The 71,076-nt window shown below is 49.8% G+C and overlaps 1 protein-coding gene across 4 annotated transcripts; it reads right to left on the bottom strand.

The window, feature by feature from the left end:
• Positions 1 to 18,544: 18,544 nt before the first annotated feature.
• ANKS6 (ankyrin repeat and sterile alpha motif domain containing 6) lies at positions 18,545 to 66,830 on the bottom strand. 4 transcript variants are annotated; one of them, XR_012373545.1, is made up of 17 exons: positions 66,437 to 66,830; positions 61,850 to 62,352; positions 59,101 to 59,145; positions 58,211 to 58,415; positions 57,132 to 57,238; positions 55,244 to 55,392; positions 53,964 to 54,162; positions 53,134 to 53,183; positions 49,975 to 50,184; positions 48,694 to 48,847; positions 47,690 to 47,859; positions 40,878 to 41,061; positions 36,614 to 36,681; positions 31,225 to 31,341; positions 24,354 to 24,450; positions 21,779 to 24,156; positions 18,545 to 21,484 (listed from the first exon to the last, which is right to left on the bottom strand). XR_012373545.1 is itself a non-coding variant. In XM_073876674.1 (17 exons), exons 1-17 carry the CDS (start codon positions 66,790 to 66,792, stop codon positions 22,105 to 22,107), a joined length of 2,715 nt encoding a protein of 904 aa, XP_073732775.1. In that variant the 5' UTR covers positions 66,793 to 66,830; the 3' UTR covers positions 18,545 to 22,104. The 4 variants fall into 4 exon arrangements, 2 of the variants coding, with proteins under 2 accessions (XP_073732775.1, XP_073732776.1); XM_073876674.1 differs by having other exon boundaries at positions 18,545 to 22,125; positions 24,077 to 24,156; XR_012373546.1 differs by lacking the exon at positions 18,545 to 21,484 and adding an exon at positions 21,562 to 21,575.
• Between the last annotated feature and the right edge of the window lie 4,246 nt (positions 66,831 to 71,076).

Genomic DNA, 71,076 nt, shown 5'->3' with positions numbered 1-71,076 from the left:
GTATGGCTTAAATTCTCATCTTCCCCAAATCCTGCCTCCTTAGCAATCCTTTCTCCCACGCCCTTTCCCTGCACACAAGAGCCAGAAGCCAGTCTCCAAACCCTGGCTTAGAGGTTGGGGCTGCTTTGAAAGATGATGCCAAGTCCCTATCTGAGGATTTTGGGGGCTCCATGATCCATCTGGCTTGCCTTTGAGCAGGATCCCAAAACCAGGCACCCCGCCCCCTTGCTATCTATCCTTTTTTCAGGCTGGGCTGGACACCCCGCACTACCCTGGTGCCAGAGGCTGGGATCTGCCCTCCTGCAGCTGCCTCCTCCCAGGAACTGGCTCCAGTTTCCAATACCCTGTTCCCAGTCTGACCTGCCATCCGTGTCTGCCTCTGTTCTTACTCCAGCAACAGGGAGGTCTTCTTTTACTTGTTTCTTTAAAAAAAAAAAAAAGCACAAAACCCCCAAAATTTAAAAAACCCATAAGCCATCTTACAAATATCTCCCATGTAGTTCTTCTCTTTCCCCCATGTATTTCTTATTCCTGTTTACACTGAAATGTTTCTTTCAACCAAGTAGCTCAGCTGTTTTTTTAAGTACATTGTTTTCAATTCTTTTTTTTTTAATGGGTAAATTATGAATGATGGCTCCAAAAAAGATTAGCCGAATGAATCTAAGTTGCTTTTCCCTTTTCACAAGGTATGTTTTTTAAACCGTAAAATTGGGTTTCAGGCATCAGTGTGGTCTGGTGACACAGTTCGAGTAAGAATAATAGCTACCATTTATTAAACACCTACCTACTCTGTGCCAGACACCTTGGTATGCATCATCTTAATCTTCACCACTGCCTGAAAAATAGGTGTTAGGATCCCAGTTTTGCAAATTACGAGACTGAAGGCCAGACGGATTAACTAACATGCCTAATGATACTTGGCAGAGACAGTGATGGGGCCCAAATCCAGTCTGTCTGACCCCAAACTCCTGCATATTTCTCTACTCCACATGTCTCTCCTGGAAGATACCTTTATATGACTGAGGAGTTAATAGTCTTAAAGAATTAAAGAATGCTCCTGAGGATCGACACCAGAAAAATGTAAAATGGGGACGCCTGGGTGGCTCAGTCGGTTAAGCGGCTGCCTTCGGCCCTGGTCATGATCCCAGGGTCCTGGGATGGAGCCCCGCATCGGGCAGGGAGCCTGCTTCTCCCTCTCTCTCCTTCTGCTTGTGCTCTGTCAAATAAATAAAATTTTTTTTTTAAAAAAAAGGAAAATGTAAAATGACTTGGCCAGGGTCCCTCACCAAATGAGAGATGAAGCTGGCCCTCCTCCTTAGTTATTGGAGGAGAGCATCTGGCCTGGAGAGAGTCTATGACTGAACCCTTCAGGAGTCAATGCCGAGCCTGTGGTAGACCAGAAAAGCCTGGAGCATCTCCTTCCACCCGTACTCTTTGTTGGTTTGCGAATAGTGGAAGGATGGGGGAGTCACCTTGCTCGGTGTCGGCTGGACAAGCCCTGGGCAGACACAGGCAGGAAATTTAGCTTAAACCCGAGTGGTCTCCAGAAGGACACAGACTGGCAAGGGTGCCAAAACCCCCTCTCGTTTACAGGTTTCACAAACAAGAAGATGCTTTAGGAAGGGGCACAGTTTAGGAAGAGAACCTTGGACAGATGGCAAAATCTCTGGTCCAACCCCTCACCAAACCTCAGGAAACAGGAGGTCCTGGGCTCAAAGTCTGGCTCACCAGTTACTAGTGACTCAATTCTGGGGGAGTCACTTACTCTCCTGACCTTCAGTTTCCTCACCTGTAAAGTGGGAAAAAACAATTCCTCTTTCATAGCAAGTTTATTGTGAGGATTAAATAATTACAACAGCTAGTGTATTTCAAGTACTCACATGTGCCAGGCGCTGTTCCAAGCAATTTTCACATCATTAACTCCCTTGGTAAGTAAAATAATGCATATATGCATATAAAGCACTTACCGCAGTACTAAGCTCTTATTAGGCATGCGACTAATAATAATAGTCGTAATAATACCACCAGAAATGTTAAGATCAGTGCCTCCTGAAGCTCCCACTACATTATTTGGTCGATGGAGGTTTCGTGCATGATTTCTGAGGTTCCACCAAAGTCAGCCTTCCTGTCGCATCCACTCTGGATCCCAATCTGCCACCGGGGTCCGTGGTGCTCTCCCCCACCCGTGGTACCCTTCACCAAAGACAGCTCACAAACAACGCCACATTCCACCCCCAACTAAGTCACCTCTTCCTCAGGAGAAATGTGCCCAGACTCCTCAACTTTCCCTGGCCAGTAGTCTGCTCCTGGCTTTCTTCAAGGGTGATGTCCAGAACTGACCACAAGCCCTCCATACAGACGAAGAGGCACGTGGAATAGCGGCCCGCCCCGCTGTGCTCAGGCTGCCCGGCTGCTGTGCTGGCAGTCCCGGGTACCTGCATTTGGTGGCAGCTACATCACCCTGTGGCTCCTAGGAAGCTTGTGGCTCTCCAAGAGCCCTAAGTTTGCTTTCTGTGGACTTGTTGCTGTCTGTTTCAAGGGAGCAGCGAGCCAGGTCTGTCTGATCCTATTTACCAGCAGTGTAATTCAGACATCTGGGAACAGGGTTGAAACATTTCACCCGTGATTACGTCCCCATGATCCAGCCTACTGAGGGCATCTTGCATCATGGGTCTCTTTTCTATCATATTCGCCATTTCCTCAGTTGGTGCCTTTGCTATTGGACAATCTCATTTGCCCTCCTACCCTAAAACATCGGTCAAAATGTGAAATAGGAGAGTGTCAAAGAGCTTTGGGACTGCCCACGCTAGCAGCCATCTGCCCCCCTGGTCTTGCGACCAAACCCACTGAAGCTTTCCCCAACCTCTGCTTTCCGCAGCCCATGTTTGTCCAGCTTGCATGCCAAAATGTCAGAATTCTTGCTCCAGCTCTTACTGAAGCCCCCATGCACTCCATCTCCTTAATTTCTCTGACCTGCCAGATTAGTAACCACACATACGTGTGGCTGGCTGGTTCTTGGTGAACCCACATCCACTCCTAGGCACCATCCCTCTCTTCTCTGTGCAATCACACAGCATTTGTAAAATCAGTACTTCTCGAATGCCGCTGAGGGTCAACACCCAAATCCCATATGGCTGACCTTGCCCTTTTAGCCTCTCGGGACACCCAAACACTGCTGTGTCCCCCACCTCCTGGCCCTTCCATTCACTCATCTCCCGAAGATCCTTAGAGGCTCTGGTTGGATATCATCCATCGTTTCCCGCCCTGCCCTCACAGGTACCTCATGGACCTGGAGATGTGCGCGGACTGAATGCATCTTCATCTCTCCTTCCCTCATAATTATGCTCACCCCTCTATTTCTGTTTGCTGGTCATTCTCCACCAAAATGTCCAGTGTGCCTCTGTCACAGGCCTGGAGGTGAAAAAGTTCTGCGTTCTTTATCCACCTATGCTTGCTCCAAGTGCACTGTATGAAGCCTCTGGAGTGGTCTGTGACTCATTCTGGCATTGAGTGCCTGCGTGTTCTAGCAGGCGCCTCCATTTTAGACCCCTGTTCCCAGTGTCTCTCTGTGTCCCTAATTTGGGGGGGCAAGGGAGCTAATTGTATTGAACCATAACATACATACAGAAAAGTGTGCAAATGTTTATGCACAGCTCAACTAATTTTCATAAAGTGAATACACCCACGTAAACAGCACCAAGAGCCATAACATGACCAGCATCCAAAAGCCCCCATGCGGTCCCTGCCAGTCATTACCTTCCCTCAGGGTAACCAGCATCCTGACTGTTAACACTATAGATCAGTTTTTGCCTTTTCTTGGTCCTGATGTAAACAGAATCACCGTCTGTCCTCTTTTGTGTCTGGCTTCTCTCACTCTACGTAGATGGTGAGATTCATCCATATTGTTATATGTGATTGTAGATCTTTTATTTTCATAGTCTTATGCTTGCCTTAGCCTTTTACAGTCCAACTTCATCCCATTGGATCCATGTGCAGCCCCTTGGTTTTCTCTCTACCCGCTCCTAAGCGGGCTGGTTGCGAGTCTCACCTGCATCCCCACCTCTGGTCTCACCCTTTGATCTACCCTTCATTTACCCTGCCAGATGAGCCTCTCCAGAGTTTGGCTCCAATCATGTTCTCCCAGCTCAAAACATTCTATGGCTCCCTGTCGTCTTATGGGGTACTAACTCCCAATACTGGGGTTCCAGGCTCCTGACAATGTGGTTTCAGTGGTTCCAGCTTCACAACCAGCTGGACCTCCCCCACTCCCACCTTCCACAGTTGAACTACTCAGCATGTATTAGTTCGTCCATCACCATGTCTGCCCTTTTCGGCCTCCAGACCTTTGTTCATGCTATTCCTTCAACCTGGAATGTTCTTCCCAATCTTCCTCCCATTGGTGAAATCCTTCACAACCCAGATCAAATGTCATGTCCCTGTGAGGCCTCCTCTAGTCACCCTGCAGAAGTAATGGATTCCTTCTCTCAGCTCCCATGGTGAGGTTTGGCTCCTGCTGAGACATACCACTTATCACTTCTTTAAAAGTTAATTACCACATTTCACCCATTCTGAGACACGTATTTGTATTCATCTCCAGGATCAGGATTCACCTTGCCATTGACGGCATCTTATAATTCACAGTATTTTTTTTTCCTTTCTTGGTGATACATAAAATAATGGTGTCTTCGATTTGATGAAATACAGTTTTTCTTCTTTTTTTTTTTTTGTCTCAGCATATTCTAGAAAGGCTCTCTGACACCACACTGCATTGTATAGTTAGTCCACATCTCTGGGTCCTTTTCCACGTGTGAGATCATAGTCACACACAAAGCAAGCAATATGGGTTTGTTGAATGAATAGGTGTGCGTTATTCATTATTACCTGAACACCTTCTACGTGTTTCTACCATGGGGAGAGGGGTAGCTTGGGGAAGGCCTCTCAGTGTGGCTCTTCATGAGTTTCCTCCCAAAGGGCAGAGGATCACTCTTTCCTTCCAGGGTGCTGAGGGCCAGGTGACAGCGGGGGCGTCTCACTTCCCTGGGGCCGGCACAGCTTCGGGGGAGGAGGGAAAGCTACACTGGATTAACAGAATGCCAAATCCTTGATCAGCAAACCCAGCTTCAATTATAACATCCTTCCTGTCGGGTATATATGATTTGCTTTTCAAGGATCTTATTTATGGCCTGGTTTTCAGGAGCACGCTGACAGAGGAAGCTGTCCGTCCTATCCTGCCAATCTTAATCCAAGCTTTAAATAACAACAGTGAGTCTTTTCATTTGCTTTTTCCTAATGAAATCAGTTATTCCCTCTGCCCCACCCCCAACCCAGCTCTATATTCTATTAAATAACAAAGGACACAGATAGTCCAGCGTCTGACCTTGGCGCTATTTTAGCTACTCTTTGCCCTTTTCTTAATATTCCAGCCGTTCAAATTCCATAGGTGATTTTAATAAAATCCAGCATGTTCTATTGTTTTCCAGGTGCTTCTAAAATTTGGAAATACAGCGTATGTTGTCAGATGCTTTGGGATGATCCACTTCGTGTGATTAATGATACTGTATCCTCCCGATAGTCTGGCATACACAAGTAGGGGTAAGATCTTCTGACTTCAGATGGATCTGTGTCTATGTTTAAAGGATTGGTTTAGAAGGAACTCTGCTCCTGTGTTCACCAGGGACCCTGAACAGGATAACCACTTCGTATGATTTGCTCCAGTTTTTGGTCAGTATGATGAAGAATTCATTCTATGTATCAGGTGTTGCTTTCTGTTGGATGGTTTTCCTGGGTATTTCAAGGGCACGGAGATTGCCAGGCCGACGAGCATGATAAAGTTCAACTGCATGACCATCTGGACTTCCTTTGGGGAGTTTTTTTGATTGATATCTTTATTTTGTCAGGATCTTGGAAAGCACTTAATTCTTTTATACAATGTTCATTATCTTCTAGCAAATTAGATGCCTCTGGGGGTTTTCTAAATTCCATCTTCTCCTTTAAAAGAAAGATACAATCACTTGCAATGTGAAAACAACAAAGTTTCTTGCTGTCAAGGACAGTGACCTCTGGCTAATAGGACCAGGAGTGAGAGGTAATGGAAGGGTAAAAACAGATTTATTTTTCACCTTCTATCCTTCTGTACTGTTTGATTTTTTTTTTTTTTTACTATGAGCATGTATCTCTTTTATTAAAGAAAAAAAAGCTTCCTGTATCCTTTTGCTCTCTGTTTTATTATTGCTTTTGGTTCTATTTTTCTCCCTCTTATATTTTCATTTTGAGACGTTCAGCCAGAGGATGACTCAGTTCATTAAAAAAAATCCAACAACAACAAAAAGATTGGGGGGAAAAAAAAACCCACTACATTTGGTTTCTATTGTTTACTATTGCTTTTCCCTTTCAATTTTGTTTATCTATGCTTTCATTTTTTTCAATATTAGATTTAATCTTATAATAGAAACAAAATAAAACCCTTAAGTCTCTAAAAAATAAACTTGTTGGGGGGAGTTAGGGACCCTTTAGAAAATCTGGGGGAGAATCTGGAGAGGCCCTTTGCAGAGGAGGAAGGTATGGACACACAGCCTCAGGGGTTCCCCTGAATATCTGAGTCTATTCGATATAATCTAGTGTGCAATGTCCTCTGTTTATATTATCTCATTAAATGATCTCATTAATAATTCTGTAAGGCATTCTCATGCCCCTTTTACAGAAGATAAAATGGAGTCTTAGGCTGAATGTCAAGACAGGACAGGAGAAGGGACAAACTTTGGGCTGTAATTCTGGACTTAAGAGTCCAACCGGTCTTTTCCATCACACCACAGTTTCAAGGTTAAGTGAAATGTTGATTTACTAGCTTCTCCTGTTGGTTTTGTTCCCTTTGTTAAACGTGGGCCTGATTGGGGCGCCTGGGTGGCTCAGTTGGTTAAGTGTCAGACTCCTGCATTTGGCTCAGGTCATGATCTCAGGGTTGTCAGGCTCATGCTTAGCACAGCAGAGTCCACTTGAGATTCTTCCCCCCTCCCTCTGCCCACCTCCTCTGCTCTTCCCCCGGCTCGTGCGTGTGTGCTCTCTCTAAAATAAAAACAAACAAAAAAAAAAAGTGGGTACCCGATGCCTCATTGTTTTCTTTGCCATTTCTTTTAGCAAGATCCCCTGTGGCTTGCATGTTCTTCTCTGGACGTTATCTTATGCTGGTATGAGTCTCCAAGGGGGTCATTTGATTTGTTGTCTCTTTGGAGGTCCTCGAAAGACATCCCAGAAGGGTCATAACACCTGGAGTTCAAGCTTTCCCACTTCAACACCCCCGGCATGTAACAACACAAGCCCTAAGAGCAAGGAAGGGAGGGGGCGGTGCAGGGAGGGGAGACGGAGGGAACCCAAGAAGGACACGTGGGGACTGCATTTGGTTCCCAGGATGCTGGCATGTGGGAAGCTCCTTAGCTTCAGCTTCCTTTTTTTAAAAATAGGCTGAATGAGGATTCATGGGCAATTTTAACTACTGCATGTTGGGCTTCTACCATGCACCTTACTCTGTGTTTGGCACTTTATAACTAGAAAAGGGCGGAGCTGGGATTCTAACCTGGGTCTGGAGGCCTTCAGGCCCTCCTGCCCTATTACCCTATACTCTACGACTCCTACTGTGATACCCTAATAGGCCCACTCTCCCCAAGTGACTGGCAGAAAGATCAAGGGGATGTGAAAGGAGTTGCCACACCCTTCCAAATATCGCTTTTCTCTCTTTTTCTGAAATTTATTTCTTGCCAAAGTCTACATTTTTAATGTTCATGAAAGTGATATTATGATCAATGAAAAATTAATGTTCTGTGTCTATTCTTAGGCATTTATTTGTCTCCCAGTCCACGATAATAACATGAACTGACTTTGGGAGAAATATTCATTTGGGGTTCATCTCCTCCCTACCCCACATAACCAGGGTGTTACAAGGGCTTGCTGTTATGTTACAGTATCTCTGCATGTGTGTGTTTGGGGGGGATTTAGCCAAGACAGAGAGCAGGCCTAGCGTCCCTCATTGTGGTGATCTGATCCGCTTCAGTACTAGCTACTTCCAGTCCCCGACAAGCCAACTATCCCAACTCTGTGCCTCTGTGCACATGAAACCCTCCACTGGGAAAGCTTTTCTCTCCAGCTCTAAACTGCACCTGGTTTTCAGGCCCCACATTAAATTCTACCTCCTCCATGAAGTCTTCCCTGGTTGTCCCTCCAAAGGGACGACCCCTCTGCCTTCTGCACGCTCAGCCCTCGTCCCTCACCTCCTGCTGGGCACCGAGCAGGTCCAACCTCGCACTCTCACTGCTGGTGCTCAAGACTGCCTCTCCCACCAGTCTGCGACCATCTTTCTCTGCCTCCTCCTCAGCCCTGCCCGGGGCCTGGCAGGTCCTTGGAGAGCATCTGTTGAAACACACTCGTGACGCCCAAGACTCGTCTTCACTTTCTATCATTTCTCCTGCTTCCCTGCTCAGCTCTCCCAATCCTCCCAGTCAGATTCATTGTCACTCCTTCTGGCCCTCCATGTACCCTGTCCCCGTTTTTTTTCTCACTGTGCACTTGACACTGCCTGTTGTGTTACTGACAGAACAAACCACTCCAAGATTCTGTGGCTCAGAATAGCAAGCATGTTGCTTATGACTAGCATCTGAGCTGGGCTCAGCTGGGCAGTTCTGCCGGTCCTGCTGGTGGTCACTCGTGGGGCTGCATTCAGTTGGCCGGCTGGCCGGAGGTTGGGCTCAGCTGAGGAGGCTGGCACATTTGGGATTCTCTGTCTCTCCAGTTCATCTTGGAGCCTCTCCCTGTCCACATGGCCTCTGTACATGCTCTCTCTGCATGAGGTCTCTCCAGCAGGGCAGCCAGCTTCTGTGTGTCCGTGAAGGGCTCTGAGAGCACAGAAGCAGGAACCCCCAGCTTTCTTAAGGTTTAGGCCCAGAACAGGGACAATGTCACCTCCATCACATTCCATAGGAAAACAAGTCACAGACCTAGCCCAGATTCAAGGGGAGAGGACTTCAGAACACCGTGGCCCCTGCACTCCACACAGCAGGGCTGTTTGACTCTGGGTCCGTCCCGCTCCCACGAGTGCACCCCCTGAGGGCAGTGCCTGACACAGAGTGGAGAACTCAGTAGGAAACAAGAGCAAATTCCCCAGAAGGGGTCGGGAAACCTGGCCTCCAGATGAGCTTTGCCGCAGCGTGACCTTGGGCATCCCTGGCCTTCTCTGGGCCTGTTTGCCCCGCCATAAGCACGAGAGGCTGAACCGATCAAGATCTCTCGGGCAGAGCTGACACTCCGTGATTCCGGCGGGCACAGCACTGACCGCGGGCCAGTGCCCCAGCCCGAGCCACTCCGGCTGCCCCCTGGATAGGCCGTGTTTAGGCCTCTGCTCGTTTCCACACACTATCCTCTCTGCCTGGATGATCCGATTCTTGTGGCACTCACCTTTTCAAGGCATACTGTACATGTTTCACCCTCATTTGCAGAGGTAACATTAACCACCCGCCCGGCTTAAGGCACACTTATCATTCATTCCATGCAGCGCCCTTCCCCTGCTTGGTTTTCCCCTTCATCCCTGACCCCCACTCCTCCCCCAGCCCCCAACATGGTCACTCCTCCAACGTGCTTACATGTCACATGTTACTCATCCTCGTACAGTATCCGTTCCTCTGGCTATGGGTGGTCCTGCCCCACCCCCTGCCTCTCCATTTTCCCACACACTGTAGACGTTCTTGGACATCTGTCCTTATGCACCTGCAGGAGAGTTGCTCTGAGCTGCACACCTAGGATTCGGGCCTGCCTGGATTCTAGGGATGGAAATCAGACTAATGAGGAAACAGAAACTGCTTGAGTGTGTACAACACGGGGACTTGCCTGCGGGGAACTGGTTACTCTGGGAATGAAAGGGCTGAGAAGCTATGTGGCGGGGGGGGGGGGGGGGGGGGGGGGGCACTCAGAAGTTAGCAACAGCGGGGAAGTGCTACCGGCGCGTCAGAGAGAGGTGGGCTTACCTGGCAAAGCTGAAGTCATCACTCACCTGTCTTGGCCCCTTGGAGGAGGCACAGCTGCCCCTTGCAGATGCCACCTGAGGTCAAGAGGAGGAAGAGAGATGCCCTGGCTTCTCCCTTCTTTCCATCCTCCGACTTCCTGTCAGTGCCTCCCACTGCAAGTCAGCTGACAAGGAACCTGGGATACGCATCCTGCAGGGACCAGCCCCCCACAATACAGAGCCGAGCAGGAGAGGACAAGAGACATGCACCTCGGGGACACACAGCCCGGGGCTGGCTCTGCAGCAGGGACAGACCCGACGTCACGAAAATCTGCCAGACTGCTCTCCAGATGTTTCCACGGCCTGCCTCCTTCACAGCACTTAGCATTATCCAACCTTCGAATTTTTTAAAGATGGGTATGAAATGGAATCTTGCTGTTGCAGTTTGCATTTTTCTCAGTGACTGGTGAGGTTGAGCATCTCTGCATATACTTAAACTAGTTTCTACTTATGTGAAATGGCCTCTCGGAGTTTGCAAATAGTTCTTGTATAATCTAGCTATTAACCCCTTAGGAATCCCTTATCAGATTTAGGCATTGAAAACATCTCCTCCCAATCTGTTAACTTTGTGACCTTCATCCAAAAAGAAATCTTGGGGCGCCTGGGTGGTTCAGCCGGTTAAGCATCTGCCTTCGGCTCAGGTCATGATCCCAGGGTCCTGGGATTGAGTCCCGCATCGGGCTCCTTGCTCAGTGGGGAGCCTGTTTCTCCTTCTGCCTGCCGTTCCCCCTGCTTGTACTCTCTTTCTGACAAATAAATAATTAAAATCTGTAAAATAAATAAATAAATAAATAAATCTTTAATTTTGATGTAGTCAAATCCACAATTTACCAGCGCTGTCACCTTGGGCAGGTTGTGCCCCCCCACCCCAGTTTGCTGTGCTGTAATTCTCTAAATGTACAAATGCAGAGAGAGGGGAAGAAACTTGGTCTTTTCTCCAGGTTATCTCTCTGTGGCCCGGTTTTGAGCTGTTGCCTCAGGGAGATGTTCTCTGCTCTGTACCCAGGCTGAGTATTCAGTGCTAAAGAAGGCTTTGTTTTCCGGGTGTCAACTTCCCAGAGAACATACTAGACATTGTCTTCACAAACAACACCACAGTTGCAAATAGCAAGGGAGAATATGAAGGAAAGATGCATGCAACAAAATCGGTTTCCAAACCGGGCCCCTCTCAGGAAACTGTAAGGAAAGGAAGTAAATAGAAAGTTGAAAGTTGGCATTTTTCAGTTCTCACTTTTCTCAGATGTCATATCTCAAGAAAATAGACATATCCCAAGTTCATTTTCATTTCCCTAATTTCTTTAAAGTGTTCAGAAAGTCATACATTCACAGTTGTGGCGAGACAGAAGGCGACTTGGACACATGTCAGACAGACCCCACTCCAACATGTGGCTGATCTGGGGTTTCCCACAAGTCACCCCACTGCTTTGAGCTCAGTTTCCCCCACCTGGAAAGTGAGATTTATCATGGAAACCTTTCCAAAGAAGCTTCAGAGAGTGGAAATGAAGTGTTTGCAATTTTTATAGATTTTTTTTAAAAGATTTTATTTATTTATTTGACAGAGAGAGACACAGTGAGAGAGGGAACACAAGCAGGGGGAATGGGAGAGGGAGAAACAGGCTTCCCGCGGAGCAGGGAGCCTGATGCGGGGCTCGATCCCAGGACCCCGGGGACCCCTTTGGCTCACAACCTGAGCCAAAGGCAGACACTTAACGACTGAGCCACCCAGGTGCCCCAATTTTTATAGTTTTTTTTGAGATTTTATTTATTTGTGAGAGAGAGAGAGAGCATGAGTGGGAAGAGGGCAGAGGGGCAGAGGGAGAGGGAGAAGCAGACTCCCCACTGAGCAGGGAGCCCAACGTGGGGCTTTGATTCCAGGACCCTGAGATCATGACCCGAGCCGAAGGCAGACGCTTAACCGACTGAGCCACCCAGGTGCCCCGCAATTTTTACAGATGTTTAAAGCACCTACTGTGTGCTAAGCATTAAGGTTTCTTTTTCCCATTTAATTTTCATAGCCATCACAAGAGGAGAAATTCATTACCCCCATCTTACAGATGAGAAGGCTGAGAGATTCTGAGGTTTAGAGAGTTCCCAGGCTCAAAACATCTAGGATTGCTATGCCCCTGCCCTTAGACTAGAAAATGTTGGAGGAGGTCACCAAGGGGACATGACTTCTGGGCGACCTGGGAGCTGCACCCCGGTACCAGAGGTTCCACATCCGTCCCCTGTCCTCAGAATGCGGGTTCCGCTTGCCTTCCCCACTCCCAGAGATCTGCTCCAAGGACATAGCCTTAGGATAGTAAGGCGGCCTTAAGGCCATCTGGATGTATACATGACTAAACCCAGCTAAGGCCTCTGTATACCAAGACCCACCCCTCTTGCAGCTGTCTGAGACAAGCCTTGTATTCAAGTTCCCTTATCAAACATTTGGGGTGGGGGCTTTAGGTCTTCTATTAGGTATTTCTCAAGTTCTTTTCAGAGCAAAAAGTAACTCCTGGGAAATATGAAAGCACCACAGTCCTCATTTTCCTGCCTGGGAACCAAATTACAGAGGCTGCTGCCCAGGGCTTCCCTCCCTTCCCCCAGCTCAGGCTCTCTTGTAACCCTGGCAGCCCCAGGGCTCCCCAAACCCAGCTGCTGAGGCTCAGGGGCTCCCCTGAGATGACGATGAGGTGGTTCCTACAGCTCTGAACAAGTGGAAAAGGGGTGGGGGGACCTCGGCTACCCCAAGGGACAGAAGGTGAGTGACAGCCCCGAGGAGGGCACATTCATACAACGGGACCCAGAAACAACCAGGGCCAGCCCCAGGAGCGAGGCTTCCCTAGGCCTGTGGGGCCAGATGTCCCCACTCCCCAGCCCCAACTCCACCGCCAGGAAATGATGTTGCCTAGAACCCGGCAGGTGGACACAGGATAGAGGAGCTTGAGGGCAGGACTTGGGAGTCTGAGGGTGGGCTGGGGTGACTTGGGGTAAACACAGCCATGGGCATGCGCTCAGTCATTGCTACCCCTGGGTGCCACCCCTGGGTGCCAGCTTTGGCTAAGGGTCTTGGGGGCCACGACGGGACAGTGGCCTCAGATGCGTGCTCTCCCTGAGGCTGGAGGGAGAGTATTTCCAGCCAAGCCCGGTTCATAGGAAATTCCCAGGACCCAGCCAGCAAAGAGCTGAAGGGTCAGTGCTGATGCCTCTCCACTCGGGTACATGTCAGCTGTGGAACAAAATATCGGGGTGGCTCTAGGAGCAATGGGTCTTCTTTCCTTTCTTAAAAAACGATTAGCAGGTCTCGGAATGTCAGAACGGGGAGGAACGTCAGAGGTGGTCACGTGGAACCTGCCTCACGGTGCACCTAGGAAAACAGGCTCAGAGAGGGCAAGACCCTAGGGCCATCTGCACAGCAGCCACCCCGGGCCTACACTCCCATCAGAGCTCTCACCTCAAATGATTCCTAGCGGCCCCCGTGAGAAAAGCGTTCATCCCTGGAAAACCTCTGCTGAAATCTGGGGCTGCAATGAAAGCGGGATTTTCCTCCAGAGTTTGAAAACTCAAAGGCATCACCCTCTCATTTTTAAAATTGCACCCTGATTCATTCGGGCTCATGTGGTTTGCAGAAACCTTGTTGCTCCTAAGAAAACAACAAAGAAATGATGGCTTCCTGAGTTGAATCCCTGGGAGGTGCAGGACTCAAGAAACGTTCTGCTTTTCATCTTGCAGAGCCCGTGGGGAACCAGAGAAATCCCAAGTCTCATGTTTCCCGGAGAGCAACGTGACAATGCTGGAGCAAATACCAAAGGAGCGGTGATTGGCGGAGAGAAAAGAAGGGGACTTGAGAGTTGGGAGGCTTAGATCCTAATGCCAGTTTTGTCACCGATTTGCTGCGTGACCTTGGGCAGGCGCCATCCCATTCTGGGCCTGTTTTCTCTCTCACAATTTGGAGGAAAGGTGAGATGCTCTCTAAGCACTCTTCCAGCATCAGCTCTGCCTGGAGTTCCGGGCCCTCCCATCGCTGTCCCTGGACACGGCCTCCAGCCTTCCCTCCGGGCTTGCAAAGCCTAGGAGGGGTGGGAAACGGTCTCCCAGCATGTTTTCTTTCCACTTAAGCTCAGATTTACTAAGCGACTTTTCCGCATTTTTTTTTTTTTTTTGGAAGTGACAGCTAATGGATAAGGAGTACCTCAGGTGCTTTGTCTGGATCTGACCAGGGAAATCAGCAGAAAGACAATCTCTAGATTGCTCTGGGCTGACGTTACTGCTACAGGATGATGTTAATTCTGCTGTTTACAGAAATAAGTCCAGTGTGAGTCGAGGCTTTTTGGTGTTTAAAACCAGATGGTATTTCCTGCCTTGATCAGCCTCAGAGCTTTGGTTCCCATGACAACCCCGAAGTTCCACCTACTGCAACTTCCCCGGTCTCCAAGCTTCTTCCTCTTCCACCATTGTACCAGGGTCCCTGGGGAATAAAGCCACTAAGTAGCATGTGCACAGTACTTTACAGTTTACAACACACTCCAGTATTTATTATCTCACTTACTCCCCACCGCAGCCTCGCCAGACAGAGTTTGCTGTTCTCTCCATTTCACAGACGGGAAAACCAAGGCCTCGGAGATGAGCTGATCTGTCCTCTCGGCCTGAAGTAGTGTCAGCCAGACTCAAACCCAGGTTTTATGACTTTGAACCTCATGTGGGGTCAGCTACAGAAGGATGAATATGAATGCCCTGCCCTGCAGACCATTTACTTGCTCTGGCTTCGAAGTAGTCAATTCCATACCTATATCGGGGATCAAGGTGTGGCATCCCTCAGCAAGTTAGACTTCTCTGTGCCTCATTTTCTTCATCTATGAGATGGGTAATTATAATGCTGCCTGTGGATGGTGAGAGGATTAATTAGCATGTGTGTCAAAGCACAACGAGTGCTTACTGGATTTCAGTGGGCCCGAGAAGCCCGGGTGAGTTTCAGTTCTACTCTAACCAGCATGTGACCTTGGGTGGGTCACTTTGCTTGTTGTCCCTGGCATCACGGTGTTCAGAGGGATGTTGCGCATGATGAGGTTAATGCACGGAAGGGTACAGGAGAGCACCCTCTCTCACACCACTTTGAGTAGCAAGGCTGTAGCTTCTAAGACAGTAACATGCAAGTGTTACTACCAATCCATCACGCAGAGAGCCGTGCCCATAGTTCTCCAGTTATAAGCTCAGTCAAAAACTCAGGAAGCTTGGAGAGCTCACCAAGAGTGTCAGCAGGAGCCCATTTGGAGGGTTTTCTCAGTTGGGAGATGTCCATCAAGGAGAAGGGCTCCCTGGGCCCCCAAGTCCCGGGCTCTGTATCCTGGAACCCCCATGGGGCTCTGGTGAAAGCTACACCTGATCTCGAGGCTCTCAAGAGAGGGTGGAAAAATGTAAATGTGTTACATCTTACACATCAAAATATTCTCATTGATAATGACCTCTGCATTTCTTTAAAAATAAAAATAAACTTTTTAAATAAAAAAAGTCGACGTGACCCAGGAAGGCTGGGTGATCCACGTACAAGTGGGTGACAGAATGTGGATCAAATAGAGCTATTACACAGGTCTAAAGAACATAGGCTGCACCTTGGGCTTTTTGATCCAATGCTTTGTTCTGTGTTCTTCCTAAACAAGTGCAGATTGTAAACTGAACTATGTGTGTTAAGTTCATTGCTTTGCAATAAACAAATATTTTCCATTCGTTCTTGCAATTCGTCTGGCTGGGTGCATCCCAGGCCCTTGCTGCAGGTCCATAACCCAGCCTCTCTGATACCTAGCAGCTCAGGAGTCATCAATGTGGCAGAGCACAATGTCCCCTGTACCGTGGCTGGTGCAGAGCTCCTTTGGCCCTGACCCCCAAGGAACAGGGAGAGAAATGAATGATTAAAAGTGGCGGATGCCCCATGAGCACTCGCCCTGTGCCAGGCGCTGTGCTGAGCTCTTGACTTGGATTCTCTCAGTTAATCCTCACCCTGCCCTGTGAGCCAGGATTTTCACCACCCCCTGGGGATCATAAGCTCCACGAAGGCAGGGACTTTGCTTTGTTCCCTTGGTGCATCTCCAGGGCCTGAGATGTGGAGCCGGAGTGTGTCAGCCCTCATTCCAACAACGAGGAAACAGAGCTTTGCTTACCTGAGGAAGGCTGCCAGCACCCACAGGCCTCCTGGCCAGCCTGGGGCTCCAGGTGGCTTGGTGGGCATTCTCTCAGAGGGTCCTGACACAGACTCTTGACCACTGTCCCTGGTGAGGAGTTAGTAAAATCAATTTGCCCTGAGGTCACCTCACTGATGAAGCCAACCTACAGAAGCCGCAGCGACATGGGTATATAGCCTCCAGTTCTAGATTCTTCTTTATGGCTGAGGTTCCCCTCTATACACACACACAGCCTCCCCATTTATAAACCCTGCTCACAGGCCGGGTGACCCGGGAGCAGACTCCGAGTGGACATTCGCCCATGGCATGTGGTTTGGAGCTGTCTTGGGAGGGACCCTCGTGGCAGGATGGGGGCAAGTGGGACTGGGCAGAGGGAGGCGGGGGTGCAGGGATGGTGGCCGCCGAGGTGGGCTAAGTGGGAGTTGATGGGGCTGGGCCCCTCGGAGGCATCGATTCAATAGCTGAAGAAGTCCTTCATCCAACGGGTGTCCATGCCAACACAGAAGGGCTTCTGAAAACACTCATCTGTGACTCAAACGGAGTGTTTCTGATTGTGATGAAAGTGGAGACAATTATTCGACTGAAAGAGCTGTGAGCAAGTGAAGGGGAGAAGCTCTGAGGCCCTTGGGGAAAAGCAGTGAGAGCCAGAGAAAGGGCAAGTGGCCTGGGGCGAGTGAGGTTACCTGGCACCTGGAGAAGGCACCCGCCTTCCAAGGGGACTTGCCTTCCCAGAGCCAGGACAAGGGCAGCCCCGCTCACGTATGAGGGTTTTCTGTGCCAGGTCCCAGAGACGCTGGCTTGAGACCCTCCATTCTTCTCAACCCTTTGACGAAGGGGACAGAGAGGTGTGTGTACATGGGTGTGGGGTGGGAGGGAGAAGAGAGGAAGACCCTAGGGTGGTTATGGTCTTTCACCTTGATGACAAGGTCCAGATGAGCAGACTGACAGGAGGAGGAGGGAGGGACAGCCAGCTGATGAGCTCCCCTCTTCTTCCTTCTTTTTGAAAACTCAGGATAAAATGTGTATCCCCTAAAACTTACTGCTTTAACCATTTTAAAGTGCACAATTTCATGGCATTAAGTACATCCATGATTTACAACCATATCATTATTTAGTTCTAGAACTTTTTCATCACCCCAAAAAGAAACCCCCTCCCCAGTAGTCACTCCCCATTTCCTCAGCCCCCCAAACTCTGGCTCTACCTATTTGCCTATTCTGGACGTTTCACATGAATGGAATCACATAATATGGAATCTCTTGCCTGGCTCCTCTCACTCAGCATAGTGTTCTCAAGGCTTGTCTATGCGGCGGCACTTGGCAGCATTCCGTTCCTTTTTATGGCCGAATAATATTCCATTGAGCAGCTATAGCACGCTTTGTTTATCCCTTTATCTGCCGAGGGCTGTCCGGGTGTTTCCACCTTTTGGCTACTGTGAAAGGTGTTCTGAATATTTGCATACAAGTTCTGTTTTGTTTTTGTTTTTGAATACCTTTCAGTTCTTTGGGGTATATACTTAGGAGTGGAATTGCTGTGTTACATGGTAATTCTATATTTAACTTATTGATGAGCCACTCCGCCCTCTTTTTATAAATTTTCATAGAATCACAGGGCAGGAAGGGACCTCAAAAGTGACCTAACAGTTTTTCTCAGACTTTTAGTCTGAGAAATTCAGTAAAGTTCAGTAAAACTAAAACTACCGTCACCACCACCCCCCCTTACTAAAGTAAAATTCGGTAAAACTAAAACGACCGTCAACACCACCCCCTCTCACTGAGTAGAAGGGACTCGCTTCAAGGCCGATCCTACAAAATGCACAGATTGCCAGGTAAACTCATTGCCTTCTTGTTTTGCTCACGTCATCTGCACCTTTGGGTCATTGGGGAACCAACTGCTGGGTAAGATCCTCATTCAAAGTGTGAATCCCCCTCTGCAGCTGCCCTGCTACGGGCTCGCCCAGCCTCTGGGGGCCCTTCTGGGGAATGCTCCCCATCCCGGGTAGCTCTGCTTCCTGGAATGTTCTTCCTCACGGAAAGCTGGCTCTACTCCCATGGTCTCCCCAGCATCTTTGCTCCACATTCTGGGGCCCCACAGACCTTGGCCTCCTTCCAGCTGCTTCAGGACTGGAACCCACGCCACCTTCCGCTTCCTGTGTGTATGATCTGTAGCGCCAAGCGCGCCCCCATGAGGCACTGATAGCAGAACAGGTGGAGATGAGGCGGTCCCGACTTGTAAGAATTCTTAGAACAAAGAGAATCTCCCAGCTATTTATAGTGTTTCATGAGCACACACATCCCCCCAACTAGCCTGCCAAAAAAAAAAAAAAAAAAATTTGTGAACAAGCCATACAGACTAACAGGTTTTATTTTTGTTGTTGGCTGGGCTTATACCAATTTAATGTTTCTATGTCGGAAGGCAGAAAGACATCCTGGAGAAAATGTGGCTCCTCCAGAGAGAGGTGCGACCTGCATTCAAACCCACTGTCCCTGTTAAGTGGGGGACCTGGGTGAGGTTAATATCTGTGTGCCACAAAACAAAGGAACAAAGAAAAAGAGAAAGAGACCAGGAAACAGACTCTTTTAACTATAGAGAACTGGTGGTTACTGGAGGGGCGATGGGGGTGAGGGACTGGATGGAATAGGTGATGGGGATTAAAGAGGACACTTAGGACGAAAAAAACCAAAATCTGTGTGCCACAGTCACTGAACTGGCAGGACGGGAATTAGAAAGCTGCCTGAGGGGGCACACGTGAGGAAGCAAGGCAGCTTATTGCCGCGCCAGCACGCTGCGGGCACCTGCTCTGTAATGGTTATCACTGGGAGAAATCTAAGGAGCGTTTATGCCTTCGATGAGCAAAATCAAAGTGGGAAGACAAATTCAATGGTATTTAATATACATTTGGCAAACAAAAGTCCTTTAAAGAATCAAGTCCCTGCATGGAAATAACACTAAAATCATAATAAAAGTAATGTTTGATGGGTGAAGAACATGGGAACCCACTCTGGAGGGCTGAAACAAAATGGCAACCTGGTCTCTTATCAAAGCATACAGTGGTGTTGCTGAGGACTTAAGGCTGAACTCCACCCGAGCCACGTGGAGGGTGGAGACAGGGTCTCCCTGAAGAGACAGCCATGCCCTTTGTCCCTTAGCCCTAGGGAGCTGGCTCCCACAGGAACTGGGAACGTGGTGGGGTTGGCTCACGTCACTGGGCAGGGCCCTGAGGAGGGAGTCGTGGGTGGTCTCTGCCATAGAAGGACCTGGAGACCGATGAACTGGGCTTTCTGCTCTATTCCACTACCAGTGATTCTGTTTGATTCCTCTTCATCCCAAGCTTTGGTGAATCATTGTCTATAGAGACTGGCTTCTTAGATGGGGGGCTGAAATTTCAGGCAGGGTCTAATCCCCTCTTAGATAGCATGTTACAGAGGAACAGGGGCCCCCGGAGGCCAGTGGGGAATCTGGCAAGCCCTCCAGAAATATTTAAGGGGAACCCACCCAGAGGAGGTGATTCACCTCCCACCTCCTGGGGAGGAGATTCATTCTCCAGCCTGTCCTACAGAATTTGGTATTGACTTTATCAGGGAAAAACATCAGGTGTCCTTACATGTTGAACAGGATCTATTAGTTAAAAAGACATGATTATCTTGCTTGAAATAGACAAGGGCAGATGGGCACGGATGATGCTTCACAACCCCTTCAGGCTGTGCTGCAAAATCTTCCCAAGAAGGGTCCCGAGCTTTGGGAGGTGTTCTTGGAGGCATGGGTCAGCGTAGGTGCCTACAGCTGCCTAGTCTGATCCTGGCCCGCATGGCTATGTCCTTGGGCAGCTCCAAGGTAAGAGAAAACTGGAAGGGTTTCCTGCCTCCTCTTTGTCTGCTGGATCAGCTCCTGCAGTTTGTCTGGAAAGCCTTCCTGCTTCTTTCTGTCCACCTTGCTGGGAATCCCAAAGACACAAGCACCCAGAGTCAGGATTGCTGGAGTGTGGGGATCCTCTATCAATCCTTGCGTCCTTAGGCTCTGATGCCAGCAGAGCCATGGAAGCTGCTGCTCCCTCTGGCAGGAGGCCCCTTCTTCTGGCCTTACTCCCTGCTCCCCACCCCAGCTATGGCTATGTCTGGGCAAGTGGGGGGGGAGGATGGGGAGATAGGAAAGAATGTTGAGATTGATTCCAAATGTGCGACCAATAGGGGATGATTTCTCAAGTCTGCTCAGCTCCACACGGTGCGGAAAGGGCTTTCTCACTTACATCTGATCTTCGGCACCTTGGGAAGCACTAGCCCCTTCTAACCAAAAGGGAAAACTGAGATTCAAGAAGAAATAAGCCTGCTGTTACCCAGTAAGTGGCTGAGCCAAAACCCAGTGCTAGGGTTGACTCTAGATTCAGTGCTCTTTCCAGGGAGACAGACTGCTTCTATGCATTTTAAAGAAAAGAACCCAAATCAAAAAAACAAAACAACAAAAAAACCCAACCCAAATCAGAAAAACAGGTATCTAACTTAACCCCAGCCATATGCAGTCCACAAATGTTATATGCTGTCCCTGTCTGGGGGCCCATTGGCTTCCTTATCTGCCGGCCCTCTCCTACGGGGCCAAACCTTAGCTGTGACAGATGACGTGCTCGGAGCCAGGGACCCAGCACACACCTTCATTACAAGCCTCCTCACACAGCACCACAATGCTTTATTTACATGCTTGTCTCTTTAAGACACCGTGGGCTCCTTGAGGGCAGAGATGGGTGTATTTTCATCTCTGGATCCAAAACACAAGCAGGGGCATGCACAGGCTGGATGCTCAGTGCATGTCTGTCTGGTGAATGCAAGGATGAAAGAGTAAGCACTCTCCTTGCAAAACTAGCTGGCTTACATGTGACGGTGTGGTGCCGAAGGAAGGTGGGAGCACCCCTGGCCCGTGGGGGCGTGGCACAAACATGAAGCACACGCGGTGTGTGTGGGGGCAATCCGGCACTAAGGCTGGGAAACAGTGCCTCTCCCCTGCAGGAGACCCCCTGCAAAAGATGGAGAGTCCTCTGAGCCAGGTCCCAATCACCCAAAAGTCAGGGGACTCCCCTACCCTGATATCCTTTTGCCAAGCAGGGCACCTCTGCCAAGAGATGCTGGGGGACAGAGGAGAACCAAGGACCCCTGAGCCAGCTGAAGCCCCTTGAGTGCCCCCTCACCCTACTCCCAGTGGCTGTGAGTCCTCATGGCTCCCACTGTCCCAGTCAACGCAGGTTTCCCTGACAGTGTCCCAGGAACCTGTCTTGCAAGAGCACCGTGAAGAAGCACTCTAGGGGCAAACATATGGGAAATGCTACCTGCTACACGGCCCCCTCCAGGAGGCCCAACACACGCGGGCACGCTGAAGGTCCTGAGAGGTCCTGCAGCAAGACAACCACATTAACTGGGCTTTAACCCAGTGCCTGCCAAACCTACTTGATCACAAAGCCTCACCCCACTTTCACATATACACTCCCTTGATTTTTCTTTATGAAAAACCCATTAACATCCCATGGAAGTGGTGTTCCAAGGCACACACTTTGGGGAATGCTGTTCCAGGTCACTGAGCAAGGGAAACACTTACTGTGGAGGAGAACAGCCCCTTACAGGCAGGCAGGGGATACATGTGCAGGGCAGGGGGTGTCACCAGGAAGGGGGAGATCATGGCCCAGAAAGGGTGCCAGGAATCTCTCATCCAGCAACACACAAACTGCCTGGGAGAAAAAGCCTTAGAACCACTTGAGTCCATTGGAAAAGACAAGAGAGGCATCTCTCCTGAGCTTCAGCTTTCCCATCTGCAAAATGGGAATCAGCCCTGCTCTGTGTGGGGTCAGCAGATGAGATCACGGGAGCTTGCACTGCGGAAAGGTGCCCCCTCCAGCACAGCTCTTGTGTGTGGCGGAAGTTCAATCAAACGTACCTGAAAGGACGCTGCACAAATAGAGGGCTTATGAAAAAAACAGGACAGCAGCAAGAAGCACACACAAAACCTCAAAGCATGTAACTCAGGGGCCAATGTATTTCAGGGGCAAACAACCCTCGGCCTATTGAGAACCAACCCCTGAAGACACCAGTCCATTCCAACAGTGAGAATACCGGGCGCTTCCAGCTCCAGGAGTCTACCTGTATCAGTGGACAAGGCATGGGCCTGGAAGCCCACCCGATCCAGTTCGAGGCCAGCTCTGCCCAGCCACCCCCCTCCCCCCAGCCTGGGTAACTGGCACGCAGCTTCACTCCATGTCTGTCTCCCAGATGTGCAGGTTCTCCAGGGTGACGGGGAGGATGGATGACACAGGTCAAGCTGCTGCCCGCAGTAGGTGCTCAATGACCACGTGCCCTTAAAGGCCTGACTTTGAGGGATATTTATAAAGATGCCTGTCGGTGATGGCCAAAGTGAAACCTCTCTCCAGTCATGCTGCAAGTCGGCTGCTGCTGGTGGGAGGATGAGAGGACGGCGGGGCTGGCTCAACAGGCGGAGGAGAAGCATGAGGGGGCAATGTGGTCACAGCCACCCCGAGAAGCCAGCGGAGCGGGAGCAGGCTTTCGTGGCTGGGGAGGGACACGAGAGGCCACGCCTCCCAAGGAGATCAGCACACAGCCTGGTGGAGCTCATGGCAAAGACGAGAACTCTGTGAAGGCTACTGTCTACTGGGTACTGTGTGCAGACCAAAAGCTTTCTGCATAGTGGCTCTCAGCTCTGAGCAACAGGCCAAGTGACCTGTCCCAGGCCACACAGCTGGCCAGCCCTGGGGCTAGAGGTGAACTTTGAGCCAGAGTCCAGAGCACAAACCACTCTGCCATGCTGCTTCTCGAGGTTGGGACCGACCATTCATGTCTTCTCCTACCTATCAAGGTCCCCAAGGGTGGGACTGGCTCTAGCTTGTCTCTGTATCCCCGGCACCCAGCACATTACAGAAATGCAGCAAGCGTTTGGCCAAATTACTTACTTGAAAACACTTCCAAAAGCTACTGGATTTTAGAAGTCGGAGCTCTGCTAATATAATAGGACATGGCAGAAAACGGTAAGAACCGATTCCCTTCTGAGGAACATAGCATTAGCAGGGTGTACAAGAAATTCCAAACACTTGGCTTCTTTGTCTAGAACATCTGAGCACCAAAGTCCTTCCACAATGTAATATATTAGGGTCTTCGGCTCTCCCCTGAAGTGCAGGAAGGCCTACAGTGACATGGGGCGAGCAGTGTAGACTATGAGAGCATCATCCTGCCTGACTGCCCAATCTTACAGGTGAGGACACTGACGGCCAGAAAGGAGAAGGGATCCAAGATCACACAGCAGGCCTACTTTTTTTTTTTCCTTACAGAAAAGGCTGCCATTGCCATAAAGAAAGGCGTTCAACATACACATCCTAAACACCTGTTGTATGGTGTATGCAGTCGGTGCAGCGAAGTGTTAGAACAGAGTTATAAACAAGCAGTAAGGGACCCTGGGAGCTGAAAAGTTAGTTCTGTGTAAGGGAGTCAAGAAAGGCTTCACTGGATAGGTGACTTGGATCACAAAGAACAAGTTAGAAGTTTTACAGGAAGATGTGTCAGGGAAAGCTAAGCTTCCTCTAAAACATGTGCTGCACTGGCTAAGTGTAGACTTGCTGCTGGGCAGCCACCGCCTGAACAAAGACTACATTTCCCAGCCTCCTTTGCAGCCAGGTGGGGCCATGTGACTACTGGTGGCCAACGGAACGTGAGCAGGAGTGGCTAGAGCAGGAGCCATCAAGAGGAAGGTGGTTAAGAATGGCTGTGCCTTCTCCACCGTTCCTTTCCCCTTTCTGCCAGCCAGAGGCAAAGATACTGAGGCCCCTGGGGATGACAGGGCCACCAAGGTGAAAGGAACTGGTTCCCCAAATCACAGTGGGAAGCCACCTACCAAGCAGAAGCAGCCATACGGGACTTCACGTGAGGATGAGTCTACTGCGTTTGAGGTCCTTACGGCAACAGCATCACCAACTAGGACAGCAGGGAAAAGAAGGGGAGATGGGCGTTCGGGACAGAGGGAACGTGACAAAGGCACAGCGGTGTGACCAAGTGAGGTGTGTTTGAGGGAATGGGGAAGAGCTGATGCTGGCTGGAGCAGTGGCTATGTGAGGGCAGCACTGGGATTCAGAAAGCTCACGCTGGTGACCACAGGAGGGAGGATCATGTACAGGGATTGTTTCCAGGGGCCCTGGTGTTGCTGGCGCTGCTCTCAAAGGAAGAGTGGAAGTTGTGAATGGTTTCCTGTAAAATTTGTCTCTCGCGTCCCTGTGGAGGAAATTGAAAACAGACACAAAGTCTCGTTAAATCTTTTAACTATTACTTCAATTGACATAGTGTTGATAATGCTCAACTCATACTTGAGAAACCCATGGGTGTCTTGGAGAAAATAAATTATCTAATTAAAAGAGTACTGAGTTTAATAAAAACGTGCTGACTCAGAATGTCCCCTAGCACCCACAATCATAGCATGTCAAGGGTGGAAAGGGCGATGCAGGAATCCAATCCTCCAGACAAGGACAAGACACAGAGTCCAGGGAGCAGGACTGACTTGGCCCAGGGCACATGGCCTGCAAGGGAGGTTCTCTCCCGACTCACTGTGTGTGTCTTTCGAGCTCTCAGATTTCCAGGGAATTGAGTGGGAGCTGAATTCTTTCTGCTACACAGGGAGAGTCTGAACTGTCTAACTCCCCCTTGCCCAAAAGATGTTAGATTGCTCTTGGCAGTGATTCACATCTCACTCTACCCCTGCAGCACTCCCCTCACATCCCTACCCCTTAACACACATGTTTTGAGATGGGAAAAGAGGGAGGATGTGGATGTTTCTTTCAGCCCAGAGAAAATCTTCAGTGAATGCCTGGCCGAGAGGCAGTGATACACAGAGCTTAAGAGCAGAGACTGGAAGCAAACAGCCTGCGTTCAAATCCCATTCTTGCCGTTTACTAGCTGAGTGACCCTGAGCAAGACACTTAAGCTCTCTGGGCCTTAGTTTCCTTATTTATAAAATGGGGATAAGAGTAGTACTCAAATGGTTGCTGGTGACATCAGACCCTGTGTGGGCAGCAGGAGGCTGACAGGTCCTGTCCTCAGAGGACAGCAGTGCAGACTAAACACCTATTTTTTAAAACCAACAAATGTGGTCAACATGTAAAGCAGATTAAAAATGAATAATCTCTGGCAGACTGTTCTCTGCTAAGAGTAAAAAGAGAAAAAAAGTCCACTGAGTGAGCTCAGACTTCAAATTTTCTCTTCTTTCATTTTGTGGACTCTCCAGACCCCAGGGGGCCCCCCCATGAGCCCTGAGCAGGGACCTCTACCGCCATCAAGGCCCCCTAGACACCTGAGCAGACAGTAGGACTGCCCGGGATGCCAATCCTTCCAAGTAAGATAAATAAGCTAGAAAAATGCCCTCCCCCGGAGCCCAGCAACACAAACCTAAAGGCTGCAGGGCAGAAGGCAAGGCAGGGATGTGGGGTCAGAAGACGGTGAGTCCCTAACCCTACCACTCCCTGGCGGTGGCGCCCGGGCAGGACCCTATTCGCTGCTGGGTGGACAGGAGGACACGCTGGGACTGTGAGGAGGCTCGACCCGATATAACGAATGGGGTGACACTGTGCAAAGTGCAGAGGGCTAAAAAACTGACCAGGAGGGATGATGGCCATGTCGCTATTAAATGCTACCTTAGCCTGAACTGCCTCAGAGACAAGGTCGGGGCGAGCCAGGGTTCCAGCATTCCGCCTCCTACTTAGGAAAGAGCTGCAGACGATGAAAACCATAACTGTTCCCCATGTCCACAGCCGACTGAAGAGGACGACCATAACTGCCCCTTAGGAGCCCCTGAGTTTCAAAGGACCTGCCTGAGGATTCTTAAAAGGGAAAAAGCGAACGGCCATGAAACGTAGAAAAAAGTATTCAGTCTATCCAGTAGTTAAAGAAATACAAATTAAAATGAGGCACACTTTTTGGCCTCCCAAATTCATAAAAATCTAAAAGCAAACAGAGTAGTCAGTCCTGGAGGGGATTTGCTGATACTGGAGCCACACGCCCACAGGTGGTGGGGATGTTCACTGGCATTTTCTGGAAAGTAATTCAGGAAGAAGTGCCATATACCTTGATTTAGACTCTTTGACTCCACGATTCCACTTTTAGACATCTGTTCTGAGGAGATAATTAGAAAGCCTTATACACAAAGTTGCCCACTGCAGTGCTATTAATAGAAAGTTTGGATATCCACATATCCAACAAGTAGGGATTTAAAATAAGGTAATTTTAGTACATCCATGCAAATGTATTATATTAAAAAGAGTTTTTAATGACATGGGTAACTGCATATATTTAATGTTAAATGAAGAAAGTAGGATGTAAAATTATAGATCCAAATTTATCTCAGCAGAGAAAAACATTTGGCACAAAACACTGCAGTGATCTTCCCAAATGTGAACAGCACTGGCCTCTGGGTGGTTGGATCATGATTCCCTTAAAGACTCTTTTCACCCTTTTGACACTGTGCAAATTTAGTAAAATGAATGTGCACTGCTTTGATAATCACCCACAAAAATGGCAATATTACAGAAGCAATGACTTAGGAACCAACTGAAGGTGAAATTCAGATGAAATTTCTGGTTGACCTTCTCCAACATATAAACTGTTTGAAACTAATCAACTAGTAAGCGAACTCGAGTACACATCACAACTTGAATACTGGAATGGGGAGGCTCGGCCAGAAGGCCCATGGCTTGTAAGGCTGAGGATCTATACTGCTTTGCTGGTATTTTTATGGCAGAGCCAGGTTTCTGATTATTATTCATCAACAAAACAAAACAAACATAAAACCTTTTAGGCTAAAATGTTCAAACTATTTTTGATTGTGCAAGAAATACATTTTAGATCACAACCTTGTTACATGTAAATTTATATAGCCGAAACAAATTTACCCTCCTACTTGCAAAGAATGTTGACATTTTCTATGCTTTTCTGTTTTTTTCTTTTTTAAAGATTTTTATTTATCTATTTGAGAGAGAGAGAGAGCTAGAGAGCACAAGTGGGGGAGAAGGAGAAGCAGGCCCCCCGCAGAGCAGGGAGCCTGATGTGGGGCTCGATCCCAGGATCCTGGGATCATGACCTGAGCCGAAGGCAGACACTTAACCGACTGAGCCACCCAGGTGCCCCAACTATTCTGTTTTTTAAAATGCTGCTGGTGAACCACTAAACTGGGTCCACAACCCCCAGCGTGCTGTGGACCACAGTCATGAAGACACTGGTGGACAAGGGAAGCTGGGCCTCCCCTCTCTCATGGGTCCTGGTCGGGGTTCTTGAATATATCCAGAGCATTTGAGCCACCAATGGGTACTCTCTTGGCTGAGGTTGGGTTGCAGAAGAAAAAGTATGAATGCTGACAGGGGAGTGGGTGCCCTGTAGCAATCAAGGAGGAGGCAGAACACCCTGAAGTCAGGGTGAGAGGGGTCCAGCCCAGAAGAGCTGAGGCCCAGGGCATCCAAAGGCCATCCAAAGGGCTCCTGGAAGCCACGTTTGGCCTGAGAACTTCTTTGTTCTAAGCAGCACATAGCTGCAATGGCAAGTGCAGCAGATTATTAACCTGTTTTTGTAATATTTAGCTTCTCCCAATCATGCTTTTGCTCTAGGACACGCTGTGAGGCATGGTCCTCACTTCCACTGGACCTTCCCTCTGCCCCTATTTCCATGTGGAACTGCCTGGCTTTGAGGGTGGATGCTGCCTGTGGGAGGGACGTGGGAGGGACATGGGTGGGATGGAGGAGCAGTCCCCTCGGTCTGGCAGGTTGGAAGCACCCAGGTCTCCTGGTTGGGAGCTGGTCAGCTGGTGCCCCCAAGGAAGACCACTGTTACAGAAGGACTGTGTCCCCACCACCCAAACGCATATGTTGAAACCCCACCCCCAGTGGGATGGTGTGAGATGGTGGGGCCTTTGGGAGGTGACAGGGCTTGGGTGAGGTGACGAGGGTGGAACTCCCATGATGGCAGCAGTGCCCCTATAAGAAGACAGGAAAGACCTGGCTTCCCTGCTCTCCACCGAGTAAGGACACAATGAGAAGGTGGCAGTCTGCACCTTGGAGGAGGACCCTCACAGATCTCAACCATGCCGGAGGCCTGATCTGGGACTCGCAGCTTCCATGCTGTGAGAAAAAATTCCTCTTGTCCACGAGCCACCCGGTAGATGGTCCTTTGTGATGCAGCCTGAACTAAGAACCACCAACAGCTGTCGACGCTTCTGCTTCTCTAGACTGGGCCTTGTTTGGCACAGCATACAGACTGTTACAGGAATAGAGTACGGGGGCAATGAATTTGAGAGAAAATGAAAAAAGGTCCCGGTTTGTGCAAACATTAAGAAAAATGTTTTCCTTTGGAATGGGCTTGAGATGTCACATCATCCACTCTGATCATGACAGTTAAGTTTCCTAAGATTTGCAAGCCAGTCCAGTCTGCCTTCTTTCTGTGATCCTGGGCCACAAGGGCCATGGTCACTGAGGGCAGAGGGGAGGTCAGGAAGCATTAGCAGCTACCATCCACCACGCTCTGGGCCAGGCTTTTAGTGGCACTCAGCTCCTGGCCTGTCCTCCCACATCCTCCATGGTCCTCACTGGCCCTACATCTAGAACCTTTCCTGTCCTTCTTCAACTGGCTTGGCTTCCCCCACCTCTATCCTCTCCTTGGCTCACACATCCGGCCTCTGGAGGCCCGAGCAGGAAGGGTCCTGCAAACCTTGAGCCAAATCCCCCTACCATCGCTCACCTACCCTCTCCCAAGAGCCCTTGCCCTTACTTGACTGGGTCCCCTCAACCACCTGGGGGCCTCATCTGTCCCCTCTGGCCTCCCCTCACACCACACCCCTTGCTCCCAGGCCTAGCACTTCCTGAGTTCTTGAAATGCACTGTAGCTCCTCTTACCACAGGGCCTTTGCACATGAGCTTCCCTCTGCCTGGTCTGCACTCTTCTACCCCTCTATACGAAGGTTCTCATCTTTCCTCAGATCCCAGCTCTCCTGCCACTTCCTTGGAGATGTCTTCCAGGACCTTGCCTTTCTAGGCGCCACTTGAGGTAAGGAGCTCTGCTTTACATGCACTTGTGGCTCACACTGAGGCAGGGCAGCATAGTGGTCAGCATTCCAAATCTGGCTCTGCCACTTACCAACAGCATGACCTCAGTCAAGCTCCTCACCCTCCCTGTGCCTCAGTTCCTCCACTTATAGACTGGAGGACCTGGCCTCAGTGGCTTTTGTGAAGTTAAAGGAATCACTGGACGTGACATGCTGAGAGCAGTGCTGGGTACAGAGTAGCCTCAGAGCTCAGCGCCCACATAGTGCTTGGGACACGGCAGAGAATCCAAGGGCTATTTTTCATGACCAAATCAACGCTCTAAAGACTTCAGTGCTTGCTCTGGTTGATCGATGCCCCAGGGGCTTCACTTCCCTGGGTAAGCCCTTACTACCAGCCAAGACTGGTCCACTTCCAGCAACTTCCAACAACCCCCATGCCCGCCTCACCCCCCTCCCCTGCCCCTCACATCTCAAAGCAGAGCCAAAACAGTGCTGGTCTGGGAGTCAGGGCTCACTATCCATCTCTGAGCCTCAGCTTCCCCGTCTGTAAAGTGAGGTAGCCGAGGCCCACAGAACAGGTGAGCAGTGTTCAGCAACGGGTCACTTACAGAAGAAAAAGAACAGACAGTAAAAACTCAAGATAAAACACAGACGCTAGAAGCACTGCCAACTAAATCACTCAGAAGGACCACCTTGCACCCTATAAACAGGTAAAATAATAATAATGATGACAGCAAGAGACCCAACCCCCACCCCCCAACCCCAGTGCGGCTGGCAGAAGCCACCTGCACACAGCATGCTGCTGTGGGAACACACGATGAAGACCCGGGTGAGGTCCTGCCTCACTTGCCTGCCCAGCTCTCCACCTGGGCAGCTGGACAAGGGAAGTGTGAGGCTCCGGCCTCCTCGGATTAACTGGGGAAGTGAATGGGAAGTGTCTTGTGAATGATAAAGTGCTACATGAATATTTATTTGCTGTTGGCACTCTAAGTCTCTTCAATATTTCTGTGCGTACCTGGCAATACACAGAAAGAACCGTAAGACCGGTCACGCTCTCTGACATAACCTCGTATCATGGAACACAGCCCGAGGAACAAAACAACAGAAGAAAAAAGAACAAGGCAAAGAACAAGAGACATCCATTATGGTGCTATTTGTAATGGCAAAACCCCAGACACGGCATGATTGTCTAACAGGAGGGGGGCTGTCAGGCAGATCGTGAAACAGCAATAGGTAAGCAAGTCCTGTATACTCTTGGAGTGAGACAAAAACGTCCATCCCACGTTAGGGAAAAATCCAGGAGGCAAAGGAGCCTGAATAGACCAACAGCTACTGTGGTACTAAGGTTTGCAAAGTGAGTGGTGATTTGCTTCTCATGTACTTTTTTTTTATTGTTTTCTGCATGTGTGCCTTTGATGGGGGTGCACTGTTAATCTTTAGTTTAAAGCTGATGAAACAGAAATTTAACATTAGACAAAAATGTAGGATGCCAACAATAACAACAGTGACTGACGGGTCTGTGTGTGCCAGGTGCGCCGCTAAGCATTTTGGTCCTGGCAACGACCCACTGCCCCCAGTGGATGAGGAAAGCACGGCTCAGGGAGGTGATGACTTCTAGGGCACACAGTGAGTAAGGGGAGGAGTGGGCTCACCCCCAGGTGGGCCTGACTCCAGGGCCCCTCTTACGAGGGCTCTGCTTCCACTGTAAGCTGGAGGGCAATACCCAGCCCCATGGGTTGAAATTACCACAGGGAGCATTTTCGCTGATTCTATGGGAAGAAAAATCTGGAAAAGGAACAGGGAGGTAGGGAGCACTCGGTGGTGAGAAGTGTGCACACGGGGCCGTCCTCTGCCAGATGTGCCAGAGGAGATGGAATCAGACCACAGATGTCCTCAGGAACACGGAGGGCTCAGGATCCTAGTGAAGCTCTCTGCTGTTCGAAACAGGAAAAAAAGATTGAGAACAATACCTTGCCTGCATTCAGTTCAGAAATCGCTGCCAAAATCTGCTGCCTGGATCCATCTGTCTTAATACCCAGCTCCTTCAAGTCACCGTCAGTGAGCGTGAGGAACGCTTCCATGTCCACCTGGAAAGAGAGAAGGGGGATTCGCTACCATCTGCTTTTGGTGCCACACCTTTTTTTTTTCCCCCCATCCACACCAGAAGCAGCCTGATTATGAGCTATTAGTGCTTATTAGCAGTGAAGTAATTATGATTTACTACTTCCAATTCCTGACTCTACGATGAAAGTTTAATTGCAAGTATTAAGGACTAACTCTCCTCAGCTCTAGGCCTGGAAATCCCAGGACAGTTGCACTGTGGAAGGACCCTGACCACTGAACAAGGAAGGGGAGTCTCTGAGACCGTAATCTGGGTGGCCGGCCTACTGCAAATCCAGGGCTGCTCTTAGAAGGTTGACCCCAGTGCTGCTGCATCCCAACAAGATCGGAAACCGCACGGAAAATGGGCATGTATGGCAGGACTCAGCATGGCTCCCCCCAGAGGACCAGGGAGATGCAGACTCTGGAAAGACAGAGTGCGCAAGGCAACGAGCAAAAGCGATAAAGGGGAGAAGGGCTCAGAACAAGGGCAGCTCAAAGCCGCACAACCCCGAGCTGCTACAGCTGAAACCCTAACACTCCCGTCATCCCAGCTTGGGCCTCAGCTCCAGGAGAGGAACCAACGGGGCGTCCTGTTACACGGCTGGTATGCTGCGGCGTCCGTCCTGCGAAGGGCAGACGTGGCTCGGAGGCAGCACGCACAGCGGGTGGAGGCCAGCCCTACACACCCCAGGTCTGTCCCGGAGCCTCGCTGTCAGGTGACAGCGGGGGGGACGCAGAAGCTAACACCACGTGCGAAGCACTTTCTGAGTATTCGACACAGACTGAGTTGTTTAAAGCTTACGACATAAAGTGAGATGACTACTATCCCCTCTTGGGGGACAGGGAAACTGAGGCACGGAGAGACTCAGTCCCCAAGGTCACGTGACCGGTCAGGGAAAAAACCAAGACTGGAACCCAGGCAGTGGGCTCCAGAGTCCCTGCTCTTCTCTGCGGGGGCCACGTCACTCTTCGATGCTGCAGCTGTAGTCACTGGCCTGGGGGCGGCGGCCTCCTTGCTAATGTGACTTGATGTTCCCTAAGAATTAAGGGGTTCTGTCCCCTGTATGGGCCCTTGCAAATGAGACCCCAAAATGGCAGTCATCTGGGAGACAGGCAGGGCCTCAATCCCCATGTGCTGCCTGGGGCACCTGGGCAGGAAGCTTACCTCAGTTTCCCACCTGAAATGTATGAATCCTCCCCCCACCTAACTTACAGGTGGCTGTAGGGTCTACCCAGCGGGCTTACACAAAGCTTTGCAAGCTAAATTATGAAAATATTACAGTTTTATGTGATATAATACTGCTGTCATTTAAAATTAAACTTTCATGACTTACTGAAAATCCTTAGTTCTTCACTTTAAAAGTAGGCTTTGTTTTCTATTCCCTCAGAGATACTGAAGATTTTTAAAAATTTTCTTCAAAACATTTGGTGTATGTGGAGATAGAGGAATTTTTTTCTGAAAAATGTCCCCCATCTTTCCTTTTCTATTTTAATAGTCATTTTACTTTCCTGGATTAAAACAACCTTGAAGCAGGCGTGAGTCGGTGGGGAAGGGTCTGCTCCCTCCCCAGCCCCAAGCTCTGTGACGTGGCCCCCTGCATCTCTCTGGGATTTTACAGCTCACAGGGGCTGAGGGCCTGAAAGAGCAGATGACATGGTTTTGAGACACTGCCCGCCCCTGGCTGGGCCAGACACTCCCTTCTCCCCACAGCCCGACCCGCAGGCTGTCCCCAAAGCCAGCTCCCCAGCACCTCTCTGCTCTCTTGCCCAGGGTGCCCCCACTCCCCCGTCACCCCCTTCTAACTGGAGTCTCCTTTCCTGTGAGTCTGCCCCTAACTCCCCCACCAGCTCTGGTCCACCACCCACACCAGAGGCTAGAGATCTTGCTGGCCCTCGTCTGTCTCTGGACTGTGGTTCGCAAGATCATGTCCATGCTGGCCAGGCCCTGCTCGGTCAGGCTGTGCTCCCTGCTCCAGATGCGCCAGCCACCGTCAGGCCCTGAACAGGCCAAAGCGCTGATGGCTCTCTGCGCACGTCTGCTCCCTCCTCCCAGATGCCCTTCTAGCCCTGCTCCCCTCCCTCAAAGCTCAGTTTATGCTCAGCTGAGGTCTCCTCTGGCCCTCATTCTATAGACCCCCTTCCCTGGGCTCCCAGAATGCTCTGGGTGTTTCTGCCTTTGCTAGGGTCAGGCTCTGGTAGAGGGCCTGGTAGGGGGCAGAGACCTGAGTTGTGTTTGCTGGCTGACAGAATGACCACACTAATCAATATGCTACTGCATCCGCACATGCACTGACCTTCTCAATCTCTGACCTCTGTCAACCCTGGGGGGCTGCCAAATCCTCACAGCTCATTTTAGGTGGAGGGAACCAGAGACTAAATTCTCCTCACGTGAGTACTTCTGAAGGGTTAGCACTATGAGGCAGAAACATCTGTGTCCTTTCAATATTCATGCCCTACTTTTTTTTAGTAATAGAATCCTAGTTGTCAGCTAGGCACATTTCCATGAAGCTAAAGCACTATATTTCTGAGTTTCCCTTGCATATGAGCATGTCAACTGACAAACTTTTGGCTAATGAAATATAAGGTTTATGGTACTTTGAGGAATTCTCTTTAAAAAAGGAGAGCACGTGTCTTTTTGCTATCTCCTTCCATCCTGCTGCCTGGAATGTGGATGTAATGGCTGGAGCTCTAGCAGCCATACTGGACTTTGAGGATGAGGGCCATACACCCTAGTGATGGTGGAGCAGAGAACTAGAAGGAGCTTTGATGACTCACCTGAACACTTTCTGTGGGAAAAATAACCTTCTATTTTGTTTAAGATACTATTATCTGGGGATTTTTCAATATATGTAGCCAAAGCCATCCTAATACAGGTAGAGAGATGAAAATTATTAGTCTGTCTTCAGTTTCAGTATGGCAGGATGAGAAAATGTATTAACTTCATTCTTCTTCCAAATTCTCAACAAGCACTAAAAGCATATAATAATAGGGAGAAAGTTTTATGAGCCCCGGCAATGAGGGAAAAGTACTATTCTGCATGCCAGGTACTTTAAGGAGTTTCTTAAGGGACTAACAAGTACTCTGTAGCTGTGGGGATGGGTGTAGAGGTGAGGGCAGGGGCAATCAATGGTGTTAAAACCTGAGTCCCATGAAAGCCTTCAAGGGAACACGGGATCTCTAGATGGATAGATAACAACCCTCACACATTGCTACCTAGCTTATATATTGTCCAGAGAGAAGCTAAGCACAGGGGGGACAGCTGAGCTGGCTCCTGACAAGGGCACTGCCTCAGCTAACCTCACCCTACCCAACACACACAGAAATCCTCCAGCCAGTGGCTCTGCCCTCCCCACAGTCCTGCCCCAGGCCTGAGCACCCTCCTCAACCCCAGGGCTATAGAGATTTTCAGGTGGGTGAGTGAAGACCACAGCAACTCTGCATGGTCTCCCTGCCCTCCAAAACTCTGAAAGTGTCAAATTTCATCTGGAACACACCTCAGTTCCCTATAAGGGACAGCTGCAAGAACCAGAGAATGGTGAATAACAGGTGTACCCTCAGACACGTAAGCTCCAAAACAGGGATGCAGCTAAGAACTCAGGACAAACGTTGCCTTGTGACACAGAGACACCTCAAGAAACAGAAGTACACCTTGAGATGTGTTCCCTGCATACTCCAAGAGGGCGCAGAACACAGCACACAAGAGCAGGCCGCCAGCAGTGCATGGGAAAGATTTCCTGGCAATAAGAAACATCGCTGCTGCGGTTTAAAACGCCAAAGAGGCAGGAAGGACCCGCTGGCTCCAGCAGGAAAGCAAGGGAGGAAGAAAGCCACTGCACTCTGTCTGCTGCTTAAGACAAAATGCGAACTCCTCAGTAGCATCTCAAGCTTGCAGGGACGGTGAGTGATTCTCAGGACTGCTACTGCAATGATGAGAGTTGCCATGTACTCGACCGGGCACCAGAAATATTCCAAACTGGCGATTACATCCTGGTGGCTAGTGGGCCTGCAGAGGAGCTTTATGTGGCCGAAATGGTAAGTTTTTTCCAAAACGTATTGAGATATAATTCACTTACAATACAGTCCACCCATTTAAAGTGTACAGTTCATAAGGAATACATCAGTGGTACTGTGACAGCGACGTAGCGGGATGGAGGGCAGCCACGCTTGTGGTGAACACAGTTAAAGGATAAGCTTGGCAAATCACCAAGCTGTACACCTGAAATTAACGTAACACTGTGTGCAACTATACGCAAATAAAAAATTCTTTTTAATTAAAGAAAGCAGACGAGTCAGTGATTTTTAGTATAGTCAGAGTTGTGCAACCACCACACTCTATTTTAGAACATTTGCATCACTCCAAAAAGAAACCCACACCCATATAAGCAGTCCGTCCCCATTCTCTCCTCCCCCCACACCCTGGCAACCACTAATTACTTTCTGTCTCTACAGATTTGCCTATTCTGGACATTTCATATAAATGGAATCACACCATATGTGGCCTTTTGTGTCTGGCTTCTTCCCCTCAGCATAATGTGTGTCCCAGGCTCATCCGTGTCATAGTGTGCGTCAGCACTTTCTTCCTTTTTATGGCCGAATTATATTCCATGGTACAGTGATAACGCATCTGGTCATTCATCGATCGATGGACATTTGGGCTGTTTCCCACTTTTTGGCTATTATGAATAATGCTGCTATGAACATTCGTGTGCAAGTTTTTGTGTGGACATATGTTTTCAGTTCTCTTAGGCACACACCCAGGAGTGGGACTGCTGGGTCACATGGTAATTCTATGTTTAACATTTTGAGAAACTACCAAACAGCAGAACGGTCATTTAAAAAAAAAAAAAAATGTGACTGTGAGTGCTTTTAAGCAAAAGGAACTCTCTCGGATTAACACAGACATCCTATATCCAGATACTTAGCACAGAGTCAATAGGATTTGTTTTTGACCAGCTTTAAACCTAAAAACCTGCCAGTCGATCTCCTTCAACAAAAGTGTGCGAAGGACAAACGCAAACTTTACTCACGAGAGCAGTGCGCAAAATCACATAATTCTATCACAACAAAACAAGCCGTAAGGCCCCCAGGATTTCACTGTGATGAACTGAACTAAATGTGCTGAACACAAACTCCATCTCCTTAGCTGTCTCAGTGAGAAAGATCAATCTACGCTCGTAGGATGAAAACTCATATATTTAAGATACTTTGTTTTTTTACAGTAAGATTCAAATGGACATTCAAAAATAACATCCTTACCTCTTGCTCCTCAAAAATGGGCTGATATTTCTCAAGTGATAATTTCTTAAGGATTCCAGTCAGTTCATCTTCGAGAGGGAAAGATGTGAAAAGATATTTTAGAATTTGGCAAAATGCATCAGAACAGTGGTCTTCAAACTCATAAAGTAGCAGCAAGCTTATCTCAAATGAAATGTCACAAGAAACCCCAACACAGGAAGCAGATCTAAGCTCCACTCGTGGGGATGCAGCTGGGGGCGGGTCTGAGCCACCTGTCAGCCACACTTCCCCTCGAGGTGCACCCTTGGCAGCTCCCCAGACCCCAAAGTGGGTGGTGGACACAGAAGGTGGGGAGGTTCGTGGCCAGGTGACCCTCCAATGGCTGCAATCCCCAAGTTCTCAGAGTTCTAGATGCTGGGACTAAAACTCCACTTTTTGTCCAAGAACAGCTTTTAATTATGATTTCTTGACTGCTGGTCACCGCACCTGTGGCAAACACTAATGCCAGCAAGTTGTCAGCAAGGCGGAGAAAAAACTTTAAGAGAACAAGCAGGTGGCTTCCGACCAGAACTGGAGTTTGGCTAAGTGTGAGGAGGCTGTGGGCTTCCTGAAGAAAGGACGGATACATCTGAGTGGAAGAGCAGAGCCAGAGGGGCACAGAGCAGGGGAAAACAGAAGATATTGGATAGCAAGATTTCAGAGCAGGGAGGGTGAAGAAAGGAGACAAGACTAGCATCGGTGGGAGGTGGGGGTGGCTTGAAACAACATTCACTGACACATTCAACAGGGATTTACCAGACTAGGCACTAGGGACCCAACAGAGACCAAAACAGATAAGCAGGCTGCCAGGCCAAAGGCAGTGAGGACGAAGGAAGCAGGGTAGGAGTAGATGACAGGGAACAGGAGAACACTGTTTATTAGAGGGTGGTTAATGAAGGGCTCCTTTATAAGGTACCATTTGAGCAGTAAATGAAGGAATGAACTGGGTAATACCAAGGGAAAGATCAGCAGGCAGTATTCAGGCAGAAGGAACAGCAAGTGCAAAGGTCCTGGGGCCATAGGTGCAATTCACAGAAGAGTGGAGGGGAGGTTAGGAGACCTGAGTTCCTTTTTTTAACTCATTCATTCAACAGTGGCTACCAACATGCCTACTACATGCTGGGAGTGCAAGGATGGAATGGTCTGTGCTGTGAAGGAGCTCAGTGTGGCTGGGAAGATGAAATGATGAGGCTGATACGCCATCAGGCACCCCGCACATGGATAACACATCTGCTCTTTACAACAACCCCATGAGCTCCATCCTATCATCATCCTCATTTACAGATGAGGAAGTGAGGTATAAAAATGTTGGCTACCACATCCTAGATGAGATCATACTGCTGATCCGTGGCTTTCACACCAAGTCGTCCAGCTCCCAGGCCTGTGCTACGCACCCCATCCCTTCCGCCACATCTCTCACTGGTGACTGGTGCTATGATAAGGGGTATCAACAAGGGAACCGGGAGACAGGGAAGACAGCTGACCAGCCTGAAGGACTGGAAAAGCCTTCACAGAAGAGTGCTACTGAGCTCGGATGTATGAGATGAAGCGAGTCCCAGTCCGCACAGAACCCACTGATTGTTGCATGATGCCAAAGCTTTGCTCCTGCTTTTCCCTCCACACGCAGCCTTTCCCCCCAGTGGTGTGCTGCTAAGTGGTTAACAACCGGCTCTCTGAGGGAAAATGTATGTGCGTACGTAGGTAGCTATGTCAGTTTACTGCAGATTTTACTGAGGGACACGTGTAAGGGACAGGTAGCACTCAATTTACATATAATAATACACTACACAATATTGTTTCTCACAAATTCCATTTCGCCAATGCTTGCATGGCATCTCAGGCACCTCACTGAATGCTTTCACTGATTTTCGCCCTCCTCTTAATCCATAGCCAAGGACTACAGTTCCAACATGGCTGCTGCTGGATAGTTTCGTCTAAGGGAACAGGTAAGATGAAACAGAACAATGAGGACGCATATAGGAACTTCACGTGAGCAACTGGGCTGAGTGAGATGATGATTTGAAAATCCCGAGAGACTATTTTCTCAATTATTTGTGCTAGTCACACTTTTAACTTTCTCCTGAAAAATGAACACTTTGTCCAACATCGTCTAGATGACATCTAGATGCTCTAGGAGACAACAAACCAAACCCCGACTGGTGGCATTTGCTGACGTCATGGAGTCAACGCCCCCTCCTGGCCGATTTCAAGCTACCGACTACAACCAACGTTCCTGAAAGTGGAACTGGGAAGGGATGTGCATAGTAGCATAACATTATATAGTATTTCTACTGCATAAAGAGCACAGAGGTTCTGTACTAAAAAGTTAATAATATATTTTGTTTTAAATACCACATACCTTTAATTAAATATAATTAGTATAATTACATAAATTCACATAATTTGACTTTTTCTTTTCTTTGGCTTCTTTTATACACACACACACACACACACACACACACACTTATATAGATTTGTTTTTATACAGATTTACATATTTATATTTAATATACACTTTATATATACTTTGTTTTTACATATATTTATATATTTTACATATTATATTTTTATATAATATATACATATATTTTTATAACATATGTAGGTATTATGTTATATACACACACAGGTATTGTTGTTTTGTTGTAATTTGACTTTTAATAGCTGTGTTTAATCACTGGCTTGTACATTTCCTATAAATTCGACAACTGACTCTGGTCCGCCACCGCCCCGCCTCTCCTCAGCCCTCTGGCCTGAAGGCCTGCTCTTCGGTGAAGCCTGCCATGGCACCCCTTCCTCTGCTGCTAACTCAGATTTGCCCCCATCTGTGTCACAATCCCGAACTGCTATTATGTTGCCTGCACCCGAAGCCCCAGCCAGGCTGTGAGGTATCCTAACAGCCAGCACAGGTTAGGTCACCCAGTACACAGGCTTCACCCCTGTGAGGGAGGGGTCTCAAGAGGGCCGCAGGTGGAAAGTTGGGGCAGGCAAAGGCTTGCATGCAGTCCGTGACGGGGGCCACACGTTTCCCACACGAATGTCATAAAAAGTGGCTGTTTGGGGGATGGATTGCAGCTCTGTCCTGTGACAATCTCATGCTGCCTCAGGACACAGGAACTCTGGAAGGGAAAGCTAGGCTTTCTACACCAGAGAAATTAATCTAAAAAGAAATTGCTATCAGCTCCTCTTTTGTTTCTATCCCAACTCAGGCTTTGCAAACCTTTTTAAATGATGAGGGAGAGGGAAAAGAGTGGGCATGGACAGTGCGTACAGATACCCACGGTCTCAACTCTGTTTTGGAGAAAGGTGGGGTATGATTACCTAACTGAACCTCTAGGAGTTTAGATTCCTAAAAGCTTCCACGGTAGGAGAATTCATGAGTGGGGAACTAAAACCCACAAAGAAAACACAGTTAGGGATGTATTTTCACATCCCCATAGGATGGGGTTGCTAGTGACTCTCTGAAGCTATTATAAATGATGGCATTAGATATCACAAAAAAAATAAAAGCAGCCCCCAAATACAGAGGATGCCAATGGCAGCATGCATTTATCAACTCAGTCCAGACCACAGCCGGTGCAGTTGGTCTCAGCTTACGCTCAGCCCAGACCACAGCCGGTGCAGTTGGTCTCAGCTTACACTCAGCCCCTTCCTCCCTGCAGCCGGGTGCCCTCGCATGAGCATGAGGCCCTCACACACCTGAGATTTCTCTCCCCTCTCTGACACACTACTTGATTTGCACCTGCCTGGGCCCTGTGTCTTACCAAAGCTCCGCTCCCTCTCCCGCCACCTACCCGCACCCTCAACCCACCCCCCCCATCCCCAGACCACCAGACGGCAGTTTAAAGGACAGGATTCTTCATCTCCCTTTGTCTTTTATCTCTTCCTATTCATCTGGGGCCTCGCAGCTGGGCCTCCACTCCCTGTCCTTTCTGCATCATCCCCACAGGAGGGACTTGCAGTTCACGCGCCCAGGTTCTAAAGTTCTCCTGGTTACAGGGGACAGCTGTTGCTTCTGCTTGCCCACCATCCAAGCCCTCCTCCTTCTAGAAACAGCACTGTGATTTTCCTTTGAGGAGCCACTTCTCTCCGGGTCCATAGGGTAGAGACCCTGATCCCAGCAACAAAGGCAGACACAGGACCTGTGCCTGGCCAATCAGCACATTCCACTATCGCAATTAAGAGCACCTGCCAGTCACAGCGGCAAAGAGGAAAGGGGGGTATTTCAGGACCTTGGGGGACTCACCCTCATCTGTGATGGTGCCACTGCTGGAGCCCCCACTGCTCTTGGACTGCCGATGGGACGAAGAGGACGACACCGAGGACTCGGCCGTGTGCCCTTTGGGTGAGGGGGAGGGTGTGAGCGTAGGGGAGGTGCTCTTGGAGGTAGTGGAAGTTCCAGACAGAGGCCTTTTGCTTGTCTCCAGTTTCTGCCGAAAAGAATAAGACAAATACGTAAGCCGTCATCTGGAGGGTAGAAGTGATTAAAACACACTCGACAGGGAACATGGGTGCTGACTCAGCAAGGTATCTAACCAGGACGATGAAACCTACTTTAAAACATATGCAAAGCAGAAACAGTATTGTCAGAACACTCACAGGAAAACTGTCCCCTGGAGCAGAGAGGCAGGGGGTAGGATGGAAAAAGTAGCCCTTGAGAAGCCAGGAACCTGGGCGCTAGTCTTGCCCGTATGGCTACGAGCATTGTGTCCTTGGCCAAGTCCCTTTCCCTCTCAGCTAACCCAGCTCTAAATGGAAGTGTGGCTTATAAATGCATGAAGTCCCTTTCTGCTCCTGACGTTCCTTCATCTAAACCAGTCATTGCCAACCTTCCACCAAAGAACACATGATTTTTCCCCTTTGTGTGTCATTTCGCTTAAAAAAAAAAAAGTGCCTTCTTTTTAAATTTTAGACTTACAGAAGAGTTGCAAAGATAGAACAGAGCATTCCCGTGTATCCATCAGACAGCTTCCCCTGATGTTAACAGCTTACATAACTATGGCACAATCATCCAAACTACCAAATTAACAGTCGTGCAATACTATCAGCTAACCTATGGACTTCACTCGGATTTCACTGGTTGTCGCACATGATGCCCTGATTCTGGTCCAGGGTCCCACGTTGCATTGACTTATCATGTCCCTCTGACCTCCTCCAACCTGTGACAGCTCAGTCTTTCCTTGTCTTTCATGACCTTGACACTGTCGAAGAGTTGAGGTGTTTGTAGAGGGTCCCTCAGTTTGGGTCAATCTTTTATTTTCTCATAATTAGATTTGCTCATGGATTTGGGGGTTAATGGCCCCAGAGGTAATGAGCCACTCTTACTGCATCATACCATTTCTTATTACTGATAACACTGTACCCATTTCTTATTACTGATAACATTGACCTTCATCACTTAGTTAAGGTGATATCTGTCCAATTTCTCCATGGTGAAGTTACTACCTTTTCTCTTTATAATTAACAAATATTTGAGGGGAGGGGGGTAGATTTTGAGCTAAATATCTTGTTGCTCCCAGTAATTTTAGCATTCTTCAATTGATCTTGTCTACAGCAAATACTACTGTGATGTTCTAATGATAGAAGATCTGCTATTTCCCTTACCTTTCACACTTATTATTTGGAATTCTGTAAGGAAGAGTTGCTCCTTTTCCTGTTTGTTCAGTTATTTATTCCTTATCAGTATGGGCTCATGGATATTTACGCTATTCTTTGGGCTATAATCTAATAACTATTGCTTTTTATTTTATGGTTGTTCAAATTGTTCCAGTTTTGGCCACTGAGATTTTTCAGGTGGGCTCCTACGTCCTTTCAACATGCCCACCTTTTTAATTTAATTCTTTTAAGGCCATCTCCTTTCCTTACTTTCTGAAACCATAAAATGCTTTAGGCTCATCTTGTATTTTCACTGACCCAGCACTGGAATAAACCACTTCTCCAAGGCCCTGGTCCCTTTTCTTGGAGAGTGGTATTTAGAAACCAAAATCTGGGTACTAGGTTGCTCGTGGTTACTGGGATGTCACTTGCTTGCAGGGTGGACAGAGCAAGGAAATAGAGTATACTGAGCCATGTATACACCAGCCACACTTACTACTTTATCAATCTGTGTATATATATATATACACACACACACATATTTATAGGCATGCATTCATATTGATTCATACCAACACCTCTGACAACAGTCCAACATCCATGGGGTTTGCTCAGGCATTTCCCCTTTGATTCAATCTCTGACAGTGAAAAAGGGGGCTCGTTATATTTACTTATTTGATCAACCCTAGTATAAATATAAAGTGTATATGTATACAAAAAGTATCTATGTGTAAAGTGGTTTCAGAATTTAACCCATATCCCTACAAGAAAAAAAAAATTATCAACTAGAGTACAGTGTTTAGGTACGGTTATTTGTCTGTATTTGGCCTTACCATATCCACTCGACACAGTTTTCCCCCACTCCCACCTCCCAACGTGTGCTTACGTCAGTCATTTGTAATACAGTTAGATCTGTTGTCATGGTCTGCATTCCATCTTTGGTTCCTGGTTCATACTGTTTTTTAAAATCTGCATACAGCACAAATAAGTTGGTTGTGTAAAATTCTCTGGGTTTTGATAAACGCAGAGTTGTGTACCACTGAAGAACAGTTCCATCACCTCCCAAATTCCCTTGTCCAGTCCTTTTCTAGTCACTCTCCCCCCCATCCTGACCCACAGAGATAAAGGATCTGTTTTCCATCCCTAAGGCTTTGTCTTAGAATTCTAAAACGTCACATAAATGGAATTATATAATATGTAGACTTTTGGGGCTGGAGCAGCAAACTGCCTTGAAGATCCATTCAAGTTACTGCACATGTCAACAGTGCGGTCCTTTCCACTGCTGAGCAGCGTTCCATCACATGGATGTACCACAGCTGGTTTACCCACTGGCCTGTTGACAACACGTCTCCAGTTTGGCGTGATTATGGAGAAAACTGCTATAAACAATCACAAACAGATTTTGGCATGAACAGTTTTTAAAAATACACTTGGGTAAATATCTAGGAGGGAGCTAGTCAGTCCGTATGGTAAGTGCATATTTAGTTTTATAAGAAACTACCAAACGTTTTCAAGGTGGCTGTGCTGTTCTGTACTCCCACTGGTATCTGCGTTCCAGTAGCTCCATATCCTCACCAACACTTGTATCTTTACATTTTAATTTTTTTAAAATTTTAGCCAGTCTATTAGGTGTATAGTGCTATGTTGCTGTGGTTTTAATTTGCATTTTCCCCAAAAGCTAATGTTCAACATTTTTCCATATGTTTATTTACCATTTGTGTACTTTTGATGAAGTATCCATTCTGCCTATTTTTTATAATTTGTTGGTCCTTTTGTTGTTGAGTTAAAAAAAATTTTTTTTTTAAATAGGTTCCATGCCCTAGTGTAGAGCCTGACGTGGGCCTGAACTCATGACCCTGAGGTCAAGACCTGAGTAGAGAACAAGAGTCAGAGACATAACCAACTGAGCCACCCAGGCACTCCTCTTACTGCTGAGTTATGGGAGTTATTTATTCGGTAGTGTAACTAGGCTATGGCTAGGTGTCTTCTTTTTGACATTTATCCTATAGTGTTTTCTGAACTTCCTGGACCTGTGATTTGTCATTTATCATTAATCTGGGGAATTTTTCAGGCATTATTTTAAGATATTCTTTCCATCCTATTCCATTCTTTCCACCCTGTCTTCGGGGATTCTTATTACTTGCATGTGAGAGCACTTGACACCCCACAACGGTTTTTTTGTTGTTCTTGTTGTTTTTATTTTTTAACTTCTTTTTGTCTTTGTGTTTCCATTTGGGTGATTTCTTTTACCCTGTCTTCCACTTCACAGACTCTTTCCTTGGCTGTGTCAAGTTTACCGAAGAGCCCATCAAAGGCAGGCCTGTCTCTGTTACCTGTTTTCTATTTCTAGGGTTTTCATTTGATTCTTTCTTAGAGTTTCCATCTATCTGCTGAAATAGCTACATGATCTTCCATGTTCAAATTTTCCATTAGAGCCTTTAACAATTAATTGTAGTTCTTTTAAATTCACTGGTAATTCCAACATCTCTGTCATAGCTGAGTCAGGTTCTGACGACTGCTGTGTTTCTTGGGAGTGCAGTTTTTCATGCCTTTTTGTAGGTCTTGTAATATTTGGTAAAGTTGGACATCTTAACTAGGATAGCAGGGGCTAAGATAAATAGTTTTAATGCATGGAAATGGGTACACCTCTCCTTCTGCTAAGCCTTTAATGCTCCTTCTAACTACATCCCAGAGTGGAACAAGAAGTCCCTCTCTTAGATTTTGAAAGATTTTTGTCATTTAGTTGCATATATTGTTAATAAATTCTTTTCTGCTTTTATATAAAGAAGGACATTCAATAATACAGCTTCTAATTAAGCAGGAGATAATTAGTATATCCCGACTAAACAGATCTAGCCCAGCTAAAGCAAAGAAACATAATACTCTGGATCTTGTGGGCTGCATTATTTGGTAGGGGTGGGGAGACAGATAAATATGATTATTTGGGATGCTCTGAAATATTTGAACTATTACCTGGGTTCCCAGTATAGCAGACTGATTGTGTTAATAGCGTCATCTCAATTCCTCCCATGTAACTCTGTGTGTTCTCCTACAGTGGGTGTGCTGACTTCTTAAACGACCTGATTGGTTTTCAACTCATGCCTTTGGCTGTTGTCATGAGAACGCACCTAAGTTTGTTGTTGGCACACATGGCCCAGTTATCCTGGTCACCCCAGCCAACAGCCAAATGTATAAGTGATCCCCCCCAGACCAGAAGGACTGACTAGCTAAGTCCAGACCGAAATGCTGACCCACAGGTTCACGAGCTAAAGAAATGCTTTTTGTTTTAAACCACTAGGCTCTCGGGTGGAAAGAGAGAGCTGATAGACTCAGTGGGACTCTGGGCCTCCAGAGGTCTGGGAAGCACTGACACACACACTGAAATGCCCCCCACCCCCCGATTTTCCTCAGGTTCACCTCAGGTTGATTCGTGAACATGGCAGAAGCCATGCCTTGACTATTCCACTACTACGGTGGTGCTTGTCTGAAGCAAAGTTCAAAAACCAGATTCAGGAGGCTCCTACTTTGAATACTAATTTCTAATTCTTCCTAGGGGAGTCTTTGACAAGCACCTCATGTCTCCACTTTGCTGCTGGAGCCTTGGACAGAAAGCCCACTCCTTGTGTCCTTTGATTTAAGGCAGCAGTTTCTGAGAGCCCTGGGCTGGGCTGGCTGCAATACTCTCTGGGGGTAAAATCAGACCCTGTCTTGAAGAGTCTCATTCAGTTATGCTGGGTGGAGCCCAGAAACCTGAATTTTCAGAGAGCTCCCCAAGCATATTGTTAGGAGTATCAGGTGATCACTGAACTGGATCGTTTCCCCAGTTTGTTTCCTGAATGCATCTTTTGACACAATCTCCTTTCATCAGAATATACTTGTACATAGATTATATATAATAGATGCAGCCGAGTGAGATAATAGTTAACTTATAATTTAGACGCCTACCTATTTTGGGAACACCAATTAAAGGAAGCTAACAATATCTAACACATCATAAGATCATCCAAATAGAAACAGAAATTCTTAAACAACAGAGAAGAGGAAAACTATATCAAAGCCCAGACAAGAAGACTTACTTTAATTAGTAGCTCTGAGTTTCCTAGCAGCAAAGGCAAAAAGAGAAATACAATAATTATATAATTCTTTTTATCTAAGGAAAGAAAATGTATGAAAGTATCAGTAGAGACATTTTTCTAGAGCTGAATATAAAGGGAACTCATTACACAGATCCTATTACACAAGTAATTTTCAATATAATGGAAAATATGCTAACACATAGGAACAGAGAAACTTTCTGGAGCTATATTATAATGGGAACCTAATTATGTATGTCTGATTGCAAAAGGGACTTTGAATAACCAAAAGTTATGTAACCAACAGTGGTGGGCAGAAAATAAAGATTATTTCTCATACATCCATTAAAACATAATCTCTGGAGGCATTTCTGGGCAAGGGTCCAGGGGTGAGGCTTTCATGTGATCTAACTTTTCTCAGGGAAAAAGCTTAAGACATCTAAGAAATATAAAGAGTGGGATAGTGCCTGGATGTGGGGTCCTCTCAGAGGACAAAATGGGCTACACTGAACCACTGGAGGGGGGCACATGGAGGGCCACGCAAACTCCACACAGAGACTAACCATGTGTTGACTGCTCTTGGGCTGCATCGATGGGGGAATGGTGCAAGACAGACAGGCGGGACTCCAACTCTGTCCTGCCTTCCAACCTTGCTTCAGCTCTTCTCCTCTGGAGTGCCTCACCCTGGGGCAGCCCCACCCCTGTCCCACCCCCGTCCCCATCCTCTGGCTCCTCATCCTTCCGACCCCCTGTAGGTGTCACTGATGCCGTCAGGCTTGGGGAGTGGCCTCCATCTGTGCCCCCACGGCATCCCCCCTTCTCACTGCCAGAGTCCGCAGTGACAGTCTGAGAGCCGTCACCCCCAGTCCACCGCCGCACCCTTACTGCTAGCAGCGCTAGGCACGAAGCAGACACCCCAGAGCCGTGCACAGTGAAGGAATAAGGTGGGAGCGTGACTACTCCTGCTGAGCATGTCAGCACTTACAGCTGCCACAGACTGGCCAGGGGCCGGGCCCCCCTCAAAATGCTCAAGTCTGGGGCTGAGATCTTCTCCCAGGCAGTCTGCTCCTGATCCCACGCTCCACACTTCTTGGCTCTAAGCCAGGAACCAATGTACACAGTGTGAGGCTGAATGAGGCACCTGGAGATACCCTGCAGATCAGGTGGGAGGCAGATGCACACGTGCAGGCAGCCGAGGGCACAGGGTGGGACCCCGGCAACCGCCAGCCTGATCCAGCCCTGCCCAGACAGCCTGGGAGCAGCCGGCTGCAAGGGGCCTGTCCTGAGGCCCGTCCCGTGCCCTCAGCACTGCCCGTGCTCCCCAGCACGTGAGCCACATGAGGACAGAACCCAAGAGGGTAACAGGAGGAGACAGAAACAGAACACACACCTTGCCACCAGGACCGCCACTGCCTGCAGGGGAGACTGGGAGTTCCGATGAGCTGGACCCTGCCGCTGGCCCAAGGGGACTTGACTGGTGGCTGGGCTTCTGCTCCGATAATCCGGCTGCTTTCTTCCTCTGGGCAGCAATTTGTGACAGGACACTGTCTATGCAGCCACCTGAGGAAAGAGGAACAGAAATGACTGCCAGGGGTCCAGGGTCCAGCAACAGGGGTGTGGTGGACTTTGTGTGCTGACCTTACAGAGCTGGAAACGCCTTTCCCAGATGCCCCCCTCACCCCATGTGGCTGTGGGTTCAGGCTGACCACAAGAGGCCTGTGCGTGAAAACCGAAGGTGGCGAGGACACAGTGGCCATCATGCTCCGAAGGCATCATGGTGAGAGGTGTTGAAAGAGGCAGTGCAGGTACGATCAGCTTGTCCTCGCCTTCCCCACGCCACAGCCAGCTTGTGCGGCCTCCCGCAGGCAGATGCCCTGGCCTGGCTGCCCACAGCAGTCCCCACAGTGCCCCTTCCAGCAGCCTGCCCGACCAGCGTGCGCCCTCGGACCCCCCTTCCAGAGCCTTACCAACACCACTCCCACAGCTGTGTCAGTAACTTCCTCACCCCGCAGTACTCAGTGGACTGCCATGTTCCCTTGCCCAGTTGCCCCAAACCCACCAGCAACCTTGCATTACTATGAGAGGACAGGAGAAAGTGATACTATCCAGGGCTAGAGAGGATCCAAGGGAGGACACCGATGCCAACGTCGGTGAGGGGATAACTAGGTGTCACATGCTGCTCTAAGTATTTCACGAGTGTGAACAGTGCCATTCTGCTGGGCAGAGGGCAACACTGTGAATTCACTGAAGAATCCCTGAGCCACATCAAGTAGGAAGACAGGGTGTGTACAGTTGCTCCTGGGACTGTCCACCGAGCAATCGTAGGGGGCCGTTCACACCCGCAGCCCCAGGGGACCCTCCCACCTCCCCTGAGTGGCCCTGCCTGGTACCCACCTGAGCGGTTATGCAGCTCCCCACCGTGCCTGCTCGAGCCCCCTACCCCACTGGAGCCACCTGAGGAATGAGGTGAGGGGTTGAAGTTCCCAGAACTGGCAGGAGAGGCGGGGCTTCTGGAGAGAGACGGAAATTTAACGGGCCTCACAGGAGTCTGCAAGAATAAGGCAGGTGTTGTGGTTAGGGTGTGTTGTTCCCTCCTCTGGGCACACATGATCGCAGCAGGGAGGGACCCGGATTCCACTGGCTCACCCTAGCTGATGCCTGTCGCCTGGCACACCCCTGTCAACCGGTGCTCAGCCCACCAGGAGTTCCCTAGCGAGTTCACTTCTAGCCACTGACAGCCAGACCATTAGCTCAGGCCATGCCCCCGTGACGTCGGTCCCCGAGTCACCCCACTTTCAGCATCACTCAGCCCCTCCCACAGTGCAGACTAGATGCAAGCCAGCCCTGCCCATGTTGAGCACCTCCAGGGGCCAGGCTCACTCTCCCGCTACAGATGTGCTATTGCAACAGCCCCCAGAGGCAGCAGTGAGCAAAGGTCAGCCCCGTTTTATGGACAGAGATGGGGGCTTTCAGGTCTTCTGGTCACTGATCACACAATGACAGCGCAGGGCCCTAAATCCTCACCTTTGGTTTGCCATTTACTGAATCTATGGTGTGGAGTCTACACACATGGAAATAACCTCCCCCAACAGGGACTACCTCAGGACATTACAGAGACACACCAAGGGCCACAAAGTCACAAGCCACTATGGGCAAAAAGCTACAAGTCCCACTCCTTGTGGTATAAGAAAATACCAGTAGTGCACATAGTTGCCTCTTAGTGTTTGCTCCTGGTCATGGACCTGAGCAATGATGTAATGTGGAAGTTGGTTCGAAACCAAGAACCTCACTCCTGGTCCCCGGCCCACGTGATGTGGCTGGGTGCTCTGCAGCAGGTTACTTCCCCTCTCTGGGTCCCAGTCTCCTCATCTATTCAAGGGAAGGCTGGATTAGATCAGGTCTTCAGGCTGTGCTCCTTGGAGCTCCAGGGCTCCATAGAAAAGGCAGAGAAGAGGGGCCCCCACTTTCATTCCCTTCACACTATGTTTCAATCTGTTTATAAAGTTAAGTCCCTTTGTAGGATGCATGAGACAAAAGGATAACACTCATTTAAAGGGAATTAAAAGCTTCGACCTTGCTGGATTAGCCGGTCTAAGGTCCCTTCTGCCCAAAACCCGCCGCAACTTCAGTGAGTGGTGAGTGACACGTCAAAGCACATCCACCGGGGTGACTTACAGCGTCTGTGCTCCCACCAGCCACGCCCACGGGGGCGCCCCTGCCGGCTCTCTGGGGCAGCACAGTCTTCACGGGCTCTGCCTTCCCGCTGTGACATGTCCGGGACCGATCGGAGCTCCACAGCTCAAAACTGGAAGGGGGTAAGAAAGGAGGGATGACTGCCTTCAGCTTGTCACTCGGGAGTCTGGGGAAGGGGGCTCCATTGCGAAGCTGAAAAAGACAGGCTGTGGGTTAGACAAGCCCCAGTGGGGCTCTTCACGGAACTCTCCAGGTTTCTCCTGCTTCTCAGAGAATGGCACCATCATTTACCCCCTCACCCCTCCCAACACACACCCGGCCAGGGTGATATCCTCTGCTCTCCTCCCGGCTACCGAGCAATACCCTCCTTTACGCTGCTCCAACCCCCAGCTTCTTTTGTGTCCATCAGAGCAGCTAGGATGGAGACAGAGGGGATGGGGAGCTGGGAGGGGACCAAGGGATGCTGAGTGTGCTGTGACAGGGACCCCGGGGGCTTGGGGAAAAGGGCACTGCAGGCCCAGGGAGCAGAATGCAGGCAGGCCTGGCAGCCAGAGGAACACGACGTGCGTGCAGAGCTGGGGGTCTCAGGAGGAAGGGGGAGGGCATGGCAGGGGGAACTGGGAGGCCTACGCTGGCTCTCTGTGAGCCCAGCAAACACTCCCTTCCCCATCCCACCCCACCCTTCCTACTCCATCCACACCTCCCACTGCTGACATTTTTAACTGTAATTTTGTATTTTGAAAATGTGATTTGGGGTTAGTATAAAATCCACACAAAGATGACTGGTGGATTGTCAAGGAAAAGCATTCACACAGTCCACACTAACTTTAATTAAGAAAAGACGGTGGACTTGGCACCAGATGGTGCTTTGCAGGGAAGGGCATCCCACAGCTCAACCTGCCTCAGGAGCCGGGCAGGCGTGTATCTCTGCAAGGATGGCTGCAAACGCCCACTCGACAGGGCTCCCTGGCCATCCTCCATCTGCTGAGGGGCAGGTCAGCACACTGCTGCCTTCCACTGGGCACGAGGAAGTGGGACAGGGACGTGCAAGGCGGGTGGCGGCTGGGCATCCTGGGTCCCACCCTGGCTGTCCTGAGCTCTTCTGAGAGTCCGTGAACGGTGCTGTCCCGTCGGGACCTCAGCAACCTCATCCAGCAATGGGGGATGGACTGGAAGAGGGCTGTAGACCCACCACAGATGGCATTTTCAGCCCTTGGGGACAGAGTCTAAACTGTTGCAAACTTTCTGGAAGGCAAGGACATTCACGCCCACTGACCCAGAAATTCTATTTCTAGATATTTACTCCAAGGGAACAATCAGGAAAGTGGGGGAAACTGAGGCATAAGACTATTCATCAGATCTGTGAAACAACAAAAAACGAAAAACCCCAGAGTCCAACAGGTGAGCCTTCACTGGTCCATGAGGCACATTCCCATGATGGAATGTCGTATCATGCAGCCATTCAATGCAATGTGGCTAAAGGGTGTTTAATGACACGCAACAGATGGTCGGACGAACTGGTAATAAGTCAGGCTCAGCACAGTACGGGGAAGAGAACAGTGCCAACCTCACAGGCAGGGATGCCGGGGAGACTGAATGAGCGAATATACGTTAAGTGCTCCGAATAGCGGCTGACACTTAGTAAGTGGGACGTATTTGCCATTGTTACATATGACGTAATACACTAGTAGATGCTAAAAAAAAATGGCTAAAAAAATACTCAAAAAGATATATAGCACAAAATGTCAGTCATGATCATATGCATCATCAACGGTGACTTTATGTTTCTTCTTTATACTTTACTGCATCTTCTAAAATTTCAGTAACAGCCCTTGTCTTCATACAAAAGTAATTACTGCTATTTAATGAGATTATCAAGTGTCAGGCAGCACAAGCTCCCACCTTGGTAAACTGGTCTAGAGACACGGATTCACACCTATTGCCTAGCAGGGCAGGGCGGAGACAGCAGATCCGTCAGCACTCAGCCCGTGGCGCCTGGAGCCCCTGGTCCCTGAGGCAGCTGAGGCCTTCTTTGGCCGGGGAAGAGGGGGGGGTGCTTCTGCTCCCTTCTCCTCTCCAATACTGCCCTCTCCTGGCCAGCCTCCAGATTAGGGTCTTAGAGCTAAATGGACTTGAGTTCAACCCCAACCAGGAGGCTCTCATTCAAACAAGAGCAACATGAGGCCCAGAGAGGTGAAGTCACATGTCCAAGGTCACACAGCAGATAACTGCAAGCTCATCTGGGCTAGGCACTATGCTAAGAACTTCCTGGGAATAAACTTATTCAAAGAAACAACCAGGAGGGATAGCATCTCTTAAGTCAAAGACTGCTAGCTATCCCCCGGTATCCATCCTTCCACATCTTCCTCAGTAGACACCCTTGGCATTACGATAGGACACAGCCACCTGGAACAGAGACTTCATTTCCCAGCCTCCCGTGCAGTGACTCCCACATGACCACATGCCGGCTGAACCGATCTAAGTGGAAGTGATGTGTCAGTTCCCAGGAATTTTTAAAGACACCTGTTTCTCCCCTCATCTCTCCTGCTGGCTGGAATGGGGCAGTGATGGCCACAGCTCTGGCAAACGTCTTGGTAACAGAAGCCAAGCATGGGTAGAAGGAAGCAGGTCCCTAACTCCATGGGTCAACTTACCAGTCCTGAGCTGCCCTTGAAAAAAATAAGCTGCTGTCTCATCTATGCCATTGTCATTTGAGGACTTTGTGTTACTCATAGCTGAACCTAATCCTAGGTTCACAGATGAGGAGACCGAGGCCTCTCGGGCTGGAAACACAGCCTCCTCTGTGACTCCTCTCCCCCTGACTCCCCATAATCAAAATGGTGAGTCCAAGGTCCCCCATCAAGTCCTACTGTTCAGAGTCCTGTCCTCAGTGCTGCTTCCCTGCGAACAGCATCAGGGTTAGTATCTGGCCACTAAGCACCAGCACAGCCTCACCCACGGTTTCTGGCTGGTGCTGATTCCCATTCCTCAGTGCCTGAGCTGTGCCCATTGTTACACGTTTCGATATCAACCCCATCTGTGACCACCACAAAGACAGACACGTCTACATCCAGCCTTGTAAATCAACCAACTCATGATTGGTAGAGACCTGAAATGCTTTTAGAAAAGCCCCGCACTCACCATGGTCGTCAATAACACATCTTCTTTGTCTCCTCTCATGCTCCCAGGACCTGAGAGACAAATGGAAATTTCCTGAAATGACCTTCCCCAACAAGTTCACGGCATAAGGATGAGTGACCAGGTCGGCCTTCATCCTGGAAAACCAACTCTCCTGGGGGATTAAATATTTAATAATAATTGGTATTCAATATTTGAATAGAAGGAAAGCATTTAAAAGGTATCTCTCAAAGCATATTTTCAGCTTTTCCATAAACCACTGCCATGCTGGGTCAGACAGGGGTGCACCCAGCTCAACAGTCTGTCTTAAACAGTGCTGCTGAAGGAGCTAGTCTGGGTGTGGGGAGTCTGGTAGAAGGGATGTGATCTAATCGATTGTCCAACCAGTGTGGGAATCTCCTTTGACACCCTGGCAAAGTCATCCAATCTGTTGAACATCTCCAGTGGTGGGAAGCTCACTACCCAACCCCCAAGCCCCCACTCCAGATAACTCATTCTATTTCAAAACCCTTCCAGTGCCAGAGACCAATCACGTTGGACAGGTGGGAAAAGCACCCATCAGAGGCAGGAGAGAGGCAGTGACTGGCCTCAGGTCCCTCAGCAGGGTGTGTGGGAGAGCGGTCAGGGACACTTGCCACCAGCATCCCCATCCTACCATGCCGACTGCACTGCTGTCCCTGCCTGCCGGTCTTCCCCCAGACCAGTCGCTTTGCTCCCGTGTCACATCCCAATAGCATCTCACCTCTGACATCAGCCCAGGAGGTAGGACAAAGGGCAGAGAATTTGGGTCTGGCCATTCTGGAAATTCCACAGCACATGCAGTGTTTTCTTACCATTCTCTTTCATTGTGGGGGCCACCTCATGAAGCCCCGGGCGGCCTGTCTTGCCCTGGGGGGCAGCCCGCATTGTGGAGTCCAGCGCTGACTCTGGCTCATCACAGAAAGGCAAAGGCTGGTTACTGCAGAGCCCACGGGGCAAGGTCTGTGTCAGTTTGAGCTTCCGGAACCGATTGGACATTCGGCTCCACCAGGACTGCCAAGGAAATGTCGAACAAAGGTCACACTCAGCCCCCAGATGGTGACTATACTTCACACATGCTTCCCCCTTGCTCTCCTGGGCACATGACAAGTTTTTCCAGTTGGCTACCGCACCTTCTCCCACAAAGCCATGGTTCTCTCTAAATCCCTCCTGACTCAGCCCTTAGGGGCCCACCTCTGATAGGGGACTGCATCTGCCACCCCTCAGCTCCCCAATCTCCACACTGCACAGATGGAGAAATGGAGACCCAGATGGGGTGCCAACTTGCTCAGTCTTACAGTGAGTCAGAGACAGACAGATGGACAAGTGATGACACCAAACACCGTAACATCAGTCACTGGGTAACCTCTTCCCCCAACTCCTGTGAGTGTGAGTGGTGCTGGGTGTCCACAGCAAGGCCCGGGCCATCTGCTCCAGCAGCTGATGCCACCCCACCTAGAATGAGGACTGGTGCCACCCCCCAGGGTGTCCCATAACCCCGTGACCGCTCGGAGGCTTCGACACAGCGGGAGTGGAGACCGGGAGGGCCTGGCCCAGGGAGACAGCAGCAAGCACAGGGCTGCAGGGACCCAGGCAAACAACACCGAGAGAGAGGAAGACCCGGGGCTTGCATGAGCTTGCATGAGCTTGCATGAGCTATGGACAGGAACAAAGGGCGGAGTGTGCAGATCTGCAGAGGCTCCAGAACCCCAAACAGGATAGAGGAGAGGGAAGTTTGATTTCAGACAAGTAGAACAGGATGGGGAGCAGAAATTTGAAGAAAAATACTCGGCTTGCAGTTAGAAATGAGCAACTGGAGGTTGTTCTGGTATTTCCAGAAGGCCGTGGATGCAGGCCCGTGGGCTGCAGGGAGACCCGAGAATGGCGCCAGCAGCAGTATCCCACGTGCAGAGGCAGTGCACACACGGCCTGGGAGGAGAGGCATTTGGTCCCCCTGATACCCGCCACGCTTACCACTCACCCCCAGCTTACTTCCCGCTCCTGCTGGGCAGTCCGAGGTCAGCAGGAACTGGCAGGCATCCCCCACCCCGTCAGCCTAACTCTCTCAAGCCCTTGAGGACAGGAAAAGGCCAACCTTAAGCCCGCCTTTGTCATCAGGCAGCACTGGGACACTCCAGGGCTGTCGGGCCTTCGAGTGGGGCAGAGGCGGTGGGTGGCTGGGCCGGCCTTTGTCTTTATTCACCCGCATGCAGACAGATGCCAGCAGTCGAACAAGTTCCGTGTCTATGGACACAAAAGGCAGCGCTTTACCTGCAAATACGTCTGTTGGGCCATGGGGAGAGGGCTCCAGGAGACCCCAGTCAGCCTCAGAACCCAGCCCTGTGCCTCCAGAGTCTGTTACTCCAGGAGCAAGGCCCCGCCCTCTCCATCTGGTCTCTAGGAGGTGGCAAACAGACCACGGGCTCCATCCACTTCACCAGAGAGAAAAAGCAGGAGCCCTCTCCCCATAGAAAGACAGAGGTGTGGTGTGGTTTAAAAGAATGGACTCAACAGTCGGATGGCAGGGGCTCCAATTCTGCCTCTGCCCCTCCCTGGCTGTGCAAGTGCAGGTAAATGAGGGAACCTCTTGGTGTCTCTGGAAAAGGGGTGACAGCATGCACCACATAAAGGTGTCTGGGGGATTCGAGGGCACTTCTGGCATAAGGTAAGGGCTTAAGAAAGGTTAAGTATTGTTATTATTACCTGGGTTACCAAAATAAATAAATAAATAAAATAAACGAAATTGAGAAGAAAATACTACAAACTATTAACAGTGTTTTCCTCTGGATGACTGTCTCTTTTTCTCTCTCCAAGTGTTCAGTAATAAGCATGTGTGTCTTCGAAAATTTCAGGCAAAAAGTTCGTTTAAAAACAAACCCACTAGGAAAAAAATCGACCAGGGAGAGACTGTCGTAATGCACAAGGGAATGGGGAAGTGGTCGGTGGCGAGGGAAGAGACACAGTGAGACACAAGTTTGTCGAGAAATGCACGCATGATGCAGGGGGTGGGTTCTAACAACACCAACTCTCGGCACGGAGTGCGCTCACTGGACTTGGGCAGAAGGCCCCACCTTGCCAGCTGGGTCAAGTCGTTTCCCCTGGCCCTGGTCACCTCCCCTCCACAAGAGGATATGCAGCTCGACTTCCCCTCACACGCCCTGCGAGGATGAAGTGGAACCACGTATGCACCTGAGACACGTGGGGCCTGCGGCAGGGGGGCTGGGGTGAGGGTGGCAATGCCGGCGACAAGGCAGGGCGCTCCGGCCTGCCACCCCATAGCCCAGAGAAGCAGCAGGGGTAACTCCACTTGGGACTACGCAGGTAATGCCCTCTCCCAAGGCCAGCAGGTTGGGATCTGGCTCAGGGCTCAAAGTCTGTGGGGCAGAAGGGCCTCCCAGCCTCTCTCTCTCCCTGGGCTGAAACTCCAAGGCAACAGGAGACAGGACAGACTCTGACCCCTGAGCTGACTGGATGCTTCAGGTCCCAGAGGAGGGCCTGTCACAGTGGGGGAGGGCCCAAGGGGACCAAGAAAGGTGGGACTAGGGACTGCGACAGCCCCAGCAGGGTGCCCTTGACCCAGCAGCCTCCACCTACACAATTCAGCAGAGGAGGCCACTGCTCCGTCTCTGACTCTGCTTGTCAAAGGGGGCCTTTTTGTTTCCCGAGTCAGGGTTTCTGGCTACGAAGCCCAGTTACATTCTGGGACTTCTGTGGACTGCTGAGGTAGATGTGTGTCTCGCTGGCCTTCCCTCTTGGGAGACTCCCCAAAGGCTGGAGCTGGAGAAACCCAGGGGATTATCTGGTGCCAGCCCAGCCTTTGCTGAGGAGGGAAGCGACTTGCCTGAGGACACGTGGTGAGCCCTTGGGGCTTGAGAGTGACTTCCCCCATGAATAAGCAAGGGCCGAAAACAAAGGTGATTCTCTCCATTCCTAGCCAGAGAAAGGCCGTGCAGGTTTACGACCCTTTTCCGGGAACAACCCACCAGGATCACTCAGGAGCATCACTAGGTCAAAGGCCGTGTACCCGTTTTTTGCACGAAGAGTGACATCAGCCCCTTGGTTTAGCAGATATTTGACAATGTCCTTATTCCTGGGGAGGAAAGAAAAAGCCAGAGTTAGACGCACTGAAAGCCAAAGCCTGGCTTTGCTCCTGGGAAGCTGCTATTAACCATAGTGCCCCACCTCTGAGCCAGGAAGAAGGGCATGGAAAGCTGCAAACGGCCTCACACTCCTACTTCCCCACCCCATGGGCAGGTCAGACCCGAATGTGATAGAAACCAAAGCCTAGGTGTTCCTTCCACAAACAAAAGGAAGACCATGTGGCCACCATGCCACATGAAGGTCCTGACTCCTGCCCCAAATCTGGACCCGCGCACCATGGAAGCCCCACACAGGCCGAGGTATCTGATGCAGAAGCCTGAGGCTGACCAAAAAGGAAGACAAACTGCTTCGAGATGACACAGGAAAGTGCTGTGATCACTTGAAACAGGGCAAGGAAAGGGCTGGTAATTTGGAATCAGACCACCTGGCCGCTGCAAGACGGTCTGCAGCTCCTGGCCTCTGGGCCAGCCTACCTGGAAGAGGTGGCCTCCAGGACAGGAGGAGAAGGGATTCAGAAGCACCAGCCAATGGTGGCGCCTATTCCAAAGGAGAGAGTGAGAACAAGTCTCACTGCCGGGTGCCGAGAAGCCAATGATATGAACGGCTGATGTTCATTTCCAACGGGACATGGACATCAGTGTGAACACTCCAAACAAACCGACCACTGTTCCACTGAAATCAACCTAGAGAAGCTTATCTGCCTGCATAAAACGTTCCTGCTGCATGGTTTTTATGGCCACTGGTGAGTTCTGTGCTGAGGTCACAGGCATCAGGACACAGAAGAATAGGAATGCAGGGTAGATGAGCCTGCGCTGCTTTGGTTTTTTGTGTGTGTGCCTGAAGGGCTTCACAGCCCTCGAGTTCATCTGTAGTTTCTTGGGACCAGAAAAGCCCATCAAGACCCCTCTCTTGGCTCAGGGAGTCGTCAGCCTCCCACGGAGGGAGTAGGGCCAGCACTGACCCGTGGTAGGTGGCCTGCATGAGGGCCGTCCAGCCGTGCACGCTGTCCTGCCTGTCGACGTCAGCATGCCTCTCTAGCAGCAGCTGCACCAGCGGCAGCTGCCCCATGACAGCTGCCAGCATCAGCGGGGTGGCCCCATCCCCGTTGACCAGGTTCACGTAGTTGGGGTCTTCGTCCGCAATCTCTTTGACCAGCTGGAAGTTTCCTGCAAACAGAAGCAGGAGATCTGGTGATCTGGGGGCCCGGCGCAGCCGAATGACTTATCCAGCAGGTTTCGGTAACAAACTGGTGCTCAGCCTGCCTCTGCACTGGGCTGCTGGGCATCAGAGGGGCAACAAAGGTCAGGAAGAGGGAGCCCCCACCCTCAGATCTCTCCATCTGTAAGGGTCGGAGGCAAGCACACAAATGGTTTTTCTAAAACAGAGAAGTGTTATTGATATCCTAAGAGAACAGATGAAGGAAACATGAAGGGCAATGTACACGCAGAGTGCTCAATCTCCCTGGGAGGTAAGGATCAGGGAGGGCTTCCTGGAGGTGGGGTCTACATCAGGAGAGATTTTCAGCTTCATCACAGAGAGAGTGGAGTAGGCAGGTAGGCAGTGAGGCATTTCAGAGGTAGGGAAAAGCCAGAACATAGCCACGGGGTTTGGCTGGGGGGCTGGGGCGGGGGCTGGGAGAGCAGTCTGGAACTTGTGTATAAAGCACCATAATAACTACCGGTCTCCAGGGGCTGAACCTCCCTGTGTGAAACTACCAAGTTCAGGAAATAACAAAATGCCTGTTTCTTTCTCAAACACTCTGGGTGGCCTTGAAAAGAACTACAAATACTAGGTTGGGAGAATGTGTCCCTATATTCATAAATCTCCAAAAAGATTTTCTAAAACGCTTACCCATTTTCAATGCATGGAAAATATCAGGCCGCCTTTTCTCCTCATCTAGGTAAACAAAGATTTTAAAAGTTAACCACAAAAGATTTAATAGAACAGAAAAGTCACACGCATGTAATACAGCCTAGCTTTAAAAGTGATCTACCTTTCAAAAGCAATCTGATCAGAGACCCATGTAACAGACAAACCCTGCAGCCCTTCTGGAAGAGTTATTCTCAGAGTGTCCACAAATGCTCCAGAGATAGATCTCGGGCAGTCATCTGGCCAGCAAAACGTGAATAAGCAGAACATTTCCTGATCCCACACCCATAAAGCAATCATTTGGTGGCATCCCAAACTCTGGGATGTCCTCTCTTAGATGTAATGGAAAAGTATAGTCTTGGAAAAATCTGGATCCTTATGAAAATTTTTTTTAAAAAGCGATTCTCTTCTACTAAAAACTAAATGCACAACCTTGAGATAATTCCAAAGCAGAGGGCTGCAGAGACACTGAGCAGCTGAGCCCAGGCAGAGGTCATGGACATGGCCACCAGAAGAGCCAATGTTCAGTTTTGTTTTTTTTTTTAAGATTTTATTTATTTATTTGAGAGAGAGAGAATGAGAGATAGAGAGCACGAGAGGGAAGAGGGTCAGAGGGAGAAGCAGACTCCCCGCCGAGCAGGGAGCCCGATGCGGGACTCGATCCCGAGACTCCAGGATCATGACCTGAGCCGAAGGCAGTCACCTAACCAACTGAGCCACCCAGGCGCCCCGAGCCAATGTTCAGTTTTGTTCTCCTTCTCAAATAAGACGCAATCTGAACGACTCTGAAAGTCAGCCCTGCCCCAGCCTTGCAGACGTGGACCCTGCAGGCTACTGCCCACCTGATGTTTTCATGCTGGTCTCTGCAGCGCAGCTGGGACGGGGGCCCACGCCTACCCCCAAACCGGGGCCTGGCTGTACCCACCCCATGCTCGCCCCTCCCTCATCTGCTCATCGGCTAGCAGGTACCGGTGCTACTGTCAGAAAGCAGACATCCTCAGCAGCAGCCCCCTTGCAGGTGGCCGAATGTAAGACTTCCTGCAGTCTTCGGCTAACTCCTGAGATGGAGTGGCTGTGAAGGAAACCTGTAACTCTGGGCTAAATTTCTGGTCCAGGTCAGTCCCCTCAGGCAGCCGAGAAGAAGCTGCAGCCCAGTGCAGGGATCACCAAGTCTGGAGTGAGCATATCAGAGTTTGAGTACATGTTTCCAGAATGATCAGTCTCTTCATCAACAACAGGAGGATAACACGCTAATATGGGGACCACACGGTGGTTGCAGAGATCAAGAATACAGATGGGAAATGCTCCAGAAATCCAAACAGCAATTTTTGTTCTCTTGACTAGTGACTGGCACCCACCCCAGAAAGGGTATTCCTTAACTCCAGCGTTCTTATAGAGACGTACAGACAGGGCCATGGAACCAAGTGTCTAATTCTGCTTGTGCAATACTATTAAGGAAGGATTCTGCATCTTAGTTTTAAATATGTCACATTCCTTTAAGTGTGTAAGAGTCTAATTTGCTGCGGACAGAGCCTTCTCATGCCAAGACCCTTTGAGGGAAAAGTGTGTCATCTGGCCTGTGTGTTCGTTGCTAAGCAACCATCTGACACAAAAGAATCACTGACCTCTAGCCTGACCCCAGGAGGCTGGGGCAGCTGTGCCACTGATGCCAAGTGACCCTGGCTGGTCCCTTCCTCCTTCCAGATGCCAGTGTTGGCATCTGCAGCAGAGCAGTTCTGGGGACCCTGCCCAGCCCAAGGAATAACCACGGTGGCAGTGGGGGTGGGTACCCTGTCCTGTAGCTAATGCGACGGAGAGAACTGGGGGTCTTCCAGGCAGATTTCTTGGCATCTCACAAAAACAGCTAGGGGTTAATGGTTATTTATTTAATAATCTATCATTGATAACGCAGCTCTTGCCCTTGCTGCTGTCCTACCCAGAGGCTCTTCCCTGAGATCCTGTTTGGAGCACTCCCTCAGCTCCTGCACGTCAGCTGCCATCTCACCTGCTCCAGGAGGCCACCCACCAGGGACAGCCTGCATTGCTCCAATCACCCCTCCCAAACCTCAACCTTGCCCGCCCCCCCCACCAACCAGGGCACTGCCCACCTATAGTACTATGGATTTAATGTTTATTTCCTGTTTCTTGCCTGTCTCCCCTATAGAGGCCAAGGTCTTCATAGGCAGAGGGCACATTGTTCTAGAGCAGGGGTTGGCAAACTACAGTCCTGGGCCAAATCTGCTCCCCAACCTGTTTTGGTAATTAGTTTTATTGGAACACCACCATACCCACTCATTGACATATAACATATGGCTGTTTCACTCTAGCGGAATTGAGTGGTTCTGACAGAGGCTGGCCCACAAAGTCTAAAATATTTACTCTCTGGTCCTTTCCAGAAAAAGTCTGCTGACTTCTGTTCTAGAAAGATCCTAGAATGTCCTGCATCAGAATCACCTGGTTGGAAAGGAAAGGCCTTGCTATGGGGGTTCCAGGCTCTTCCCACAGATACCAAATCACTCTAGAGGGTGGCCCAGGAACCTGCAAGTAATAGGCACTCCCAACTGATTCTTATGCACAGCACATCTTAAGACCCACTGTTCCATAGGCCAGACTCTGATTTGTGCATGCCCTCTGGCCAGGCGACCCTCACCTTCTGTCATTTAAACACAGTTTAGGGTCCTCTGTGAAGCCAGGGCGGGGAAGGGAAGGGTTGGTGGTGGCACAGCCTGACCTGTCTTGGGCCTGACCGTGGTCAGTGGGTCCAGGTAGTCTGCAAGGTCCCTGTGCTTGCGGTCAAGTGCAACCTCGAAGGCGGTCTTCTCCAGCACGCTGAGGTGGTCAGGGTTGGCCCCCTTCTCCACCAGCTGCTGGGCCATGCCAAGCCTCCCGATGAGCGCCGACAGCATCAGTGGGCTCCAGCCCACAGTTCGGGCCACGCAGTTGGGGTCAGCACCCCACTCCATCAGCAGACGTACCACGGCCTCATGACCATGCTGGATGGCAGCCATCAGGGCTGTGATGTCCAACAGTTCGTCCCTGCTGTCCCCTGCTCCCGGCTGCTCGCCTGAGGGGTTGTGATGGTCTACAAAGGCACCAGCTTCCAAGAGCAGCTTCACCACACCCAGGTGGCCACCCCGAGAGGCCACAGTGAGCACACTGGCCCCTAGCCGGTTCTGGGCATTGACATCAGCCCCATGATCCAAAAGGAGGTGTGCCACGCTCACGTGCCCAAATCTGCCAGGAAGATGGAGAATTAGTGACGCTAACATGGAGCAACGACATGGAGACAGCTTATGTAATCCTCATTTGTCATCAATTATTAAAGCCATAATAGCTACTTATAGTAAAAGGTCTTCTTCTGGCGCCAGGCACTGTGCTGGCCCCACATGTCCACCATCACAAAGGTGAACAACTGCTCTGTCTAGGTTCAAATCCAGCTCTGCCAATCACTAGCTGTACAACCTTGAGAAAGAACTTTAGCTTCTTCATGCCTTCATTGCCTCATCTGTAAAATAGGGATGTAATTGTATCTACTTCAAGGGTTGTTGAGGATTAGATGAGTTACTATATATAAATATATAATATATACAGCACTCAGAACAGTGCTTGGCCAAAGGAGCACCGCGTAAGTGTTAGATGTTATAATAATCATTTGACCTTTTATGTTACACTAAGTATCAAAGTCACCCAGCTGGTAAGAGGTGGTGTCAGGGTCAGAACCCAGGTCTCTCTGAATCCTGATGCCCTCACTCTTTCCCCTATACCATGCTGCTTCCCACATCTCAGAGAGTTCATTTTATTCAACTTTGTAGCCTTGTAATCTACTTTTCTGCCTGTGCTGATTCCCATGGGCAGGGCTCATGTCTGACTCATGTCTACCCATCCCCAAACACACACAGAAGGTCCTTCAAGATGAGCCAGTGCACCCCATGCCAAGAGGTGTAGCCCGGCTGTGGTCAGGCACCTCTCACCAGAGGCCTGCTGCCACCTGCTGGCAGGAATGTCCGCTACCACGGGCTAAGAAATGGAGCTGGGCGGAGCCCTCCACCAGGAAGCTTGAGCCCGCCTTGGAGACTGGCGACCGCCAACCAACTCCACTACCAGGAAAACAGATGCCGCTTCCCAGCAAAACCTCTGCCTTCTTTTGCCATCAGAGGGCAGAAAAGATCTGTTTGGCAGGGTTTTGGTTGCTGCCAGAGCTCTGGGCAGCGAAGTGTCAGGGCTGGAAGGAGCCTTGGACTAACGGGGGAAGAATGACCAGAGACGGACCATAATGCCTGCATAACGTCCGCATCTGCGAGGCAGCGTTCTGAATCTCTTGTTGCATACCCCCCCCCCAGAAGTGAGTTTTGTACCTCCTATAAACCTAGGGCCTCCCTTCTCCCTGTGGAGGCAGAGCCAAGGCCAAACTCTGATCTGAACTTACAAATACCTTCAGAGACATGAACCTTAACGGCACCAGGTCACCTCAGCGTCTGGAGGGAGAGCTTGGTGAACGGGCTCCTCCAGCTGTAGGGGGACCGGGCCTGTCCCTCCTCTTCTCCAAGAGCAGAGAGGGAGCAAATCAAAAGGACAAAAACTCAAATGCAGAAAGCTGCAACCCCAGCCTGTCCCCCTGCCTGCCTCCAGTCTTGTTCCTTCCTGCCCATGCCCCATGGTGGGGTTGCCTCAACCTAAAATGACATTCCCCAAACCTGATGGCCACTGCCCGGCTTCCCACTGCCTGAAGAGGCCTGTCCACCCTGGCTGGGCCAACGTCATTTCTGCCCAACCCCCATGTCATCCGCTCCACGCTGGCCTGTGCCCACCAATTCTACTCCTCCCACAACTTTGCCTTTGCCATCCTGCCTCTCCGCCCAGAGTACCCTCCTGTCCGCCTCTCGTAAGTATACCCTTCATCCTGCTTCAGGATTCAGCTCAGAGCTCACCTCCTCTGAGCAGCTTCCAGAACCGCCCCCCTCATGAGTTCAGATGCCCTTCATCTGGGCAGGCAATCCCCGGTCCTCGCCTCTAGGATGCGCCTGAGCCTTCCTTCTACCATTATGTCTGCTTGTTAGACCGTGTGCTCTCCGAGGACAGGAATGGTGGCTGACTGACAGTGGGGCTCAGGGTCAGTCAAATGAATGACTGCCATAACCAAGTAGAGGACGGTCCGGAGACAGGCCATGGAAAGGACTAAAGAACTCATGTATCCTCCATGGAAGTAGAAAATTTTTAAAAACCACACCTATTTAGTTATCAAGCGTAAAATAAAATCTAGTATAATTCCTCACAGCATATTAAAAGGTATTGTCACATTTTTATCTCATTTGATCTTAATAACCCCTGAAATAAACTGATAATGCCCATTTCACAGATGAGGAAACTGGAGATTTGAATGGAAAGCAGAGCCTCTCCTTTTGAAAGTGATAGAGTCAAAACTTGAACCTAGATCCTAAAATCCCAAACCCCAGCTCTTCTGACATAAAACATTATGAGACAGAAAGAAAAGGAGAGAATCTGAGCATAAATGCTGACATTTGGAATACACTCTGAACCCATGGGTAGCCCAAGAGGTCATTCAATTAGGCTGAAAACATAAAAGAATTCAAGGAAGGCTGAGATAATTTTGTGGATGCTAAGTTTCTAATAGGTAATTACTGAGGACAGGGAAGTGTGGGGCTTTCTGAACAGCTGCTGTGATTACCAATTAATTTCAGCAATTAACACCTGTGTTTAAAGACCTGGCACAAACCTACCACCCAAAGCACTGGGCGGAGAGGCCACACTGGCAGGCAAAGAAATGAAGGGCAGGAGAGGGAAAGTAAAGAGGCCAAGGATGAAGTTAGGGCCAAAGTAAACACCACGCATGCAACCTGTCCCTTTAGCATTTGGCCAGTTTGGCAAGGAGCGTCCCTGTGGCCAACACCAAGAGGAAACAGTCGGTTACGGGATTTGTGGCCGAGAGCAGAGGCTGGGAGCACAGGCTCTGGAGCCACCTGCGTAGGTGTGAATGCGGCTCCGCCACTTACTAGCTGTGTGGCCTTGGGCAAGTTAACTCTCTGAGCCTTAATTCCTCATCTGTAAAATGGGGATGGCAACAGTACCTACACAGCCTAAGGTTTCTGTGGATTGAATGAGATACTTCACTTAAAGCACTGAACACCGTGCTTGCCACAAAAAGTGCTCAAAAAAGCTTATCTTCAGAATCGGATAAAAGATGAGTGTAACCATTTCTGATACTAGAACACCCACCAGAGACCCACCAGAGACCAAACTGAGGGGTGGGTGGGGCCTAAGACGATGGCCAACAGGGGTGAGCAACTTTACCAGAGTTCCTTCCCACCAGCGCTTCAAGTCCTGCTCATCCTGCTTCCTGAGTGTATCTCAAACATCTCATTGCTCACCACTGCTGTCTCTGCTCTGGTCCAAGCTACTGTCACCTCTCCCTAGACTGCTGCAATCCCCTGTGGACCAAGCTTTCGGACACTAGCCCATCCCTCCACTCTGTATTCACACTGCAGGGAAAGTGATGTTTCCAAAACATAAATCTGATTCTGTCACTCACTCTGCCTAGAACCTTCTATTACTCCCCAGTGCCCTTAGGAGAGCTCATCTTCCTCAGCCCTGCCACACAGCATCTGCCTCCTCTCCAGGGGAGGCTCCTCTCCCACTACTTCCAGCCCCCTCCTAGCACTGACATTTTTCTAGCAGTCCTACCAATGCCTTATGTTCGTTTTTGCTTTCAGACCTTTGCGTGGGGCCTCCTATCACCCCGTTCCCACCTCCCACTTCTTCCGTCCTGGTTAATTCTTATGGAGTCTCCACCTGAATACATACATCATTCTTACCAAAAACCTTCCTCCACTTCCCCAAACCGGGTCTGCCATCCCCTGCCCTTTCCCCATCAAGCCTGATCTCTTGTCTGGCCTGCCCACTGGCCCCTGAGCTGCGCCTGGTGGGGCTGTGCCTGTCTCCCAGGGTCCCCGTCACCCAGGCTAGGGTGGGTAGGTAGGTTCTTAGGAAACTCCTGTTGCAAGAAGGAATGAATGAACACCCCTAAGATGATGCGTCTCTAAGATTCTATTCAACGCGGTCTTCAGACTGTTTCGAAAGGCCCATTGTTTCAAAGATTCTGATTTTATGATCAAAAAGCGCTCCCACTTCTTGTAGTATCCCAAGCTGCTCAAAGTTCACCATTCAGCTCTCTGGCACGAGTCCTTGACTCTTTACCTCCCGGGCCGTCTGCAGGGGCGCCAGGCGGGGCCGGCCACCTGAGCCCGCCTGGCACCGGGGACGGCCGGCCGGCCACCACCCCTGGGGATCCCGGGCCCCTCACCTGGCTGCCTGCATGAGCGCGCTCCAGCCGTAGTGGTTGCGGCTGTTGACCGAGGCGCCGCGGCGCAGCAAGAAGCGCACCAGAGGTTCGTGGCCGCCGGCCGCGGCGAACTGCAGCGCCGTGTTGCCCGCCTCGTCCGAGCAGTCCACGGGCACTGGCGCTCCGCCCGCCGCTGCCGCCGCCCCGGGCCCGGCCGCCTCGGCCCCCGCCGGCTCCGCGCCCGCCTCGGGCTCCGCGCCGCGCTCCGCTGGCTCCGCCACCCCGGCCTCCAGCAGCCGCCGCGCGGTCTCCGTGTCGCCCTGGTCGCAGGCGCGCAGCAGCAGCTGGAAGGCCGGGGGGAGCCCGCCCTCGCCCATCGCGGCCCGGCGGCCAGCTCTGGTCCGTCTGGCCCGGCCGCGCCGGCTCCGCCCCCGGATGCCGCGCGCCAGCGCCCCCTTCCGCCCGCCGCCCGCGCGCCTACTGTGTGCCGGGCGCGCGCCGGGGGGCGGGGCCGCGCGCCTACTGTGTGCCGGGCGCGCGCCGGACGCCGGGCCGCGCGTCCTCGCCGCGCGGGGAGGGACTGAGAGTTCCGGGAAGCACGGAGCGCCTGGGCTAGCGGGCTCGCCTCTACCCGTGCGGCGGACGGTGGCGGCCCTCCCCGGCTGCTCCGGGGACTTCCTGCCCCGCGCGGAGGTCGGAACGGCTGCTCCAACCCACTCACGCTGCGAGCTCGGAACCACCGGGTCTGGGTCCCCCGCCACTCGGGCCCGGCCTGTGGAGCGGCACCGTCTCCTAACCCGCCCGCGCCGGGCGCTTAACCGCAGCTTCCCAAATAGTTGTTGGCTCGGATGGGTCCACTCTGTACTCCGCCCCCGGGACGTCCTGCGGAGCCAAGCGCCTCCTGTACCTCCTCTCTTTTCATCAGTGAATCTTGAATAGGCACCATTTGGGACAGTGTTACAAATGCAAATTTCCTGACCCCACCCCAGACCTACGGGATCAGAAATTCGGCAGGTGGGGCCCAGCCATGTGTATTTTAACAATCCCTCAGGGTGATTCTGGTGCATACTAAAGTTTGAGACCCATGTCTGATCCTCGCAGCATCCTGTCAGTCACCAGGGAGGGCTCAGGTGACCACCCCCAATTTACAGAGGAGACACCTGAAGCTTAAGGAAGATTAAGTCACCCGAGTATCCTGCAGGAGCGCTGTGACTGGGACCCTGGTCTCCTGTGCTCTGGTCTCAACAAATATTTATGGAGTGCCAGCTATGCACTGTTCTAGGTGCTGGAGAAGCTGAAGGAACAAGATAAAATCCTTGCCTTCCTGGAGTTAACAGTAGAAAAAGCAAGCTGTAAATACACGAACAAGTAAGTAACTTGTACGTGTGTTAGTGATGAGCGCTATTGAGACAATAAATAGAGCATAACCTGAGTCCAGGTAAACAGGATAAAGGATGGGATGTTATTTTATAATAGGATGGGTAGAGAAGGTGTCACTGAGAATGTGATACTTGCACAGAGACCTGAAGAAATTGAAATAATGGAACCATGCTGACATTTGGGGAGAGTGCCATCCAGGGAGAGGGGGAATAAAAGCTTCTAACTTGTTTGCAAACTGCTTACAACCGCCTGCTCCTTGTGATAACATTAACATTCTGATAAGGGGTAATTGGCTTCCACAGACTCCGCGCTGTGGTCCGAAAACCTAGCAGAAGGCCAGATACAGTCGGTGTGTAAATGGCTAAGTCGCATATACATAGAATTATAACACAGATCAGCACTTGATGAGATCCTGAAGAAGGAATAAGGGTCATGGCATTGGCAGATCAGAAAAGATGATAATACCGTTACGATCTGGGCCAGCAGGGCTGGAAGAAAAAGTCTTCTAAGCAAAGCGTAAAGATGAGGAGAAGTCTTGAAAGTACAGAGGGCTCAGATTGCCGAGGGCCAGTGAATGCCAGGATGAAGACTGTGGGGCTTATTCTGTGAGTAATGGGGAGCCATGGAAAGTGAGCAGGCGAGTTACAGGGCTAGAGCTAAACATGTAGGCCCAGTTTCTGAGGTGGTACACTCTCACTCACTTCCAGATTTGGCCTCATTCACCAAAGAGGTGAGGACGATTTCCTTTTGAAGGTCTAATGAAGGCATTTGTCTCTGTGAAAATCCTGAATAATTGCATCCTTTTTAAATTCTATTTATTCGGCTTTTTACTAACTAGCTGTTTCATTATAAAAGTTATATGTGTGGTAAAAAATAAATTCCAACAGTATAGAAGGACATAAGGCAAAAGTAAAAGCCCCTTTCCCTCTTCTCCCAACTTGCCTGGTCCCACTCCCCATAGGTAACCAATATTCACATTTGTTTCATCTTTCCAAGGGTGTTTCACATGTATACAAACATGCATACGTACATATAGGCATTGGTCAACTTTCTTGATTGCAAGCTATAGAAATAAACCCTCTGGATAATTTCAGTAGAAAGGGGATTTAATGCAAGTTTCTTTTTGTAGCTCACAGATCCCATGAGGGCCAGAGAACCAATCTTGGAAGGCCCACAACCAAGAACGATGCACCACATCACACCATGGCTACACCCTATACTTGGATGGAGTCTGCACAGGCCCTTTTTGGAATTACCAGCTCCAGAGCGAGAGCCTGAGATGAGAGCGTGTAAATGGCTCAGCCTGGGTCACATGTTCTGCCTGGCAAAAAAGGGAGGGTGAGAAAGTGCATTTCTGGCCTTCTCAGCATGTTAGCAGAAGGCAGCCTCCAGGATAAGTGCCCTAGAAGGTAGGGGACTCTCCAGAATAGGGAGGGGGTTCAGATACTGGGCAGCCAAAAAGGATAACAAATGTCTACTACAAATATTCCCTCAAGAGTGAATATCTGCTGCTTATACCTGCCCTGCTTCTCCAACTCTGGGAAGAAAAGCCTCCTTTCTTTTAGGGAGCCTCCCTCCCCACTCTCAGTCTGTCTGGCTCAGTGGTTAGCATATGTCCAAGCCCATCCTAATTGCTTCAGCCCAGGAGTTTTTGCTAAAGCAATTGGGAACAAGGGTTTCTGTGCTCAGGTTGTCAGCTGTCAGGGTGTCTGGATGTTGTAAGCCACACTGTGCTTGCCCTGCCACCACTTGAAGACAGTCTGCCTAGGGGTGAAGCAGAGACAAGTGATGGAAAGAGATGGAGTCGGAAAATCCTCACAGCTCCCCCCCTCCTCCCCCATTCTTTTTGGTAGGTTTGTTTTGAGCAGGGTTGTCATCCCCTGCAATCCCAGCCTTCACAAATGCATATTTTACTTTTTGAATGAATGAAGTCATACTATGCAGCCTATTCAGAATCTTACTTTTTTAAAAAGATTTAACAAATAGCTTGGGCATCTTTCCACGTAGGTGAATATAGATCTACTGTATCCTTTTTAGTGCATGTAACACCATTAAGCAGACGTACCCTAATTTATTTAATGATTTTTTAATGATGCACAATTAGCTTGTTTCCAGTGTTCTATTATAAAAAAAATCTTGCGCTGACAGTGCTTATAGCAGTCAGGGTCCCAGCAGGAGACAGATGGTACACTTGGCTGGAGAAATGAGGACCATTTACTAAAGGACTAATTACAGAACTGTGGGCAGAGTTTACTAAGAACCACCAGAGCTGGTGCAGTACTCCAAAGCTGCTAACAGTGGGGAGCCATTGCCACCCCAGGCCTGAAGGGGGAAGGGAGAGGAGCAGTTACTGGAATTCTGCAAGAGAGAAAATGGAGACTTCTGGCTGATAGGAGTTAGGACCTTTGGTAGAGGGACACAGCCAACCTACGGTAACCTAGTAGGGAACAATCAGCAGAGGAATAAAATCCTCTGACGTCCCCCCCACCCCGCCCTCTAGTGCTCCTCCTTGGCCAAACCCAACTGTTAGCTGAGGTTTGAGCCTACTGCTGTGGTTCCCACTCCCACCCCCAGTCATCCTGCCAGGGTTCAGAGCAGGGAGGAGACTCAGTGGTGCATATAAACATTCCAGCACCTTGCTGCTCAAAATGGGGTTCTTGGACCAGCAGCCTCAGTACCACCTGAGAGCTTCTTAGAAATACAGCATCTTGCATCCACCCCAGACCTACTGAACCAGAATCAGCATTTCAACATGATCCCCAGGTGATTCACATGCACATAGTTTTCAAAGCATGAATCCAGCACATCTTTGTACACAAACCTCTTATACAAGTGTATCTGTAGTATTATTACGTATGAACTCTCTTCCAATATTTTTTCATTGACCCTGTGTTGTTTTGGGTCGTCTGAGAACCAAATGCCAAGGTGTTTTCCCCCCAGGAGAAATGCTTGGATAAAGGAGGAAGGAGGAGGAAAAGGGAAGGAGGGCCTTCAGACCCTAATGCAAATGCTACAGCTGGGAAATGGGAGTGGGAAGGAGGAGGCTGGGGTAGGAAGGCTCCAGAGTGCTGTGCGGTTCTGGAAATGTCTCAGCCAAGCCACTGGGGAGTCCCCAGGCAAAGGTGGCCTGCTAGGGTGTCCTGCAACAGACAGAAGTAGCTAGGTTCTTGTACCCCCCCCTGCTTAGTCACTGACTGGGAGAAACCAGGGGAAACATAGCCTCAGGAAGAACTTCATAGAGGACTAGAAGGCATAGCAGCTGGAGGCTGTCAGACAGCTGT

Source organism: Callorhinus ursinus, unplaced genomic scaffold, assembly GCF_003265705.2.
Source record: "Callorhinus ursinus isolate GAN/ISIS: 27379988/994484 unplaced genomic scaffold, GSC_fseal_2.0 scaffold24, whole genome shotgun sequence".
NCBI lineage: Eukaryota > Metazoa > Chordata > Mammalia > Carnivora > Otariidae > Callorhinus > Callorhinus ursinus.
The sequence above is the reverse complement of the archived record's forward strand: the minus strand, read 5'-3'. Positions and strand labels throughout refer to the sequence as shown.

Bases quoted from the DNA above. Each gene is read 5' to 3' on its own strand.
- ANKS6 (XM_073876674.1), bottom strand. From the start codon at position 66,792: ATGGGCGAGGGCGGGCTCCCCCCGGCCTTCCAGCTGCTGCTGCGCGCC. The intron at 54,163-55,243 runs GTTGGCCTTTTC...TTTCCTTGGCAG, and splicing joins ATGACAAAGGCGGGCTTAAG to TCCTGGTGGAGCCGAATGTC. The intron at 36,682-40,877 runs GTGAGTCCCCCA...TCCCTCTCGAAG, and splicing joins TGGCACCATCACAGATGAGG to ATGAACTGACTGGAATCCTT.